This window comes from Triticum aestivum, chromosome 7A (assembly GCF_018294505.1).
Source record: "Triticum aestivum cultivar Chinese Spring chromosome 7A, IWGSC CS RefSeq v2.1, whole genome shotgun sequence".
Lineage (NCBI taxonomy): Eukaryota > Viridiplantae > Streptophyta > Magnoliopsida > Poales > Poaceae > Triticum > Triticum aestivum.
Window position 1 is genome coordinate 551279566 of NC_057812.1, and position 72089 is coordinate 551351654.

General features: G+C 45.7%; 2 protein-coding genes across 2 annotated transcripts; one reads left to right on the plus strand and one right to left on the minus strand.

The window, feature by feature from the left end:
* Nucleotides 1–10934: 10934 nt before the first annotated feature.
* LOC123148155 (uncharacterized protein At2g34160) lies at nt 10935–13019 on the minus strand. Its single transcript, XM_044567519.1, has 5 exons — nt 12728–13019; nt 12345–12393; nt 11479–11541; nt 11329–11393; nt 10935–11236 (listed from the first exon to the last, which is right to left on the minus strand). Exons 1-5 carry the CDS (start codon nt 12842–12844, stop codon nt 11132–11134), a joined length of 399 nt encoding a protein of 132 aa, XP_044423454.1. The 5' UTR covers nt 12845–13019; the 3' UTR covers nt 10935–11131.
* Nucleotides 13020–24593: 11574 nt separating this feature from the next.
* On the plus strand, nt 24594–28189 carry LOC123151972 (putative F-box/FBD/LRR-repeat protein At4g03220). Its single transcript, XM_044571591.1, has one exon. The coding sequence runs from the start codon at nt 24671–24673 to the stop codon at nt 25805–25807; it is 1137 nt and encodes a 378-aa protein (XP_044427526.1). The 5' UTR covers nt 24594–24670; the 3' UTR covers nt 25808–28189.
* The last annotated feature ends 43900 nt before the right edge of the window (nt 28190–72089 follow it).

Sequence of the window (72089 nt, forward strand, 5' to 3'; positions counted from 1 at the left end):
CATGCCGCACTGAACGAGGGAGTAATCATCAGCACGTGTCTGCCAAGCATTCATAACATCTTGGTTCTGTGGGACGGGTGCGTCACCTAGCGGTGCTTGTAGGACATAATCTTTCTTGGCAGCTATGAGGACGATCCTCAGGTTCCGGACCCAGTCCGTATAGTTGCTGCCATCGTCTTTCATCTTGGTTTTCTCTAGGAACGCGTTGAAGTTGAGGACTACGTTGGCCATTTGATCTACAAGACATATTGTAAAGATTTTAGACTAAGTTCATGATAATTAAGTTCATCTAATCAAATTATTCAATGAACTCCCACTTAGATAGACATCCCTCCTGTAATCTAAGTATAACATGATCCGAGTTAACTAGGCCGTGTCCGATCATCACGTGAGACGGACTAGTCAACATCGGTGAACATCTTCATGTTGATCGTATCTTCTATACGACTCATGCTTGACCTTTCGGTCTTCTGTGTTCCGAGGCCATGTCTGTACATGCTAGGCTCGTCAAGTCAACCTAAGTGTTTGCACGTGTAAATCTGTCTTACACCCGTTGTATGTGAACGTTGGAATCTATCACACCCGATCATCACGTGGTGCTTCGAAACAACGAACTGTCGCAACGGTGCACAGTTAGGGGGAACACTTTCTTGAAATTATTATGAGGGATCATCTTATTTACTACCGTCGTTCTAAGCAAACAAGATGCAAAAACATGATAAACATCACATGCAATCAAATAATAATAGTGACATGATATGGCCAATATCACATAGCTCCTTTGATCTCCATCTTGGGGCTCCATGATCATCTTGTCACCGGCATGACACCATGATCTCCATCATCATGATCTTCATCATCATGATCTCCATCATCGTGTCTCCATGAAGTTGCTCGCCAACTGTTACTTCTACTACTATGGCTAACACGTTTAGCAATAAAGTAAAGTAATTTACATGGCATTTCTCAATGACACGCAGGTCATACAAAAAATAAAGACAACTCCTATGGCTCCTGCCGGTTGTCATACTCATCGACATGCAAGTCGTGATTCCTATTACAATAGCATGAACATCTCATACATCACATATATATCATTCATCATTCATCACAACTTTGGCCATATCATATCACAAAGCACTTGCTGCAAAAACAAGTTAGACGTCCTCTAATTGTTGTTGCAAGTTTTACGTGGCTGCAATAGGGTGCTAGCAAGAACGTTTTCTTACCTACGTGAAAACCACAACGTGATTTGTCAACTTCTATTTACCCTTCATAAGGACCCTTTTCATCGAATCCGCTCCAACTAAAGTGGGAGAGACAGACACCCGCCAGCCACCTTATGCAACTTGTGCATGTTAGTCGGTGGAACCGGTCTCACGTAAGCGTACGTGTAAGGTTGGTCCGGGCCGCTTCATCCCACAATACCGCTGAAGCAAGATAAGTCTAGTAGCGGCAAGAAAGTTGACAACATCTACGCCCACAACAAATTGTGTTCTACTCGTGCAAAGAGAACTACGCATAGACCTAGCTCATGATGCCACTGTTGGGGAACATTGCAGAAAACAAAAAATTTCCTACGATTTCACCAAGATCCATCTATGAGTTCATCTAACAACGAGTGATCGGATGCATCTACATACCTTTGTAGATCGCGAGCGGAAGCGTTCAAAGAACGGGGATGAGGGAGTCATACTCGACGTGATCCAAATCACCGGAGATCCTAGCGCCGAACGGACGGCACCTCCACGTTCAACACACGTACGGTCAGCGTAACGTCTCCTCCTTCTTGATCCAGCAAGGGGGAAGGAGAGGTTGAGGAAGATGGCTCCAACAGCAGCACGACGACGTGGTGGTGGTGGAGCTGCAGTACTCCGGCAGGGCTTCGCCAAGCTCTATGGAGGAGGAGGATGTGTTGGAGAGGGAGAGGGAGGCACCAAAGGCGTGGTTTGAGAGGCCCTCCTTCCCCACTATATATAGGGAGCCTAGGGGGGCGCCGGCCCTAAGAGATGCAATCTCCTAGGGGGCGGCGGCCAAGGGAGGAATCCCTCCTCCCCAAGGCACCTAGGAGGTGCCTTCCCCCTTTAGGACTCTTCCTTTCTTGATCTCCTGGCGCATGGGCCTCTTGGGGCTGGTGCCCTTGGCCCATATAGGCCAAGGCACACACCCCTACAGCCCATGTGCCCCCCCGGGGCAGGTGGCCCCACCCGGTGGACCCCCGGGACCCTTCCGGTGGTCCCGGTACAATACCGGTGACCCCGAAACTTGTCCCGACGGCCGAAATAGCACTTCCTATATATAATTCTTTACCTCCGGACCATTCCGGAACTCCTCGTGACGTCCAGGATCTCATCCGGGACTCCGAACAACATTCGGGTTACTGCATATACATATCCCTACAACCCGAGCGTCACCGAACCTTAAGTGTGTAGACCCTACGGGTTCGGGAGACATGTAGACATGACCGAGATCGCTCTCCGGTCAATAACCAACAGCGGGATCTGGATACCCATGTTGGCTCCCACATGCTCCTCGATGATCTCATCGGATGAACCACGATGTCGAGGATTCAAGCAACCCCGTATACAATTCCCTTCGTCAATCGGTATGTTACTTGCCCGAGATTCGATCGTCGGTATCCCAATACCTCGTTCAATCTCGTTACCGGCAAGAAACTTTACTCGTACCGTAATGCATGATCCCGTGACCAGACACTTGGTCACTTTGAGCTCATAATGATGATGTATTACTGAGTGGGCCCAGTGATACCTCTCCGTCATACGGAGTGACAAATCCCAGTCTTGATCCGTGTCAACCCAACAGACACTTTCGGAGATACCCGTAGTATACCTTTATAGTCACCCAGTTACGTTGTGACGTTTGGTACACCCAAAGCACTCCTACGGTATCTGGGAGTTACACGATCTCATGGTCTAAGGAAAGGATACTTGACATTGGAAAAACTCTAGCAAACGAACTATACGATCTTATGCTATGTTTAGGATTGGGTCTTGTCCATCACATCATTCTCCTAATGATGTGATCTCGTTATCAATGACATCCAATGTCCATAGTCAGGAAACCATGACTATCTGTTGATCAACGAGCTAGTCAACTAGAGGCTTACTAGGGACATGTTGGTGTCTATTATTCACACATGTATTACGATTTCCGGATAACACAATTATAGCATGAATAAAGACAATTATCACGAACAAGGAAATATAATAATAATGCCTTTATTATTGCCTCTAGGGCATATTTCCAACACTTTCCCAGTGACAGTAGGGGCAGCAAGGCACGTATTATATTGTTGCCATCGAGGATAAAAAGATGGGGTTTATATCATATTGCTTGAGTTCATCCCTCTAGATCATGTCATCTTGCCTAATGCGTTACTCTGTTCTTATGAACTTAATACTCTAGATGCATGTTGGATAGCGGTCGATGTGTGGAGTAATAGTAGTAGATGCAGAATTGTTTCGGTCACTTGACACAGACGTGATGCCTATGTTCATGATCATGCCTAGATACTCTCATAACTATGCGCTTTTCTATCAATTGCTCGGCAGTAATTTGTTCACCCACCGTGATATATGCTATCTTGAGAGAAGCCACTAGTGAAACCTATGGCCCCCGGGTCTACTTTACATCATGTAAGTTTCCGATCTACAATTCTAGTTTACTATTTATTTTGCAATCTTTATTTTCCAATCTATACAACAAAAATACCAAAAATATTTATCTTATTATCTTTATCAGATCTCACTTTTGCAAGTGGTCGTGAAGGGATTGACAACCCCTTTATCGCGTTGGTTGCAAGGTTCTTATTTATTTGTGCAGGTACTAGGCGACTTGCGTGTAGTCTCCTACTGGATTGATACCTTGGTTCTCAAAAACTGAGGGAAATACTTACGCTACTTTGCTGCATCACCCTTTCCTCTTCAAGGGAAAACCAACGTATGCTCAAGAGGTAGCAGTTGCCAAGATGGCAGCTTCAGGCTTACTGATGTATTACTTTGTAAGTTCTTTGTGAATAATTAATAAAATGATTGCATGCATTGCCCAGATGCAGAGGCCGGGGGTATATCCTTCTAAAAAAACTCAACAAAAGTTAGGTCAAAGATATTTGAGATGTTGTTAGTTGAAGTTTTGGCATTTGTATAAGTTATGTGTTCGAGTTGAAATCCATAAACAACATACTCACCAGCAGATACGGTTTTGTCATGCTACGTTGCTTCTGTGCTAGCCATGTTCTCTCTTAATCACCAGATCTTGGTTAATCTTGTTTTCTGGGCACACCATGCAGTCTTTATAGAGAACGACACATTGACCTTTAGAGAAAACACCAATGCAATGATCTTTACTCGATATGTTGGATTTCATGTTATCGCGGTTAGATGAATCTATGGGGATTATAGTGTTTTTTCAGGACTAGGAAACACAGCCTCCATTTGGTACTGTATTGAATTTTTTTCATAATTCAGAAACACCACCTTTGACTCAGTACCGATTTTTCAGCCTTTAGGCCAACCTGGATGGTTGTTTTCAAGACGAATACCTATGTAATATTTTAGAGCTTAAAATTTCGACCAAGGGACCAAAACGTGCATGGATCGCCGTTTTAGTTTTCTTTTTCACCCAATTTGTATTGAATACACATGCAAAATATTGGACCATGGTAGACCCCTGTTCTTTGCATCGAAAAGGGAGCAAAAAATGCGATGGAAGTAAAGGGGCACCTTTACTTTTACCATACATTTCCCACTACTCCCTCCATTCCAACGAGCAATAAAGATTTGAGTTGGTGGTCGTCCATAGTCAGGCCATGCAAAAGCATGACCCTAGCAAGTGGTCTATGCTGATACCCCGCCCCTCCACCCGCCATGGCAATGCAATTCAAAGATAATCACTCCTCTATGTCTCCATCCACCACCTCTGCATCGACATGCATGCTATGTCGTCCTCATGGCATGCTTTGTCACCACGCTCATGCTTGACGTCACCAACTTGGAGTGTGGTAGAGGCATGGTGGGTGTCATGACCTTCTCGAGTAGCGTCATTCGGACGTACGTTTTCTTAGCTAAATCTAGTGGCCATTGAGGACACAAGAGCTTGTATGTGGCAAGGGTCATGGCAACAACTTTTTCGAGGCCACAAGTGGTGAGTAGGGCCGGTCTGGCATTTTAAAGGTAACAGTGCAAACTTGGTACACTATAATAGAGTAAAGGAAGTACTTCCACAAATATATATTGCACATCATGAAAGTTATTATAAAGGTATAAATACCAGAAATATAATTTTAATTACCAAATAAGGTGAGACGAAAATGAATCGAAGACTAAATTGGTTGAATCACAATGTGATAGTTATCTAAAGAGTATGTGATACATGTACTCCAATGTAAACAATTGTTGAAGAAATGTGGTGATGCGTTAGCAAAGTCTCTCTTTTTCCGTTGGTATTGTGTGATGTAAATATATTTTAGAATGTATTAATGTATGTAGATGTATTGGTCCGTTATTTGAGATGAGCCATAGGCTGTGACACTTGTTTTCATTCTCCGGGGCCAGCCCTGCACTTGGCATATCTTGCGCTACTACCATGGTCTGTGGCGCATGATCCTCAGCATGCAACTGAGCCACCATCGGTGATGACCTTTGCATGCCCTTTTAAGTTGCTTGCTTGGGCAAGGTGTAGGATTATTTATGACATGAGTTATTTAAAAATGATTCACATGTTCTCTGAATTATCGACTGATTCAACAACATGGCTACGGTCCACCTACTCCTATATATACTTACACTCTCCTTAATAATGTGTTTTTTCTAAGCTTTCTTCTAGTAGCCCCTTCACTTGCTCATATTCAGGCATTGTTGTGGATGCCATAGAAGCACTGACAAGAAAATTTATGGAGTCTTCTGTGAAAACAATGTATATGCATTGTAACCGACCCAACCATATGTGCAACATCTCGATAAGTGAGAAGCTTCACTCTTGTGATAAGAAATGAGAGAGCTGGGTTGTCAGCAGCTTCGGTCTTGTGATAAGAAAATGGAAAATGCCAAAGACGAGCCATTCTTGTTGGGTGGAGCACGAACACTAAGCATTGATCCATCTTGTTTTCACAATGCTTCATAGATTTTCTTATGAACAAACAGGTAATATAAAATTTCCAACATTAAGAATGGTAATTCCTCTAGTATGTTCACCAGAATACATACGACATAGAACCACCCAAGCAACATAGCATGTAGTAGCGGGGCTATGTGCAGGCTAGAGGTCTTTTGCCCCCCTCCCCCCTCCCCCACCCCCAAGAAAACCATGTGCAATGAAAAACTCCTTGAATATGATATCGGTAGAGAAGACCTACAAATAAACATCTTAGTTGTTTGAACAATGCAAATGATAAGCATGAGTCTTTGGCTTCCGTTGAGATGTTATTCATCTACCAGACTTTATCAAAAGGCACTGGTATTATTGGTGGTGCCATCTTGGCTGGGAATCCATTTTATGCGGACGCCATAGGAACCTTCCTCTATCTCTTGTTTGTTTACTCACATGACTATTAGTTTAGGAGGTAAACGTTGAAACATTGGATGGTTTTCTCCTTGCAATGCCTTCATATATTGAACAATCGAACTTGGATTGCGTCCATGTGCATAAGAACTTAGAGAAGTTTGATGTGAACAACATTTTATTATGATCCTTACCAAGACAAAACATAGATGAGTACAAGAAAGCAGACAAAGCCATATATATAATGACCATTCTTGAAATTACTTCACTCAGCCCAGAGGGTCTTTGCCACAAGAAAAGATGAATAAATTGGCACAAAATATAGTAGCACAAAAATGGTCTCGTCTTGATTCTTGTCTTATCTGTCATCAAAAACCACAATAGGATACAAACGAGCAAAAATAATCAGAGCAAGGTCCGCCAGACTTGTGTCAGACACATGTGTGAGGTTACACTATAACTGACATAAAAAATTCCATTCGGATGGATATAGCTGGAGTAACGTGATTTTACTTTACAGGATGAAAATATCGAAGCCCGTTGATAAAATATTGGCATGTGTTTCGGCGAACAAGGAGATGACTCTCGGATAGAAGTAGCCATGAAAGAAAACATGTTGGTATTGAGGTATGTAGACAAGGCCATCGCTAGCGTTTCGGAGAGGCTCTAGTGCTGAGTACAGTGGGCCCAATGGCAATAATAGAATATATTATGTATTGCAACATAAATAATTATTGAAGAAATGTAATATGGTGTCATGAAGGGGGAGGGGGCCAAAGCCAAGCCTCCTGCAAAACAAAATTTAGTATTATGATTTATGTATGTCAATATATAGGGAGCTTATTTGAGGTGGGTATTGCTCAGTTGCACCTTTTGTCATGGGGATGGCATCAGTGGCTAGAGAAAAAATGGAGATAGCTTGGTCTAGCTTGAGGTGTTGCAGCAGGGAAGCTTCGAGTAGCTCGGTTGTTTACCTCTCAATGAAGGACATGAGTTCTTGGATTAGGTTGACCGGATCTGTTCATATCTTTGTTAGTAATGCAAAAAAGAGGATAATGATGTGGGGGTCATGGATTCTGTATAAGATATGTCTTTTTAATACAATGTCGTTGTTCTTAGGGACGAGGATTTGTGGCTCTCAGGTGCCACACACACCCCTATATGAACACAACACTAAAAAAATACCACAAAATTGTATTAAGCGAGTAATTGTCAGTCTGTGCTCGGTGGGGTCTTGTAACACTCTAAAACTCTATTCTCCTCATTTAATAGATGAAGCAAATCTTTTGCCTCCGTTTTGAAAAAAAACTGGGTGCCCAGTGTACACCCATGTTTAGTTTTGTGGGGAATGGGTGCCGTGTTCATATTGATAAAAGAGTCAAAAAAATCCTATGTATAAAAAAACTATTTGGATGGATCATATGTCGGACCATATTTCCTTTTCCACAGATATCATAGGCACCCATTCCTCACGAAACTAAACACCAGTGTACAATGGGCACCTAGGTTTGATATCCCCAAATTTCAGATTAAAAAAATTATTGGTAATTTTTCTAATGTTTATTCATATAGGGGTGTGTGGCACCTCGGAGCTCTAATGCATTTCCCTGTTCTTTAGTTGATAATGTATGCTGCACATAGTAAAGAATATGCTAGACCAAGTTATAAGTATTTGTTTTTTGAGAAACACATTTAAGATGCAGATTGTGCTGATGAATCAAGACTCACAAATAACTATGGTTGTTCATGTGCAAATTAGAACTACACATGTTGATTTTTAATGAATCACGAGGAGCTGGATCGCCGATCAATCGACAGTCCGAGAACTATGTTGGTATAGCTATAAAGATTTAAAAAAACGAAACATGAAGTGTGAGATTTAGAGCATCTCTAGCAGATCTTGTAAAATAGGCTGTCCGCTATAATAACCGCCGATATAGCGGATGGGGACGTATTTTTCGCCCGGAACAAATCTATAAAATTGGTCGTCCGCTAAATTATTTTGTGAGATCCTGCAAAGTCCGGGCTGATTTCATCATATCTACGGGTTCCCTCCCTCTTTTTGTCGGTTCCCTTATCTCTCCCGCGTCTTGGCACCAAGGAAATTTCACCTCACGCGCCCTTCCCTGCCGCCGCATCTCCCTGTCGTCTCTTGCTGACCCCAGCCATCCCGCGCCGTACAGTAGCTCTGTCACCCCCGCCGCACCTATTCCACCAATTTTGGAGGCCGAGGGTGCCCATTTTTCTCCGCAGACGAGCGGCCGCCACCAGCACCATGGTTCCGCCCCGGAGGTTGCTGCGCGGCCTTGTAGTGGGCGCATCCGGTTGGTTCCCATGCCGGTGAACCCCGGAATCGCCTGAGGGATAGCTGCGCGCGCCGGCGCCGCGGATTTGGATCGTGGTGAAGAAGGGGTTTGGCCGATTTGCTTCGGCCGACACCGGAGAAGAAAGCGGCGGCTCACTTGATTCCGGGAGGCGGAATTGCATTCGGGGAAGGTAAGTTCAATGCCCGGTGATTTGTTGATTCAATTTCGGCCTGCGAGATTTAGGAAAATTCATCACGTGCATTTCTTTTGTTAGATGGATTGGAGTTCGTCGTCGTCGTCGTCGTCAGATGATTCCGTGATAGAGAGAAGATTTTGGACAACGATGTCGACAACCTAGTGTTGTTGTAGCTCGTGAACAAATTTGAAAGGGGTCCGAAGAGAAAGCGTCATGGATCCAAGGTTGACCAGCTATGCATTCTGCCCAACCGATCTCTCAGTGACAAGATGCTTATGAAGGACTACTTCGCCAAGGTACCGACATATCCGGCTCACCTATTCTGTAGGCGGTATCGAACGTGTAGGCCTCTTTTCGTTTGCATCATTGAAGGTTGCGAGCAAAATTGTCGTCTTTTCACTCGTCGAAGGAATGCTGCCGGTTTGCTTGGCTTTAATACATATCAAAAAATATCGGCGGCGATGAGAGTGATTGCATATGGCGTTCCCGCCGACTATGCCGATGAATATCTTCGCATTGGAGAAGATGCCACTATCAAATGCGTGCAGGTGTTTGTGAAGACAATGGTTCGGGTTTTTGGCCCAGAGTATCTTCAAGCTCCAAATGAGGAGGACACAAAGAAGTTGATGGCGATGAACGAAGAATGTGGATGGTCGGGCATGCTTGGGAGTATTGATTGCATGCATTGGAGGTGGAAGAACTGCCCGATGGCTTGGGCAGGGCAATACATTGGACACAAACGTAAACCTACCAATGTGCTTGAAGCTGTGGCTTCACGCGATTTATGGATTTGGCATGCTTCTTTGGTTTGCCAGGGTCTCTCAATGATATCAATGTCCATCGTTCTCATCTTTATGCTCAGCTAGAGTGGAAAAGCTCCGGCTTGCAACTATACCATCAATGACCATGATTATACCATGGGGTACTATCTTGCCGACGGTATTTATCCTCCATGGTGAACATTTGTGAAGACCTCTCCATGGTGAACATTTATGAAGACCATCAGTGACCCCAAAACCAAGAAGCACGAAATTTTTGCCGAAGCACAAGAAACATGCCGAAAAGATATTGAGAGGGCATTTGTTGTGTTGCAAGCTTGGTTTTCCATTGTTTGAGGTCTCGCTCGATTCTAGGATAAGAAATCCCTCAAAAACATCATGGCCGCATGTGTAATTTTACACAATATGATCATCGAGGATGAGAGAAATTTGAACTTAAGAGTTTTATTATGATAATGTGGGTAGCCATGTGAAGCCTGGCAGGGACGCAGGTGAGATCACTGCATTTCTTGAGACATGCCGGAAGATTGAGAATAGTGCTTCACACTACCAGCTCCGCGATGATCTTGTTGAGCATAGTGGCAACTCTATGGGAGATTAGACTCCCATTTTAATTTTAATTTTATAAATTTCATATGTATTTGTGTGTGATTGAACAATTTATTGTTGTACTAATTATTAGAATTTGAACGGTTGTTGTAATGAAGATTGTTGTACTGTGAATTGCCTTTCGGATCATTTATATTCATACGTTTAATTTATATTATAATTCTGTTCGGTTGATATTGTTAAAAATCAAAAAGTTGTGAGGCTCAAGAAAATTTACGGTACCGCGAGGCCTTCGGCTCGGAACAGACCATGTAAACTCATCCCACAAATATTTTGCCAGGACCTGCTAGAGATGCTCTTAGGGGCTCGCGGAAGTTGGTCTTTTGAGGCATCTATCTATAGACCTTTTGTGCAAAACTCATAGGATATGACTTGCGTACAAGCAATAGTCTTTGGTTATGAGTTGAAACCCCGTGTCCAGTATCCCAAACAGATTCTAGAGATACGACTCCGAGTAGTATTGTGTCCGAGGGTTTCTTTCACAAGCGAGGCGTCAAAACAAGGTTAACAAACAGCACCAAATAATAAAACGAATAAAACACAAGGCATATCATTTGAGTGAACCAGAATACCATCGACATTAAACTACCACGGAGACGAAACAAATACAAAGAACTCTTTGGTTACACAAGTACCTATCTCTTGCTGGCCAAGAGAAGATAACACACAACCTAGCAGCAAGTACTAAATAAAAGCTACAACAGCCGGCTCAAGACAGTTTATTAGCCCTGCTCCTCGCCCTCCTCGGCGGCTGCGACTTCCCTCTCCTCCGCGGCGGCGGCCATCAGCTCGTCGAAGTTCTCCGTCTTGCCCAGCACTATTTCAATCTGGTGTAGAAACAGTTTAAAGGATCAGCAAACATTGGCATACCGTTGGAAAACACGGCTATCTTTCATGGGAATTGAGGAAGAAATCTAACCTTAGCCTTCTGCATCGGGCGGCCCCTTGATTCATCATTGACATCAACAGTGGATGTCATGATTTCTGCAAGAGATTTTATTTGATTTGAGTAACTAGAGAGAACGAAAATGCAAAGATGAATATACAAACAAGGAAACCTGAGTCTTACTCTTTTCAACAGCAAGGCCATTATTTTTCAGAATTTCGGCAACTGTCACCACAGTGGCGATAGCTGAAAGGATAGACAAGAGATTCATCAGTTGACATTTCAAGCACCATAACAAAGAATCAATGAGCAGAACGAAGGAGACAAATAAACTGGCATTTGATGGCTTTAACATCAAAGAGGATCAGACAAACAGCCGAAGGATGAATTAGTTTTGTGATGTTAAAATGAATGATACTTTGATCACATAATAAATTTCCAAAAATTTGGATTGACAAGAAAAGAACATAACAGCAGCCAAAGCAACACAGACAAGCTGGTAAAAAAGTACTCAAGTTCTTGGGTGTACTGCATAGTAGCCAAAGAGCATCCTGTACATGGATTTATAACGTAAATGAGCTCCTGTACATGGAGTAACTGGCAATTCTCAGCTGCATTTGAAAAGTTAACTGCATATCCGATGGTTTTAATATACAGCATCTCACATAAGAAATCAAGGCAACCCGATGGTTTGAAAGACATAATTAGTAAGACAGCACATGTAAGCGACAACACTGTTAAACATTAGTTTTAGAAGTCATTAGAATCGACTGACCCTTCCTAAGGACTTAGGAGAACACTAACCATCCATAAGTTGGGACAATCAGCATGAATGCTGAAAAATAAACTTGCACAATGACATCGCGAACAAGAACAACCACTGAATATTTTGGTCAAATCTAAAACTAAAACAAATCATGACGAGGTAGGCTTATATAATCGGTTCTAAGCTCATGAGCTCTTCATTGCAGAAGCACAGCAGCCATTACTAATCGCTAGTAGCCTGGTACCAGACAGTTGAAATAATCCTGAAGGGCAGAGGAGCTTACCCATGCCGAGAGCGGAGAGTTCCACCTCGTTATGCATCTGCATGTACCTCTGCAAAATCATCGCCACAACAGCATTAGCTTCCGATTTCACAACAAAAACACGCAAAAAAAAAAACATCACAAAACTAAATCTATGCCCCGAAATAAACCGCATAGACCAGCGGAAACGCAGACTCAACAACAGAAAGTGCACAGAGCGAATCTAATCCCAGCACAGGCGTTCTAAAACTAAACTAAACGCAGGAATCAACAGAAAAACAAGATGGGGAGGACTTTCCAAGGGTTTTAGACCGGACCCCGGTGCGGATCAAAGCCCTCCCCGAATACCCGGGCGGAACAAACAAGCCGAGATCGAAGGGGCGGGGAGAGGAAATGGGATTCACCTTGGCGAGGTTGACATAGAAGAAGAGCGGCTTCTTCGTGTTGGAGACCTGGATCCGGTTCTTCTTGTGCGGCTCCGTGACGGCCAGGTTCTTGACCCCCTCCGTCACCTCCTCCATCTCGCTCCTCCTCCTCCTCGGCCCGAAACCCTAGCTCGCGAGAGCGCCGACGCAAACCCTCCGCCGCCGCCGCCGCCGCGCGAGCACCAGACCAGGGAAATAACTCGAAGCCTGGGGACCGGAACGCAAGAAAAATAAATATCGGGATTCCGCGGCGAGATCCTGTGGGTCGGCTGGGTTGGGTTATATGGACGGGAGCAGCGACTTCGAGTTGGGTTCCACCACCAACTCGGGCTCCGAGTCCTGCGGGCTGCGCCTATCCATGAGAAGGGTTGTCCCGGGCCTGGCCCAAGTTCGGCTTTCCCTTTCTTATTTCCTTTTATTTTCTGGTTCGTTTTTCTTTCTGTTTCTCTCCATTTTCTTATGGGTTTTTATCATTTATGCCACCGATAGTGTCCCACTACTCAGTTTTGCCACGAGAAATTTCAACCGCTCAAAAATTCCATCGCTTCATTAGACACATACTCAAAAATGCCACTAGACATCATTATTGTGATCTCAAATCTCTTTTGCCATGTTATAATGACATAAATACCTATGGACCAACATGCCAGCTCTCCCTCTATCTCACTAAAATAAAGTGTGGGGCCTACTTGATCCGGACATCGTTCTTATTTTTCTGTAAAATTATTTGCTTGATTACTCCTGACAAGTGGGGCCACACTTATCATTGTGAGATAGAGAGGACTGACATGTGGGTCTAGGCTTATTCCTGTCATATAACATGGTCAACGGGTTTGAAGTGAAAATAACAATGTCTAATGGCATTTTTGAGCAAATATTCTAACGGAGCGATGGCATTTTTTAGATATCTAATGTCATTTTTGAGCAAGCATCTCATCGTATCAATGGCATTTTTGAGCAAGCATCTCATGTATCAATGGCATTTTTTAGTAGTTATAACTTCTAATGGTAAAATTAAGTAGTGAGACACAACTAGTGACATAAACGATAAAACACTTTTCTTATTCGTCTTTTTAATAAAAAAATATTTTCACCTTTGTAAATTACAGTTTTGGATTACGTATTTATTTATTTTGGTTATCTTAATCCTGATGCTTGAATGAAATCATATGCATAATTATGAATTTGAAGCTACCACCACAGGAGAGTGTCCTGTCCTACAACATGTAAACACATGCTAAGATATCTAAAAACAAGGATGGTCCTACCCCGAAATTGCGTAGAATATATTATATTCTCATTGTTCGTCAATAATTAATGCAATATACATGGTTTAAAAAATTCTTACTTTCATCTCCAATGGCTAGAGAATTCACCACCGTCATAAACCCCCAAAATGTTCCTATAAAATCTCTTCTTTGGTATTGCCTATCATCATTCCTTCACATAGTTATATACCCCCCCCCCCCCCACCCAACACCCTCTGCTTCCCTTACGTAGGGTAATGTAGATGTGTAGACAAGCAAGTGCATCATAGATGATAACCAAGCATCAAATAGAACGAAGAAAGGAAGGGGGTGGATACTTTTTTTAAGAGAAGCATTCCATGGCTTCCGCAGATGTAAGTAAAAGGTACAACGATGATGAAGAAAATGAGGAGCAAACCAATGATGTGGTGTATCATACTTTTTTGAGAGTGAAGTGCATCCTAGGTCCTTGAACTATTTCGATGGTGTCACATAGGTCCTCAAACTATGAAAAGTGTCATCTAGGTCCTAAAAAAATCTTTCAAGTGTAATAAGTGTGTATATATGTGACACCTCTGAAATAGTTCAAGGGCCTACATGACACCTTTGAAATAGTTCGAGGACCTATGTGTTGGGGAACGTAGCAGAAATTCAAAATTTTCTACGCATCACCAAGATCAATCTATGGAGTAATCTATCAACGAGGGGAAGGAGAGTGCATCTACATACCCTTGTAGATCGCTAAGCGGAAGCGTTCAAGTGAACGGGGTTGATGGAGTCGTACTCGTCTTGATTCAAATCACCAGAGATCCTAGTGCCGAACGGACGGCACCTCCGCGTTCAACACATGTGCAGCCCGGTGACGTCTCCTACGCCTTGATCCAGCAAGGGGAGAAGGAGAGGTTGGGAAAGACTCCATCCAGCAGCAGCACGATGGCGTGGTGGTGGTGGAGGAGCGTGGCAATCCTGCAGGGCTTCGCCAAGCACCGCGGGAGAGGAGGAGGGAGAGAGGCAGGGCTGCGCCATGGAGAGGTCAAAACTCATCTGTTGTCAGCCCCAAAGTCCTCAAGTATATATAGGGGAGAGGGAGGGGGGTGCTCCCCCTTTAGGGTTTCCACCCCAAGGGGTGCGGCAGCCCCAAACCCATCTAGGGTGGCGGCCAAGGGGGGGAGAGGGGAAACTTGCCCCCCAAGCTAGGTGGAGGCGCCCCCTCCCCAAACCCTAGGTGCCTTGGGCCCTTGTGGGGGGGCGCACCAGCCCACCTGGGGCTGGTCCCCTCCCACACTTGGCCCATGCAGCCCTCCGGGGCTGGTGGCCCCACTTGGTGGACCACCGGGACCCTCCCGGTGGTCCCGGTACATTACCGATAAAACCCGAAACTTTTCCGGCGACCAAAACAGGACTTCCCATATATAAATCTTTACCTCTGGACCATTCCGGAACTCCTCGTGACGTCCAGGATCTCATCCGGGACTCCGAACAACATTCGGTAACCACGTATATCTATTCCCTATAACCCTAGCGTCATCGATCCTTAAGTGTGTAGACCCTACGGGTTCGGGAACCATGCAGACATGACCGAGACAACTCTCCGGCCAATAACCAACAACGGGATCTGGATACCCATGTTGGCTCCCACATGTTCCATGATGATCTCATCGGATGAACCACGATGTCAAGGATTCAATCAATCCCGTATACAATTCCCTTTGTCTAGCGGTACGATACTTGCCCGAGATTCGATCGTCGGTATCCCGATACCTTGTTCAATCTCGTTACCGGCAAGTCTCTTTACTCGTTCCGTAACACATCATCCCGTGATCAACTCCTTGGTCACATTGTGCACATTATGATGATGTCCTACCGAGTGGGCCCAGAGATACCTCTCCGTTTACACGGAGTGACAAATCCCAGTCTCGATTCATGCCAACCCAACAGACACTTTCGGCGATACCTGTAGTGAACCTTTATAGCCACCCAGTTACGTTGTGATGTTTGGTACACCCACAGCATTCCTACGGTATCCGGGAGTTGCACAATCTCATGGTCTAAGGAAATGATACTTGACATTAGAAAAGCTTTAGCATACGAACTACACGATCTTTGTGCTAGGCTTAGGATTGGGTCTTGTCCATCACATCATTCTCCTAATGATGTGATCAACGACATCCAATGTCCATGGTCAGGAAACCGTAACCATCTATTGATCAACGAGCTAGTCAACTAGAGGCTTACTAGGGACATGGTGTTGTCTATGTATCCACACATGTATCTGAGTTTCCTATCAATACAATTCTAGCATGGATAATAAACGATTATCATGAACAATGAAATATAATATAATAATAACTAATTTATTATTGCCTCTAGGGCATATTTCCAACAGTCTCCCACTTGCACTAGAGTCAATAATCTAGTTCACATCGCCATGTGATTAACACTCACAGGTCACATCGCCATGTGACCAACATCCAAGAGTCTACTAGACTCAGTGATCTAGTTCACATCACTATGTGATAAACACTCAAAGAGTTCTGGGTTTGATCATGTTATGCTTGTGAGAGAGGTTGTAGTCAACGGGTCTTGCCATATTCAGATCCCTATGTATTTCGCAAAACTTTATCATCGTAGATGCTGCTACCACGTTCCACTTGGAGCTATTCCAAATTGTTGCTCCATTATACGTATCCGGTATCTCTACTCAGAGCTATCCGGATAGGTGTTAAGCTTGCATCGACGTAACTCTTTACGTCGAACTCTTTATCACCTCCATAACCGAGAAACATTTCCTTATTCCTCTAAGGATAATTTTGACCGCTATCTGGTGATCTACTCCTAGATCACCTTTGTACCCTCTTGCCAGACATGTGGCAAGGCACACATCAGGTGCGGTACTTCAGCATGGCATACCGTATAGAGCCTATGACAAAAGCATAGGGGACGACCTTCGTCCTTTCTCTTTCTTATGCCGTGGTCAATGCTTTGAGTCTTACTCAACTTCACACCTTACAACTCAGGTAAGAACCCCTTCTTTGACTGATCTATTTTGAACTCTTCAAAAACATGTCAAGGTGTGCGTTCTTTGAAAGTATCATCAGGCGTCTTGATCTATTTCTATAGATCTTGATGCCCAATATGTAAGCAGCTTTATCCAGGTCTTCCTTTGAAAATCACTCTTCAAACAACCGTTTATGCTTTCCAGAAATTCTACATTATTTCAGATCAACAATATGTCATCCACATATACTTATCAGAAATATTGTAGTGCTCCCACTCACTTTCTTGTAAATACAAGTTTCTAGCAAACATTGTATAAACCTAAAAGCTTTGATCACTCCATCAAAACATATATTCCGATTCCGAGATGCTTGCTCTAGTCCATAGAAGGATTGCTGGAGCCAGCATACCTTTTAGCATCCTTAGGATCGACAAAACCTTTTATTGTATCACATACAACTTTTCTTACGAAAACTGGTAAGAAAACTTGTTTTGACATCCATCTGTAAGATTTCATAATCGAAAAATACAGCTAATGCTATCATGATTCCGACGGACTTAAGCATCGCTACGGGTGAGAAATTCTCATCGTAGTCAACTCCTTGAACTTGTGAAAAGACTCTTTCCCACAAGTCGAGCTTCATAGACGGTAACATTACCGCCCACGTCCGTCTTCTTCTTAAAGATCCATTTATCTCAATGGCTTGCCGATCATCGGGCAAGTCCACCAAAGTCCATACTTTGTTCTGATATATGGATCCTATCTCGGATTTCATGGCTTCTAACCATTTGTCGGAATACGGGCCCACCATCGCTTCTCCATAGCTCGTAGGTTCATTGTTGTCTAACAACATGATATCTAAGATAGGATTACCGTACCACTTAGGAGTAGTACATATCCTTGTCGACCTACGAGGTTCGATAGCAACTTGATCCGAAGCTTCATGATCACTATCATTAACTTCCTATTCAACAGACGTAGGCGCCACAGAAAACATCTTTCTGTGTTGCATCACTCTCTGGTTGAAGTAAAGGTTCGACAACCTCATCAAGTTCTATCTTCCTCCCACTCAATTCTTTCGAGAGAAACTCCTTCTCGAGAAAGGACCCGTTCTTAGCGACAAACAATTTGCCCTCGGATCTGAGATAGAAGGTATACCCTACTATCACCTTTGGGTATCCTATGAAGATGTGTTTGTCTGCTTTGGGTTCGAGCTTCTCCGGCTGAAGCCTTAAGCATCGCAGCCCCAAACATTAAGAAACGACAACTTTGGTTTCTTGCCAAACCAATGTTCATACGACGCCGTCTCAACGGACTTAGATGGTGTTCTATCTAAAGTGAATGCAGCTGTCTCTAACGCATAACCTCAAAATGAAAACGGTAGATTGATAAGAGACATCATAGATCGCACCATATCTCATAAGGTTCGATTACGACGTCCGGACACATCATAACTCAGTGGTGTTCCAGGTGGTTTCAACTGTGAAACAATTCCACAATGTCTTAAGTGATTGCCAAACTCATAACTCAGATATTCTCATTGATCAGATCATAGGAATTTGATATTCTTGTTATGATGATTCTTAACTTCACTTTAAAATCGCTTGAACTTTTCAAACGTTTCAGACTTGTGCTTCATTAAGTAAATATACCTATATCTACTCAAATCGTCAGTGAAGATGAGAAAATAGCGATATCCACCGCACGCTTCAATTCTCATTGGATCACATGCATCAGCATGTATGATTTCCAACAAGTCACTTGCCCGTTTCATTGTACCTGAAAGCGGGGTCTTAGTCATCCTGCCCATGAGGCATGGCTCGCATGTGTCAAGCGATTCAAAATCAAGTGACTCCAAACATCCATCGACATGGAGTTTCTTCATGCATCTTACGCCAATATGACCTAAGCGGCAGTGCCACGAGAAAGTGGTACTATCATTATTAACTCTACATCTTTTGGCGTGAACATGTGTATTACCACGACCGAGATTCAATGAACCATTCACATAGGGTGCATGACCATGAAAGGTATCATTCATGTAAACAGAATAACCATTATTCTCTAACTTAAATGAATGACCGTATTGCAATGAACATGATCTAATCATATTCATGCTCAACGTAGACACCTGATAACATTTATCTAGGTTCAATACTAATCCCGAAGGCAGATGGAGCGTGCGATGGTGATCTCATCAACTTTGGAAACACTTCCAACACACATCGTCACCTCGCCCTCAGCCAGTCTCCGTTTAGTCCGTAGCTTTTGCTTCAAGTCACCAATAATAGTAACTGAACCGGTATCCAATACCCAGGTGCTACCAGGAGTACTAGTGAGGTACACATTAATAACACGTATATACTTTGTTGAAGTTGCCAGCCTTCTTATCTACCATGCATTTGGGGTAATTCCGCTACCAGTGACCGTTCCCCTTACAATAGAAGCACTTAGTCTCGGGTTTGGGTTCAACCTTGGGTTCCTTCACTGGAGCGGCAACTGGTTTGCCATCCATGAAGTTTCCCTTCTAGCCCTTGCCCTTCTTGAAACCAGTGGTCTTGTTAAACCATCAACACTTGATGCTCCTTCTTGATTTCTACCTTTGCGGTCTTAAGCACCGCGAACAGCTCCGGGATCAACTCCATCCCTTGCATGTCATAGTTCATCACGAAGATCTAGTAGCTTAGTGATAGTGGCTAGAGAACTCTATCAATCACTATCTTATCTGGAAGTTTAACTCCCACTTGATTTAAGTGATTGTAGCACCCAGACATTCTGAGCACATGCTCACTAGCTGAGCTATTCTCCTCCATCTTGTTGGCAAAAGAACTTGTCAGAGGTCTCACACCTCTCAACACGGGCATGAGCCTGAAATCCCAATTTCAGCTCTTGGAACATCTCATATGTTCTATGGCGTTCAAAACGTCATTGGAATCCCGATTCTAAGCCGTAAAGTATGGTGCACTAAACTATCAAGTAGTCATCAGGATGTGTCTGTCAGGTGTTCACAACATCCACAGACGACGTTGTAGGGGTTTGCACATCGAGCGGTGCATCAAAGACGTAAGCCTTCTGTGTAGCAGTGAGGACACTCCTCGGACTACGGACCTAGTCCGCATCAGTGCTTACAATATCTTTCAACTTGGTCTTTCTCTAGGAACGTATTGAAACAGGGAGCTACAACATGAGCTATTTATCTACAACATATTTGCAAAGACAATTTAGACTATGTTCATGATAATTGAGTTCATTTAATGAACTCCCACTCAGATAGACATCCCTCTAGTCATCTAAGTGAAACATGATCCGAGTCAACTAGGCCGTGTCCGATCATCACGTGAGACGGACTAGTCAACATCGGTGAACATCTTCATGTTGATCGTATCTTCTATACGACTCATGCTCGACCTTTCGGTCTTCCGTGTTCCGAGGCCATGTCTGTACATGCTAGGCTCGTCAAGTCAACCTAAGTGTTTTTGCTGTGTAAATCTGGCTTACACCCGTTGTATTCGAACGTTAGAATCTATCACACCCGATCATCACGTGGTGCTTCGAAACAACGAACCTTCGCAACGGTGCACAGTTAGGGGGAACACCTTTCTTGAAATTTTAGTGAGGGATCATCTTATTTAAGCTACCGTCGTTCTAAGCAAATAAGATGTAAAACATGATAAACATCACATGCAATCAAATAGTGACATGATATGGCCAATATCATTTTGCTCCTTTTGATCTCCATCTTCGGGGCTCCATGATCATCGTTGTCACCGGCATGACACCATGATCTCCATCATCATGATCTCCATCATCGTGTCTTCTTGAAGTTGTCTCGTCATCTATTACTTCTACTACTATGGCTAACGCTTTAGCAATAAAGTAAAGTAATTACATGACGTTTATGTTGACACGCAGGTCATAAATAAATTAAGACAACTCCTATGGCTCCTGCCGGTTGTCATACTCATCGACATGCAAGTCGTGATTCCTATTACAAGAACATGATCAATCTCATACATCACATATATCATTCATCACATCCTTTTGGCCATATCACATCACAAGGCATATGCTGCAAAAACAAGTTAGACGTCCTCTAATTGTTGTTGCAAGTTTTTACGTGGCTGCTATAGGTTTCTAGCAAGAACGTTTCTTACCTACGCCAAAACCACAACGTGATATGCCAATTTCTATTTACCCTTCATAAGGACCCTTTTCATCGAATCCGATCCGACTAAAGTGGGAGAGACAGACACCCGCTAGCCACCTTATGCAACTAGTGCATGTCAGTCGGTGGAACCAGTCTCACGTAAGAGTACGTGTAAGGTCGGTCCGGGCCGCTTCATCCCACGATGCCGCCGAATCAAGATAAGACTAGTAACGGCAAGCAAATTGACAAATCCACGCCCACAACTACTTTGTGTTCTACTCGTGCATAGGACTACGCATAGACCTAGCTCATGATGCCACTGTTGGGGAATGTAGCAGAAATTCAAAATTTTCTACGCATCACCAAGATCAATCTATGGAGTAATCTAGCAACGAGGGGAAGGAGAGTGCATCTACATACCCTTGTAGATCGCTAAGCGGAAGCGTTCAAGTGAACGGGGTTGATGGAGTCGTACTCGTCGTGATTCAAATCACCGGAGATCCTAGTGCCGAACGGACGGCACCTCCGCGTTCAACACACGTGCAGCCCGGTGACGTCTCCTACGCCTTGATCCAGCAAGGGGAGAAGGAGAGGTTGGGGAAGACTCCATCCAGCAGCAGCACGACGGCGTGGTGGTGGTGGAGGAGCGTGGCAATCCTGCAGGGCTTCGCCAAGCACCGCGGGAGAGGAGGAGGGAGAGAGGCAGGGCTGCGCCATGGAGCGGTCAAAACTCATCTGTTGTCAGCCCCAAAGTCCTCAAGTATATATAGGGGAAAGGGAGGGGGGTGCGCCCCCTTTAGGGTTTCCACCCCAAGGGGTGCGGCAGCCCCAAACCCATATAGGGTGGCGGCCAAGGGGGGAGAGGGGGAACTTGCCCCCCAAGCTAGGTGGAGGCGCCCCCTCCCCAAACCCTAGGCGCCTTGGGCCCTTGTGGGGGGGCGCACCAGCCCACCTGGGGCTGGTCCCCTCCCACACTTGGCCCATGCAGCCCTCCGGGGCTGGTGGCCCCACTTGGTGGACCATCGGGACCCTCCCGGTGGTCCCGGTACATTACCGATAAAACCCGAAATTTTCCGGCGACCAAAACAGGACTTCCCATATATAAATCTTTACCTCCGGACCATTTCGGAACTCCTCGTGACGTCCGAGATCTCATCCAGGACTCCGAACAACATTCGGTAACCACGTATATCTATTCCCTATAACCCTAGCATCATCGAACCTTAAGTGTGTAGACCCTACGGGTTCGGGAACCATGCAGACATGACCGGGACAACTTTCCGGCCAATAACCAACAGCGGGATCTGGATACCCATGCTGGCTCCCATATGTTCCATGATGATCTCATCGGATGAACCACGATGTCAAGGATTCAATCAATCCCGTATACAATTCCCTTTGTCTAGCGGTACGATACTTGCCCGAGATTCGATCGTCGGTATCCCGATACCTTGTTCAATCTCGTTACCGGCAAGTCTCTTTACTCGTTCTGTAACACATCATCCCGTAATCAACTCCTTGGTCACATTGTTCACATTATGATGATGTCCTACCGAGTGGGCCCAGAGATACCTCTCCATTTACACGGAGTGACAAATCCCAGTCTCGATTCGTGCCAACCCAACAGACACTTTCGGAGATACCTGTAGTGAACCTTTATAGCCACCCAGTTACGTTGTGACGTTTGGTACACCCAAAGCATTCCTACGGTATCCGGGAGTTGCACAATCTCATGGTCTAAGGAAATGATACTTGACATTAGAAAAGCTTTAGCATACGAACTACACGATCTTTGTGCTAGGCTTAGGATTGGGTCTTGTCCATCACATCATTCTCCTAATGATGTGATCCCGTTATCAACGACATCCAATGTCCATGGTCAGGAAACCGTAACCATCTATTGATAAACGAGCTAGTCAACTAGAGGCTTACTAGGGACATGGTGTTGTCTATGTATCCACACATGTATCTGAGTTTCCTATCAATACAATTCTAGCATGGATAATAAACGATTATCACGAACAATGCAATATAATATAATAATAACTAATTTATTATTGCCTCTAGGGCATATTTCCAACACTATGATGCACTTCACTCTTTTCTTGACGTAAGCCGAGGAATCAATCATGTTATTTCTTATACTTGTTTACTAATTGGGTGCTCCTTTTAGGATTTCACATCACATTCATCCTAGAAAACCATAGGACATTAACCTTAGGAACACGTTCTACGGTTAGGATCAAATAAGCGACCGTGGTCTTGATTTGTTGTCCAGCCTACGCAAGCGAACTTCCCTCCCAGCCAACTAGTCATCGTGCTAAGAACCCCAAGGCCATCAAAAATGAGGTGGACCGGCGACTGTGTCGACATGAAGCACACGAAATCTAGATGAACCATATGAATTATGTCATGTTTAATTTATGTACTATTTAATGGGGGTTGTTGTGCTTAGGCCGACAGATATTATTAAAAGATCTGCCACCTTGCAAGCTGTCGGATCTGACACAATCTATCGGTTGAATGTTTCCTCTACTTCGCAACAGAGATCATGTTGTAAAAAAACATTTGCAATAGAGGTTGTGTTGCGGATTTTTTTGCAACATAGGTTGGGGTGTGGATTTTTTTTCAACAGATGTCGTGTTGCAGTGTTTTTTTTTTGCAACATAGGATATGTTGCCGTTTTTTGCAACATAGGTTTTTTGTCTTCACTTTTGTTACAACAATGGTGATCTGTGGAAAAACTTTTGCAACATAGATAATGTTGCAGAAAATTTTGCAACTGGAAACAATGTGCAGAAGCGTCGCCATCGTTGCCTGCGTCTAGCGCGTCACCGCCGACCGCAACAGGTCTGTAGAGTCGTCGCACCTGCTGTTGCAGAAGCACGCTGATGAGTCGTGCCTCGCCTGAAAAGCAACTTGAGGTGAGCGAGCCGTCAACCAAAAATAGCAGGAAGTGAAGGACGGCGGTGAAGGCCTACCTCACCGGCGAAATGACGACTACCGACGCGGGTCGATGGCGAGCATGGGCGCGCGTGAGCGCGTGGCGAAGCCGATTGGTAGCGTCTCATTCTATCTGGGGAGGAGAGATGCGAGAGAGAGGGGGGAGAGAGTCGTGGAATACGATGCAACTAAGTTCTATTTCAAAAAATCAGATGGATACATATGTAGAGCCCATAGGGACACGTGTTGTGTAGAGGAAGCGACGGACGTGATATTCATTTTCAGCCGGTTGACATTGAGTGTTTTTCCTATTTAATTTACGTTGCACTTGAAATTAAGTTGTATGCTATGGACAGAATTTTGCATAAATCCCTAATTTTCACTTTTGGTATTGTTCCTCACAAAATCCCAACAAAACAATTTCCCGTTGATTTTTTCGTAAAATATAAAAGGGAAAGGAGCAGGTTTCCGCCCAACGGCTCTCTTCAACATTTCCCCACCGAGGTCGCCTTCCCCGCCCCGGAGCCCGCTCGCTCAACAACAAAGAACCAGAACCAGGAGGGAGAAATCCCAAATCCCGAGCCCCCATGGAAAGCAACGGCGAGCCCCCCAACAAGGCCGCCGCGCTCGCCCCCGCGGCCGTCCCCGGCGCCGCCGCCGCGGTCCCTGGAGGCGGCGTGGATTTCTTGAGCCGCCTCCCCGACCACCTCCTCGTCGACATCCTCCTCCGCCTCCGCACCAAGGAAGCCGTCGCGACGAGCGTCCTCTCCCGGAGATGGCGCGGCGTATGGCCCCAGCTTCCCCACCTCTTCTTCGACGGCGTACACCCCTCCGTGCCCGCCCGTGCCCTCGCGGCCTACGAGGCCCTCGCCGCCCCGGAGGCGCACGACATCCAGAGCCTCGCCGTCTCGCCCTACCAGGTGGACGCGCGGGAGACCTTCGCCTGGCTTTCCCTCGCCGCGCCCCTCCTCTGCGGTCGGCTCCACCTCGACGACAGCCGCGCCGTGTCGGACGAAATGGAAGAGCTCTTTCGGGGACGACGACCACGGCACGACGGCGAGGCGTCCGAGATGCCCTGCTTCAGGAGAGCCACAGAGATTCGACTTCGCCTCGGGTTTCTTACCGTGGAGCTGCCACGGGTCGGCGTCTTCGACGCGCTTAGGCTGATGCGGTTGCAGAACTTCCAGTCCCGGGGCCAGTTTCTCATCAGCGACACCATGCTCCCGTCCTTGCAAGAACTAACCATGAGCAGCGTCCGTGACATGAACGTGCTGACGCTCAACTCCAAGTCTCTGGTATCTATTGATCTGTCCTATCTCATGGGGCTTGAGCGTCTCCACATCACGGCTCCAGGGCTCCATCAGCTAGATGTGCTACGCTGCTTCTATGATTCTCTCAAACCAGTTGCCAGCATTACTGCAGAGAGATTAGAGGTGTTCAGGTGGAATGGGCCTTATGATCTAGAGTCTGTCCACCTCGGAGAGATGCCATGCCTCCAGACGCTCGGAGCACCTCCTATCGACACACATCGTTGGCGAGGTTTTCAGATGGCTCAGATATGTGCAGGGTTTCTTGGTCGCTTTGCAGCAGTTCACCACCTTGAGCTTGAGATGACTCTTGGTGTGAGTGCCTTTTCTTCCTCTTGGATACAATTATTTTTACGGTCTCCTCTTGGACTTAAACTGTGCAATGTTATTCATGAGCATAAATTATTCTCTCCTTGAATAATATCGATCAGTGTGCCATTGAGATAAAATTGTATTGTAACGAGGCAAGATCATACGTATCTTTTCATTGATAGAAGGAGTGTGAGAAATTACAATCGGGTGGGGAAGTACATCAAACGACACGTGCACAAGATGGTTAAGTAACTGTTGACTAGTATGGAAGTGCACAAGCATAATTAGAGCAGGAAAGCAGAAAATAGGAGTTCCGAAATAGCATTGTTGGTATTGTAGAATATGCTTCTAGTGGTTTGAGTTTGCAAGTATCCTTCAGGAAATCAGGAAATAGGTGGTCAGAAACAGCATTGTCAGTATTGTAGGATATACTTCAAGTGGTTTGAGTTTTTGTTTGTACATGTGCAAGTATCATTCAATAAAGCACAAAATGGGAGTTCAGAAACAGCACCGTTGGTATTGTAGAATATGCTTCTAGTGGTTTGAGTTTGCAAGTTTGTACATATGCAAGTATCCTTCAGGAAATCAGGAAATAGGTGGTCAGAAACAGCATTGTCGGTATTGTAGGATATGCTTCAAGTGGTTTGAGTTTGTGTTTGTACATGTGCAAGTATCGTTCAATAAACCAGAAAATAAGAGTTCAGAAACAGCACCGTTGGTGTCGTAGAATGTACATTCAGTGGTTTGAGTCTGCAAGTTTGTACATATGCAAGTATCCTTCAGGAAATCAGGAAATAGGTGGTCAGAAACAGCATTGTCAGTATTGTAGGATATACTTCAAGTGGTTTGAGTTTTTGTTTGTACATGTGCAAGTATCGTTCAATAAAGCAGAAAATGGGAGTTCAGAAACAGCACCGTTGGTATTGTAGAATATTCATTCAGTGGTTTGAGTTTGCGAGTGTCGTTCAGGAAAGCAGAAAATAGGAGCTCAGAAACAGCACTGTTGGTATTGTAGGATATACTTCAAGTGGTTTGACTTTGCACGTCTGTACATGTGCAAGTATCCTTCAGGAGCAGCATTGTTGGTTTTGTAGAATATGCTACTGTGCCTTTTGACTTATGCGTAAGATATTCTACTGGTGGTTTTTAGATATGTATATATTGCAAGGATTCTCAGAGTATACAAGGAAAAGATCGAAAGTTAAGGCTGATGTAGTTTCTCAATCTGTTACTCAGAGTGTAAATTCACTGAGGATCATTTTTATGGGCTCACCTTTTTTGACTTCCAATGAATCAGCCGAGGATGGATAGCTCGTTGCTCCTGATGGAAGACATAGTCATCCCTAATGTGGATATCTTGGGGTTATCCTTAGAAACAAATGAACATGCTTTTGAAAGAAGTGTACTGCGGTTTCTCACGAAGTGTCATGGTACAAGAGAGCTGCGCCTATCATTCGAAATCCGAGATGAGGTAATCATACCCTCTGTAGTATACCTGTATTCAGCATTTTCAGCACCCTATGGTTACAATCTGTTGAACGACTGAAGTTACACACCGGCTGTTAAATTGAGCAATGCATTTATATTTCTTATATAATTGGGAACCAGAGCACACTAATGATTTTTAAGTGACACATAAATTCCAGTATAGCTGGTGTCCAATGGTGTGCATGAACATGAATGCCCATTGTGTATTGGACTAGAACTAAGTTCCCTTCTCTGTTTGGACTAGGAGAGCATAGACATGTTGAGGACATACAGCGGAAAAATAAGAGCATTACTAGGAAGGTGCATTAACATCATAATAAGGATAACCAAAAGCTCTTGATACGAGTTAATTAATAGGAATAGTTGCAGAGGCCAGGGGTGCTCCCTCATTTTTTCGGACAAAAACTTGGTAGGTGTAGTTAGTATAAAGTGTACATATATTATCAAGTACCAGTATATATCTTTCTTTTAGAGTTTCTTACACTTTGTGTATTGTGATTGTAAACACCAAATTAGTTACTAGCGTCTATCGTTCCGGTTTATACTCGCCAATACCATTTGCACTGCACAGTTATTTTTGTTCCATGCATCTTCGGTTCAGTTATGAGTTTAAAACGAGGTGGCTAAAATCGTTGTCCAACGTGCAAATGTTTTTCATTGGGCAATAGCCTCGGAGGCTGAGGATCCTTCATTGGGCAACATCGAAAGCTCATGCCCTGCAGATTGTAGATTTGAGCTTTTATGGTATTAGAAGCGAAGAGGAATGCGTACATCTGTTCGCTGTGCATTGTCGGCACGTTGCAACATGTATGCGGTGGGCATATTTTGACATGATCTCTGACTTGCTATTAGAGTCTGAACCATACTTTTTTTTTGGAGGAATGCATACAATCCTCAAATGAGGAATACATACATCTGTTCATTGTAAATTCTGGGCAGGTAGCAAAACATGTATACAGTGGGTACATTTGGATTCATGAATGATGACCGCGATTGAGCAGTCCCGCATTATTGGATTCATGAATGTGGTCAGTTGAGTGTACTTGTTTGTGTGTTGCTGCCTTTGTTGTGTTTGGGATGGACCTGTTGGCTGTCCACCGTCGCTACGGATGATTTAGGGTGTGTTCGGTTGTAGAATCAAGTCAAATAAAATGCCATGGTAACCGAGTTCATGTGGTTAATTTGAAATGGTGTTGGTGTGTCCGCAACTGCCTGGGCAGCGTTTCTTTGATGCCCATGAGACCTGAAAATCGCTCGATTTTGCGCTGAACTTGAGGTTTCCATTGGTCACGCGCCTGTGTGTCCACGCTGAGCATTTTATCATCTAGCTCGAAGCTCCTGCAAGAGAGCATCCTTCTGTGAAGAGAAACTAAACAACTATAGTCCATCCGACAAAAAGAAGATCGTTTCTACAAAGGGCACTTTTATTAACTTAAATATAGTATCATGTGGATATATAACATGAAGAGCGATGTCGGACCTCTGCCTCTGCATAGATATGCACAACCAAAAGTAACAAGTCCGACCAAACAAATAGGACGCCGATAACTGTCACACGTGTGGCATATACGACATGCGCCCACATATCATGTGTGGTGTGAGCAGGAGGCAGCCCACACAGACTGTGTGTGGGCGGACATTAGAATTGCGCCGTGTGGGCGGACATTAGAATTGCGCACACGTGTGGGCGCGGCTACTTCGTGCCACACGCCCAACAAGTACTACTCATCTCCACCCCGTGCGTGTGGCACGAAGCAAAAATGCCCACACGTCCTGATGCAGCTACGTTAGGTACCCCGCGGGATGACGATTTAGTTGCCATCCTGGTTGGCAGATGTAGTCATCCGGAATGGCAAGTGTAGTTGTAAAAGCATGGCAACTCTATCTATTTTGGTTAACTATAATTGCCATGTCTAATTTATGGTAGTTGCCGCGTGTAATCAAACCGTAGTTGCCGTGTGTGATTAACTACTTGCCACATATGGTCAAAAACGTAGTTGCCATGTGTGTTTACCTAGTTGCCATGTGTGGTCCAACCATATGTATTGTTAATCACAGTTGCCATGTGTGTTTATCTGGTTGCCACGTACGCGCAACTGCAGTTGCCGTGTAGCAAAGAATCACAGTTGCCATGTGTGTACCGAGTTGCCACGTTCGCGTAACTGCATTTGCCATGTAGCAAAGAATCACAGTTGTCATGTGTGTGTATCGAGTTGCCACGTTCGCGTAACTGCAGTTGGCATCCACAAGATAGTAGTGTCGTGTGGGCGAAAAGCAGTTCGCCCACACACGCATGGCCTAGTTAGTGGCTGTGTGGGCGAAAAGCAGTTCTTCCACACAATGCAGCTGGCAAACAGCGTGGTGCGGGCGTGTGGGCAAACTCTCCAACGCCCACACACCAGCCCCATCCTACGTGGCACACTAAATCCACCTTTTTGTGTCAAGATTCGTGTAAAAAACAGTGAACGACGATCCAGACGTGTGGGCGAGTTGGGTAACACCAACGCGTATGGGCTTTAGTGTTTTCGAAAAAATAAAAAGGGTGAAGCAAACAAGGCTCCTGCGTTGTCCTCAACGGGCCAACACGGGTAGTGTTCCAATCTTCGCCGTCTCTGGGGCCCCTATTCCTCCTCTATCCTCTCGCCGCTACCAGGCGAAGCCCCATGCGGAAGGCAGTGACGGCAGGACTTCTCTCCCTTTGTTGTGTGTCCTTCCCTTCGCCCGACGTAGTCGTTCGTCTCCTTGTGGTGCCCGTGTTCATGGCCGCCGGTTGGGCTCCGTTCTCCACCGCGAACTAGGGGTGCTAGGTTTTGACGGTGTGGCCAGGAGGGCTGCAGCTGCCCCATCCCGGGCCATCGGCAATCGACCGCCGCGACCTGCTCTTCCCTGCCCAGATCTGGCCATGGCTGGCTGGCCGGGGATGCCGGCGTGGGCGGGTTCTTTCCCAGATTTGACCATGGACGTGCAATACAGGGCGTGTCTTCCCTTGCCATGTCTGGTCGGGGGCTAGCTAGGTTGCCATTGTGGGCCGGTCTATGCTTAGATCCAACAAGGGGTCGTGGCCAAGAGCGTCGTGACCGCTCTGCAGCCGCTAGTGTTGGTCCTTGCAATGATCACTCTGGCCCGAGACGACGGCCTTGCTGCGGACTTCAGTGGCCACCGAAAGATCTCCGTGGCCTCCCTGCATGCATGAGCTTCCAGGGTCGTTGGATCCATCACCCCAGGTAACACAACATCCGAAGCACCCAGGAAATGTCCATCTTCACTCTTGTAGACAACTCCGACCGCCCCTTTGTTTGATGTTTTGGCCAGCTCCATCAACATTAAGTTTCACCATGCCTGGGCCAGGCCGAACCCACTTTGCTGGTTTCCTTCTCGTACGTCCTAGTGGTAGCCCGAGCAGGTGGTGTCCTTCTGCTGCAGTACTCGACCTACTCAAGGCATTGTCCGATGAACAAGTTTGTGGACCAAAGGCTCTGAAATTCCCCCTCATGAATTGCTCGACGCCGAGCCCACCATATCGCCCAAAGGGTCACCAAGACCTCCACAAACATAAGTACATAACACTATCCAGCGTCTTGCTCAAGCTAAATAGCCATAGCTTGGCATCCTGCGTTTCATCACCAAACAAAAGGAACCGCAGCGTCATCCTCACGTAGCGCCCATACACTCTTTGTCATATCGCAGTCGAGTAAAGCGTGCCACCAGGAATCTACCACAACGTTGCAAATCGAACATGCCGCTGATTGTGCCATTTTACGATCCTTTCCGACCTCTCCTGTGGGCAAAGATGCCCTTGCTAGTCTCCATGCAAACACTTTCAGTTTGGCCGGGACTTTAACCTTCCACAACCCACGCCAAAATTTCTCATCTCCTTTTTTGTTTGAGCTCGCCGTAGCTACTTGCCTCCAGTCCTTGCATTGCATCTTAGTCTATAGAAGCATCATATATGTCGATCTCAATGAGAAAGAGCTGCTCTTTCCATGCCAGGCCCGGCAATCACTCTGATGGACCATACTTAGTGGGACCTGGCGGATGGCTTCTACATCCATTGGAAGGAAATGTGAGTGGAGCTCCTTCCATTCCTTTGATGCAACGTGCATAAAACCACACACTCGTTATGGGGGACTAATGGTGATAGTGCATGTTAGGCCTAAGACGATGGTGGTGCTTCAACCCGGCAATTCCACCCATAGGTACGCGCGCCCATGGGCACCCGACCCGAATGGGTAGGGTATGGGTCTTCATGTGCGCGTAGTGATGGTAGGGTATGAGTACACGCCTATACCCATGGGTTATCCGATGGGCTACCCGATTAATGTGACATGTATGTGACCTAGTGAAAACTTGTAATTATTAACTAATTATTTAATTATTTAGTATGTATGCACAAGGCACAGAGAAACAGAGAAGAGAAATGTAGGGTGAATGTATGGATATACAGGCCAAGCACCTAACACATAACACATGAGAAAAAGAATACGTGCGTGAGGCTCATGCGCAAGTAAAGAGAGAAAGACCTGACCCATCCTTCAAAAAAGAGAAGCACCCGACCCATGGTTTGCGCGTGCAAGCTAAAATCACTTGGGCCATGTTCCACTTGACTCTGGCGGCTCATCCATTCCAGTGCAGTACTACAGTAGTTCTGATTGAGATAGTTCCACGTCGCTTGTGGTAGTAGAAAAGGAAGGGTTGGATGCCTACTGACTTCTTTCGAAGCAGAAAATACAAAAAGAGTTTCTTATTGCCCTGACCCGATGGGTGCCCAATTTGGTCGGGCGACCCGGCGGGTTCGGGCATGGGTCTAGCCTAAGACCCATGGGTAGGGTCGTGGGTTTGGCTATGCACCCAGTTGCGTTTCGGGCATGGGTCTGGTTGAGGTCTACCCGACCAAACCCGACCCGACTGCCACCTTGAGTGGTGCTACTTGAGCACCAAGTCATGTTTTTTTTTTCTCGCAAAAAAGTAACTTTTTTTAGGGGAGAACACCAAGTCACTTTTTTATTGAGAAATGAGCACCAAGTCACGTGCTCCAACCAGCTCACACCGAGAGGTTAAAACGCTGGGCCAATTTGCGACCAAGCTGAGCCTCTTTTGGCCCGGTCCAGCCCGAAAAACTGTATGTGTTGTTCGGCCGACATAGTCGCGTTCGAGTTGGTATAACAAAGTCGGTCAAAAAAAATTCTAAATAAATAAATAAAGTAAGCGGGTCAATCTTGAAAAAGAAACTGGGAGCTCCTGCTCGGCGCCTTAAGCGCCCGAACATGTAGCTGGCGTGCAACGCTCATGAAGTCAGGTATTGTTCGAGCTAAGCTGACCACCACAGCAATTGGACAACTGTGATTTCAATAGCGCTAACGGTACATGAATTAGTATAGCCACGTGATTTATTTATCATTTAAAAATTTTATTTTAAAAAAATCGTTCATTGATTTTGAGACAAAAGTAAACAAACTTAAAAAAGATTCATCGATTTTGAGAAATAGTTCATCATTTTTGAAGAAAAGTTCACAAACATAAAAAAGTTCACCGATTTTGGGAAAAAATTAAAAATTCATCATTTTCAAAAAAAAGACATCAGCTTTGAAAAAAGTTCATCGAGTTTGAAAAAATAGTTCATCGATTTTGAAAAAAGTTCATCAAATTTGAATTTTTTTTTATAAAATTTGAAAAAAGTTCATCGAATTTTCGCGCTTTGAAAACGCGAAGGAAAGAGCTAAACGGGCCGAGCCCAGCTGAAGCGCCTGCAGGCTCCGGTTTGCAGACAACCCAAGAAACCTAAGGTTTTGCCAAAGAAACCTGTTCAAACAGAAAATCTCACCGCCGAGCAATTGCGGCGATTTGGATTTGAAAGAAGTGCGCGGCGCACTAGGGTTTGCAACAATGGAGGAAGGAGCACACCACGGCGGCCTTCCCGAGCTAGTTCCAACCGGAGGAGGAGCCGATCTCATCAGCGCCCTCCCGGAGGATCTGCTTCTCCAGGTCCTCGCCCGCCTCCGCTGCGCCCGCGCCGCCGCGCGCACCAGCCTCCTCTCCCACCGGTGGAGCCGCCTCTGGACCCGCCTCACCGATTTCACCTTCCGCGACCTCGCGCTCCACTCGCTCCAATCGGCGCTCGACTCCCTCGTCCACGCTCCCGGCGTGTTGTTCCTCCTCGACATCCACTCCGAGGTGCCCCCGCCTGTTCCTCGGCGTGAGCTGCTATACTACCTGCAGTACGCGGCCGGCGTCTCCTCACTGCTCCGCGCCGCCGCGGGGCTCTCGCCGGTGGAGCTCCGCTTCAACGTCTCTCTCGGCCCACTTGCCCGCTTGACACCTGACTTATTATTGTGCTATCCCCCAAAGGTGGACCTCCCCTGCTTCCACCGAGCCACCTCCATCGACCTATCTGGGTTGGAGTTGGAGTTGGACCTCTCCCTCTTGGCCGACCCACCGGCAAGCTGCTACATGTTCCCTGCTCTGGAGGTGCTGTCCTTCTCTCGCTGCTGCGTGGACGTTGCCGACTTGCTCCTCCATTGTCCGCGCCTGCGCGTGCTAAGGGCGACCGACTGTTTGCTCGGCGAAGCCATCCGCTCCGCGTCCCTGCAGGGGCTCGTTCTAGAGATCAAGACAGGGAGTGTGGATATCGAGGCCCCCACGCTTAAGCAATTGACATTATCCTTAGACACTCGCCGCGAGCTCAGGTTGTCCATCTTGGCACCTATGGTGGAGAAGGTTCTGTGGCTATGCCACTATTCCAAGGTAGCTGCTGGGATTGGCCTTTGGGGCCTTGCGATGGTGAGGTTAGAGACGGAGAGCAATGCCCTGTGCCTGTGGATGGACTGTCTTGTGCGTTCCTTGGCCTGCTCAATTTACTTCATGGAGTTGCCAACTATACTTATTAAACTTATTGTTGATACAAACAACAACAACAAAGCCTTTAGTCCCAAACAAGTTGGGGTAGGCTAGAGGTGAAACCCATAAGATCTCGCAACCAACTCATGGCTCTGGCACATGGATAGCAAGCTTCCACGCACCCCTGTCCATAGCTAGCTCTTTGGTGATACTCCAATCCTTCAGGTCTCTCTTAACGGATTAAACTTATTGCTGATATTACTCTCAAATTGTTTTTGCAGCACCAGCACTCATTTAGTTTTTCACGCACCGAGCTCAGCCTTGCGCAAGAAATAGAGAAACATCTAGTGGTTTGTAACTTCTCTGTCTTGGATCTACATTTCAACTCTTTCAAAACAAGCGGGCATGCTTTTGGAGCATTTGTGTTTCGCCTCCTGGCGATTCATCGGATTCGTACTGCTACAAAAATTCTTAAGATAGGACTGGTAATTCTTTCCTCTGCTTATATCTGAAATATATGAAGCAAAAAGGCAAATCCAGGTATAGTTTTGAGATGATATTTTCAAAGAGTATAACATGCTGTAGTTATTCATATTTCTTTTAGGGGGAGAAAGCAATAGCATGCCCAGTAAATTGTCCCTGTGATGAGCCTAAGAACTGGAGAAGCGAAACTATCACCTTGATCAATCTTGAAGAAGTGAAAATCAATGTCTTTGAAGGACAGGAGCATGAATTTGATTTCTTGAGACAAATATTCAAATGCACAGCAATGCTGAAAAGAATAGCTGTGAAGCTTTTAGATGATGTCACAGCAAGTAACGGTTTGTGCACAAAAATATATGACATCTTCAAGGAGTACCCTTATGTGGAATGCAGTGTTGTTCCTAGTTCTGGTAAGCAGATTCTAAATACATGATTATCACGCTCCCGAATGCAACAACTATTTCTGTTTTGCATATTGTTGAAACTCCATGCCTCTGTTGCTTAATCCCATGCATTATCTCTGTCAGACTTGTATCTATATTTTGCTAAGTGCCAATTATTAATTCCAGGTTGTCTTAGTTTTAGGTTTCCTCATGCTATCTTTGTTGTAAAGCTCTGTAGGTTTAGGGAATGTTTTTGCGGTCTTTGTACTAGTATTTTCTTTAGGTTCTGTTCCCAAAGTGGTCGGACCCTGCGCAAGCGGGAGCTACATGCACACGGCTGCCCTTTTTCTGTTCCCAAAATACTAAACTCTCATTTTCCATAAATTTATTCACACCATCTACATGGGTGTTCGGTGTCCAGTTTGCAGATGTTATATTGGTTTTCGAGTAACTGAAGTTTGGTTGTGCCCGTATCCCCATAATTGGCTGATAATACTGATTTTTTGAGGGAATAAAACTGCTGAATTAGTGTGCATAAATCCCCAAATTTCTTTCTTTTCGAAATGATTGCTGAATGGTGGAATAGGGGGTAATGAATTATTTAACCTTTCTAGTTTGTGGCCCTTTTTGGTATATGCAATCTTCTCTATTCGCTGCACTTGCAAAATATTGGCAAACTCCTGCAGGTACTGTGATTGTCAAGAAAAGGGAGTTCTAGTGATGTGATGAGCAATTGTTCTGTTGTTTTTCTGCATGCTGCTAGTTCATAGATGGTTTTGTTTGCTATATTGAGCATTGAAAATAATCTTTATAAACGCAACGATTTTCATGTTTACATGTTAAGATATTGACTGACCTCCTTTCCATGAAGGGCCAGAGCACAGCAGCCAAAGTGGTGCGTCGACATGACTCTCAACGTCAAATTTGCTTATCAGACGACTGGTTTCAGGATTTTGCTTGGTGGTTTCAACCCATAAGCTAGTGTTGTTTTGCTATTGTGATGGAGCTGCTGGCTGGAAGTGGGTTAATTCGTAAATGTTAGCCATGGCCTATTTATATATGGCATTAGTGGGAGAGAGGAATGTTGGATAGTCAAGCATGCATGTGCCAGTATTTGCAAGTGTTTCTGCTCTGATTTTTTTTTGAAAGATCCATCATGTTGCTGGCTTGCATTGATTGATAGAAGGAAGCAGCGGGAAAACAGAATACATGGACCAGATCACCGGATCCGAATGTTTTGGATGGATCGAATTAGCTCACTCACGGTCTCATGGTGCTATTACTACGGTGATTTATATAGCACTGCCATCCATGTGAAGGGAACAGTGCATAGCTTCTCATTGAAATGGGGAGAAGGAGAGATGAAGTGCCTATGGGCATCAGGTATCATTTGTTGATTAGGGAAGGCATAAAGGTAAGGGAAATTATGATTGTGCCACTAGCTAGCATAGAAGTCTTATGGCTGGCAGCAATTTTATGCAAATTGTGGAGAAGGGCTGAAACCTTGGAGCGAAGCCACTGCATGACATCGATTGGGGAAAGTATCAGATGATACTAGCCCTTATAGTATGCTACCACCCTTGTATGCTACCATGAATTCATGATACCAACTTAAAAAATTCAAATTTAAACTTGTCAAAAAATTCTGAAAAAAATCATGGATGTTCACGAAAATTTCAGATCAAAATTTGAAATATACATGGAGAAACAAAAAAAGTTCAGATCAAAATTTGAAATATACACGGAGAAACAAAAAGACAAATTCAGGTGTGAATAGTGTTATTTTTTGCTTTTGTCTTCCTTTGACACATTCATGATGGATTTGTCTTCTTTGTTTCTTCATGTGTATGTAGAATTTTGATCTGAATTCTTTAGGGGTTGTCGACATATATGTCATGAACATCGATGATTTTTTTTCAGATTTTTTTAATTGATATCATAGTAGCATGTAAGGGATGGTATCACTTGATACTTTCCCCTCGCTCGAGTCTGACGGTATAGCCCCGTCCATCCCTTTGCGTTCGAATACAGCCTCAGTCATCTTCACCATCCGCTCGCACAGCGCCGGGCGTCATCCTTTGCCAGCTGCTCCTCCGTCGCCGCCACCTCACTGCTGCCATGCCCTAAGCTTACCCCTCTGCTCTTGTGGAGATGGATACCGCACGAGTCGAGAACACCGACGGGGACGCAGTCAGAGAACATCGGCATTTTCTATTGCTTCCTTAGATGCCAATGCATGGCCGATGGTAGGGTCGGTGTTTCAATATCGATCGACTGTAGACAATACTTTGAAAAAATATCATAGATTAGGAAGCCAATGCATGGCCGATGGTATAGGGTCAGGGTTTGAATATCGATTGACTGTAGACGATACTTTGAAAAAATATCATAATGTAAAGAATGACAAGCCATTGTCCATGATGTTGGGTAAGGAAAAGTAGTGGCTGCATCCATTTATGATGCACCCACGCAATAAACAGCATAATAAATAAATTTAGAAAAATCTAAAACTTCGTCGTATTGATTATGAGCAAATGTTTTACAATCTTGTAAAGTTTGGTCGCCAAATAACATTAAATGATCTTCATATGAAATAAAATACAAACTCAAGCTCGGCACCCACGTTTCAGATTTTATTTTTGTGTATAAAGTTTGTTTATTTTTGTACGGAGTTCCTTAGATGTCATTTGGCTACAAAACTTTGCAAGCACCTAAAACATTTGCCCATAATCGGATTTGTCAAGTTTCATTTTTTTTTGCTAAGTTTTCGATCGTGGGTGTAGCAGGGGTGCAATGTCCGTGCGTGTTGAACAGCCACACTCGGTTGGGTAAACACTTGAGTAACAAGGACCGTGTTGATGTCGGTTTATATTGTTAAACAATGAGACTACCTAATGATTTCAGCACATCAACTACTCAAACAACTGGACCTAGCTTATCTCAGCTTCTTCATTGATTATGATGCAGAGGCAAGCGAGCAGGGAAAGGATGACACCGACATAGAATTGGGGGCAAAGGATAATTTTGCTTTCTCTGAAAAATATCTAGTTGTGGATGTGTCTAGAAAAGAAATTACCAGCAGCAACGTTCTTCATTGGAACGAAGAACATCCAGGCATGTGCATGTAGACAGTGTTTTAAGAGCATCTTCAACCATGTATTGAATTCATGTCTTGAACTCAAGACCTCTTGGCTCGGATACCATATTGAATTCATGCTCCAGCCAGTTGCTCGAAAAGTCTGAACTGATGAAAAAAGGCGGACAATATATTTCAACACCATGTACCTCTAATTCGATCTCTCAGACGCCCGTGGATACGCCCGATCAATGACTGAGCGCGTCTGTTTTAAGCCCCTATTTTATTCATCCACGCAGTTATAATGTTCTTTTTTTCCTCATGTGTTGACGGAGATGAAGATAAAGAAAGATAAGAATGAATAAAGAAAGATAAAAGATAGTTCGGGGTGAGTTTGTGTTCTCCGTGGCGGATTGACCGGGCGCATCCGGGCGTGTCAGCGAGCCCTCATATTCTCCCCAGATTTGAGATGGATACGAGAGTTCATGAACAGTCCGGACATATAGAAAAGATATGAGGGGTCTGGTTGGGTCACTTTTTTCTTCTCTCTCATGTCCAGTCATTGAGTGCGTGCGCAAGCATATGAGAAATGATTTAATACGTCTGATTGTAGATGCTCTAACTACCAGTCATGCCGAGACGAAAAAGAAAGGAACGCCAGCAAGAAGAATGGACCCTGAGAGATCGGTCCAGGTGTTAATTTTTTTCCGTCACGGGTGGTTGTGCGAAATGATCCAAGTGCTCTATTTATTTATTTTATACATCATGCTAAGTGACCGTGCGGCAGGTGTGATAAGCAATCTTCAAATCATTCGAAAAACATGCCAGGCGAGGCCAGCGTGTGTCCTAAGCGTGCAATCACTCATCGGCTCGGCCTCCAGCCTCAGACGTGGACGCGCCTGCGCGCCGTATCGCACGTAGGCCAGGCGCGTGGATTTGACCGCTCATTAGTCACGATCGGTTGCCAGTTTGTTATCGTGTCATTGCACAATAATCCGCTACTTTTGCCGTTAACACGTGTAACGCACGGCAGGAGCCTTGTCCGGCCAAGTTGCTTTCATCATACAGCCGAAGATCTCCAACCCAATAAAAGAGTAGGATGCCAATGGATAGGGTATGGGCGGGTACAATCTCCTTCTACCCAAACCCATACCCATAGAAACTTTTTATACCCACCCGTTTCAATATTTATGGGCATGAATTGATACCCATGCCCATACCCGTCGGGTATCCTGTACACAATGGGTATCCATTGGGTACCATATATAGCATTTAAATTTTGAAAAATAATAGATAAATGAGTGTAAAATTCAAGTGATATGGGCGGGCATTATAGTACCAACATAGCCTCCTCCAATGGGTGGCTTCTTGAGGCATCAAGGGAGTATGAGTAGCGGTTGGTGGAAGCCCGACGTAGTGGGGATGAGCAGTTGGAATTGGGGGTCACTGGATCGAGAGTTCGATGGCGATGAATCGAGATTTCATTGTTTCAAGAAGTTACATAGGATGTCAGAGGAGTGTCGAGGAGGAGATTGCGGACCTATGACCTATGGCTGGTTTAGAGAATACAAGATTTAGGGTTGGGCCATAAGAGTTACTCCCTCCGTTCCTAATTAATTATCACGGGTATGGATGTATCTAAATATATTTTAGTTCTAGATACATCCATTTCTGCGACGAGTAATTTGGAACGAAGGGAGTAGATACTTACCCCACATGTCATACGAATAATTTTGATTTATTAAATTTTCCGGGTATCCATTGGGTTAACAATGGGCGCAATTTAATACCCATGCCCTACCCATAGATTTTGCGGGTATGGATACCAATTACCCGTGGGTACAAAATCTTTTCAATTCATGCCCATGCCCATTGTTTTAGGGTAGGGTACCCGTGAGTACCCATACCCATGGGCAAAACTGTCATCCTTATAAAAGAGTACCTACCGTACAAGTGCGCATGTTATGCATCATGAGGAAGAGCAGCAAGATAATACATGCAATTCATTTTTATTTAGAAAGGACACATGCTGGCTTGACTTAGCACGACGAACGAATAAGATAACCAGAGCGGTAAAAAAGAACATCAAATCTATTATATATAAGTTCATTGAAAGTACAAAACATCTCAAATATAATAAAAATTAGATCGAGATTTCGAGACCGAACGACCACTACCGCCGGCAGACCGAGCCGCTAACGCGCTACTGTCTCCACTCTCCTACCATAGCCGCCTTGACTTTGTCGATGACATCCGGGAAGTATTCGTGCACGTGACCATAAGGACCGGCGCCCTGGAGCCGGAGTCGTCGGCGTTGAACCCTTGCATAGTTCTGAAGCACGTAACACCAAATCTCGTCACTTGACGAGAAATCCTAATCTCACTGCCCTAAAGAGATGGCTGGAGTTTAGGCCGGTGCTCCATCGATTACGTTTAGACGGACAAAGTCGCGGAGGGTTAGAGCCCGAAAGACAAACTCAAAGAAGAAACGCCGCCATTCGTCCGAGCGCCCCAGTTTCAAGGACCCAAAAATCCTAAAATAAACTACTAACCGGAGCGGAGAACCGGGATTACCCTCCCCACCACCGGCTGCCAGAGCACAGGCAGAGGGAAGGTGAATCCACGGGCTCATCGATGAAGTCTGCAGTGGAGAGTTTACCCTAACTGGAGCACTTCATTTCGCAGAACCACCATGACATTGTTTTTTTGCACAATATAGAAACAACTACTCATATACTCAACCCTATGAATGCACACACGCACATCCTACCCTTATGATCACCTTCAAGAGTCTGAGTCGGCACATCTTTTTGAGATTGACGACGTCATAGACGCCTTTGTACGACCTTATCAAAAGTCTCCTGCCTATGAGAATTGGTCATACATCTCCTTCCACAGAACACACATCGTCGAAAAGCATGAATAATAGCATGATAAAAACAATATATAGTTGCATATAAAACATCCAAGATTGATACGTTGGAGACGTATCATGGCTCTCCCAATTGGGGAAGGTTTACGCTTTCAGTGTTGGAGATTTTTCTGGTTCATATTTGGGGAAGGTTCTATTATTTATCCAATTGGCATTTCTTCTCTAGTGCTAGTTCTTAATATATCCATTCATTGTTGGATTGTGTTTGTCGTCATCTATCCAACAAGCTTGAGTCTTCGTTTGTAGAATTTATGGTTGTTCTAGCTCCGCTGCTACCTTAAGGGGTAGTACCGCTTGTGCAGTACTTCAGTTGTTGTGCCACGCGTACTACCGCGAGGATTTATGTTACCTACCTATATTTATAGGTAGTACCACTCCCTTAAGCGGCAATACCTCTTGAGCATTTCCAAAACATAATGGTTGGATTTCTCTTCCCATTATATAAGGGGGTCTTCTTCCCTATTGCCCGGAACAACTTTGAGCAAGTTTCCCCCCTCCATTGTTCACCTCCAAAAGCTTGCTTACTATCATTTTGTCCCATGATTCTTGATTATTTTTGGGGAAAAGAGGGACGAGATCTAGATCCATATTTCCACCAATCATTTTTCTCCTCTAAGTGAGGGGAACCTTGTACATCTAGATCTTGATGTTCATTTGTTTTCCCCTTGCCCTTCCTCTCATATTCCTCCATAGCTTTCATTGCTTTGGTGGGATTTGAGAGTGTGGGACTTGACCACTTCGTGTGTTCTCGCCATTGCATTAGTTACATCAGTTTGAGTTCTCCACGGTGATACGTGGAAATGAAAGTCGAGAAGCTTATTACTAGTGGGTGTTTGGGCACCCTAGAGCTTGTGCCTCTTAGGTGCTTGGGTGTCCTAGATGGTTGGGGGTGTTGCGGTGCTCAATCATTGTGGTGTAAATCCGCGGGCAAGCTTTGGGGTCTACAATGTGGAGATTGCCCCAAGCAATTTGTATAGGTTTGGTGACTGCCCCAAGGGTCGCCATTTGTATGGGTTTAGTAACCGCCCTCAAGGGTCCCTTAGTGGAATCATGATACCTTGCATTGTGCGAGGGTGCGAGGAGAATACGATAGCCGTAGTGGCATTTTGGGTAGCATTGTGCTTCCACACATCACTCTAACGGAGATTAGAATCCGCAAGGATGTGAACTTCTGGATACATCGCCGTCTCTGCGTGCCTCGGTTATCACTTATCCGAGCTCTTTACTTATGCACTTACTTTGTGATAGCCTTCATGCTTGAAGTTATATGTCTTGCTATCACTTAGTTGTTTATCTTGCTTACCATAAGTTGTTGGTGCACATAGTGGAGCATACTATATTTAGGTTTTGTGCTAGACAAAGTAAGCTATAGTTTTATTTCGCATTTTTCAAGCCTAAACCGTAATTGTTTTAAAAGCGCCTATTGATGTCTACTACACAACCTTCTTCTTGTAGATATTGTTGGCCCTCCAAGTGCAGAGGTTTATAGGACAGTAGCAAATTTCCCTCAAGTGGATGATCTAAGGTTTATCAATCCGTGGGAGGCACATGATGAAGATGGCCTCTCTCAAACAACCCTGCAACCAAATAGCAAAGAATCTCTTGTGTCCCCAACACACCCAATACAATGGTAAATTGTATAGGTGCACTAGTTCGGCGAAGAGATGGTGATACAAGTGCAATATGGATGGTAGATATAGGTTTTTGTAATATGAAAATATAAAAACAGCAAGGTAACTAATGATAAAAGTGAGCGAAAACGGTATTGCAATGCGTTGAAACAAGGCCTAGGGTTCATACTTTCACTAGTGCAAGTCTTCTCAACAATAATAACATAATTGGATCATATAACTATCCCTCAAAATGCAACAAAGAGTCACTCCAAAGTCACTAATAGCGGAGAAAAAATGAAGAGATTATTATAGGGTACGAAACCACCTCAAATTTATCCTTTCTGATCGATCTATTCAAGAGTTCGTACTAGAATAACACCTTAGGACACAAATCAACCAAAACCCTAATGTCACCTAGATACTCCAATGTCACCTCAAGTATCCGTGGGTATGATTATACGATATGTATCACACAATCTCAGATTCATCTATTCAACCAACACAAAGAACATCAAAGAGTGCCGCAAAGTTTCTACCGGAGAGTCAAGACGAAAACGTGTGCCAACCCATATGCATAAGTTCACAACATTATAAAAAATACACTTCCTTGATGATACGTGTTTGTCACAGTAGGTCACGTTTTCTGTCATGCATGTACATCCATGACAAATTTATGATAGAATCAAGATAGTCATACCTGTGCTGTCATAGAAGTTTTCCATGACATTACCAAAATTATCATCACGGAAGTGTCCACTTCCATGATGATAAATCACGCGTCATAGAAGTGCTTTCGTCAAGGGTGACCGACACGTGGCATCCACCGTAGCGGAACGCCGTTAAGCTATCGGGTCCGGTTTTGGATCCGATAACCCGTTAACAACCCTGACCAATGGGGATTTTCCACGTGTAAAATCATCATTGGGTGGAGGAAACACGTGTCGGCTCACCGTTGGGACAGATGTCATCCACTCATTGGACCCAAAGTGTCTATGATACGTCGACACGTGGCACGACCCAACAGAGGCCCATTCCTGTGAAAAGGCCGGCCCATTTGACTTGGTCAAAAGGTGGCGGGCCTGCCCACGGCAAGCCTGTTAACAGTCTGTTCGCGTATAGCCCATTTACAGCCCGCTAATCCAGGGCCCGTTTACGGCCTATCCGAATTAGGCCCAGTAGCGTCATCTCGGCCGTCCAATATAATTACAGCCCGTTTTAACTTCCGGCCCATGTATGGCCCATGACGTCTTTCGGCTCATATGAGGCCCTTGGTAACCCTCGGCCCATTAACGGCCTGTGGTAAAATTGGCCTGTAATGAACAGTACATCACTTTAAAACCATTAACGACCCATTATTCCGTTGGGCCGTTTCCAACCCATGTTATCTTTCGGCCTTCTCAGGGCCCATTTATTCTTTGGCTCATTTCCAGCATTCGTTTACTTTCGGCCCGTTACTGTAATTTTCTGCTTGTGGGCCAAATTCAGCCTGTGGTTACAGTCGGCCCGTTTGTGGCCCGTTAATACATTGGGCTGTTTTCACAGCGTCATCAAATACGGCCGATTAACGACGGCCCATTATGGTCGGCCCATGAACGAACAATTTCAACTCTAGCCCATTTACGGCCGAGATTCGATCGTCGGTATCCCGATACCTTGTTCAATCTCGTTACTGGCAAGTCTCTTTACTCGTTCCGTAACACATCATCCCGTAATCAACTCCTTGGTCACATTGTTCACATTATGATGATGTCCTACCGAGTGGGCCCAGAGATACCTCTCCGTTTACACGGAGTGACAAATCCCAGTCTCGATTCATGCCAACCCAACAAACACTTTCGGAGATACTTGTAATGCACCTTTATAGCCACTTAGTTACGTTGTGACGTTTGGTACACCCAAAGCATTCCTACGGTATCCGGGAGTTACACAATCTCATGGTCTAAGGAAATGATACTTGACATTAGAAAAGCTTTAGCAAACGAACTTCACGATCTTGTGCTACGCTTAAGATTGGGTCTTGTCCATCACATCATTCTCCTAATGATGTGATCCCGTTATCAATGACATCCAATGTCCATGATCAGGAAACCATAACCATCTATTGATCAACGAGCTAGTCAACTAGAGGCTTACTAGGGACATGTTGTGGTCTATGTATTCACACATGTATTACGGTTTCCGGTTAATACAATTATAGCATGAACAATAGACAATTATCATGAACAAGGAAATATAATAATAACCATTTCATTATTGCCTCTAGGGCATATTTCCAACACTACGACCCGTATAAGGCCCATTATTTCTACGCCCCGTAGACGGCCCATTGTTTCTATGGCCCTTAGAAGGCCCATTGTTTCTACGGCCCATAGGAGGCCCATGTTAACTACAGTAAATATGTAGCCCATGGTTAATGTGGCCTAGTTTTAAAAAATAGGTTATTGCGGCCACTAGCAAACCGCAGAAAAAGAACTGCACTGACTACAAGAAAACAAATAAACAAGACAATAAGGAAATAAATAAGCAAGCAACTTACGCTAGGCTATTACGGCTATTACACATATTACATCCATTGGGCATCAAAGTTCGCCACCAGTGCAAATATAGGGAACACCCTACAATATACAAAAATGGCTTGTTGTTTTCTTCAGCCGGTGGCTGCATGTTAAGAACAAATTTTGTATCACACCAAAACAAATTACAACTATAAAACAAAAGGAAGGTTGGCATAAAAGTTAGTAGTCTAGCAGATAAATGCACCACCAGAAGTTCAGAAGCTCAGTTCATTTGACCTGACTATTATGTTTTCATGTTGTATTGTCCGATGGAGCACCATAACCTTCGCCTTCAGTTCTCCTAGGCTCTTGAACAACATAGCAAATGTCTGATAGTCTGGTTTCAAAACCATGCATATCTTGACAACATCGAACAATGTCTCTCCTTGTTTCACAAAGGGTCTCTGTTAGGGAATGGACTTGTGTCTGGAACACAGATACAACATTATTTTGAGCTTGCATATCTTGATCATGAGGCAGTTTGGACGAGATTGCCTTAACAACCAACCCAGTATTACGCAGGAACATGCTTTTGGCACTGTTAGTGGACAGGTACTGACCCACTGCATCAAGAGCTGGCATTGCGGTTATAGTTGCCACGCCACCTTACGGTTCCACCATTTTTTCCATAGCCCGCTGAAAAGTTGAGGATTTACATTAGTAGTACCAGAACAAAAGATATTAAGGAGGCAGCAAAACCAAAATAAATAGCTTTGTTCTATATACAGAACTTATTCTGGTGAACCCATGTAAAATATTAGTTGTATTTTATTGCAAAGTACATAATAAAACCAAGTTCCAAACATATGACCATGTACCATTGCTAATGTATTGTCTATTTCTTCACATTGTATTGAGAGCTAAGGATAAAGAGACGAAGTTTATAATACGGTAAGCATAGTATGACATCATTCATATCACAAAACAACTGAGAACAGACAAACAGGCAATTGTAACATTGTGTGGGCAAGTCCAGCACGGAACTAGATTACAGGTCAAGATCAAAGGAACATCACTCCTCTCTTTTAAACCTTGTAAGGTGCAATGATATGCTAAGACAATTGTGTATAAAATTGAAAAGAGTAATAGACATTGGCTGCAAACCATGCAGTTCAAGGGACAAGTCAGAGTAAGTAGTAGTTAAAAGGCACGAGGATTAAGGACTTACAACAACAGCTTTGACTGGTGTACTCATGCCCTTCTTCTTGCTGGTGTGACAGTCCTTGAAGATTTACACAACATTTGGTTCAGTTACTTTTTGGTCCTTGCGGGCTTTCCTCTGCATTTGGAACAAGTCAATATAGATCTGATAATATGGTATAGCGAAAAGAGTGAAACAATAGCTAATTACAAGAGCCTCGCAGTGTGCAATATAGCTACAAGATCCTGTCGTCTGTTGGAATTTCACTTTCGTACGGTTGGCCTTGTTCTTTGAACAGTTCACCTACAAGAAGATAGATTTGTGTGGCACATGCGTAAATAGGACTTCAACATGTGATTTGATCATATATATATAATGTACCTGATACTTTGGATCAGACCAGTGTTTAACGAGGCCCCTCCAGTCTTCATCCGATATATTTTCCACTGGAGATGTTTGGGAAAGTTCACTATTAGCCTTGCCTTCAAAGTGAGTTTTCCTCAAGTTATACCGATACTGTCGCAGAGCAGACTTGAAAACATGGGTGCAAGCTTGTCTGGTTGCATCATCTTGGCTATCCAACTTGAACCTCATATGTTGAAAATTATGGGAGTCTCATTATCAGCAACCTAGAAAGTATGGGACATAGAAAGACGATATTAGTAGTTTCCATACATAACCATACTTACAGATAAATGGTCGAGGAAAGTGTTAAACTGGGTTTCGTCTTTGTCATTCCTGTATTGAATCCATGTTGGCAGGATACGTACATGACACCTAACGGCAACCGCTGCCTCTGGTACTAACTTGGTTGACTCTGTAGCATCACGTGGCCTTTTTAAACCTGCCTCAAAATGGATCTCCATTCTTCCTCCTCTAGATTTAGTTAACCTATCGAGTATTATCCCTGATGTTTGTTTTCTCTTACGCCTAGGTGCTAGTCCAACAACGAACATAGGAAGTGTTAGTGTACATCAAACTGTGAGACTACATATAAAGAAGCATGCAACTGTAACTTAACTCCAGCAACTACCTTCTTGCCATTGAAGCTCACAAGGTTCATCTGATCTTGCCAACTCGTCTTGTGTCAAGAGTGCTTGGGAAGTAGTGTTAGGTGGCAAGGGAGCTTGGGAACGTGCTGCTAGCTCAGTAGATGCACGAGTAACTCGTGCAGCTGGTAGTACTGTGGAAGGTGTTGCAAGAACTAGGGATGTCTCTGCTTGTTTGGTGGCGGCTATTTGTTTCTATTTGGCTTTTTCTGCAACTCGTGTAGCATGGGATACCCTGTTTGTAGAATTTTCCGCTGGACTTTGACCTTCTATTGCACCATCAGTACCAGTAGAATCTGCAGGATTCTTCTGGTTCCCATTCCCCGCCATTCTGTGTTTCTTCCTCTTTCTCTGTGCCATGTTAAGTCAAGCCGACAAGAAAAATGAATAAAAATTTAGTTCTTCAGAACAAATTGATGCGTGATACAGACGAACTGAACTTTGATGTTAGACAACCACATGATAGGAGGATGCAATATGTACGAAAATCAGGACGAAAGAGATAACCAGAACTATGATGTGTAAACTAAGCAGAAGACATTTCACTAAATTAGAAGCAATGCAATGGAAGGTAGATACCATATGAAAGGTGATACAAATATCGCTCTGCCAAGTTAACAGTGTCTCATCATAAATGGCGTTTAAACAAATATGAAGCAGTACAAGAAATAAATCATATGCAAGATGCAAATAACATCACACTACCAAGTTAGAGGTCTCTCGTCATTAGTGCCATTGCATATTCACAGCTTATGATGTGTAAACTAAGGAGAAAGCATTTCAACAAATTAGAAGCAATGAAAGCTAGACACCATATGAAAGATGCAACGAATATCACTCTACCAAGTTAAAATTGTCTCGTGATAAGTGCCATTTCAACAAATTAGTAGTACAAGCTAGAAAAGAATGCGAGATGTAACCTATATCGCACTCTGAAGTCAAACATGTCTTATGATAAGTGGTTGTTGCAGGTTACACAACAATAGTAATTTGATGTAAGAACATGGTGTGATAGACAGATAGTGTATGTTCTAGAAACAGGAACACGTGTCTTATTCAAGTATAATATGTAAAGTAAGCAGATGGAATTCAACAAAATTAGAAGCAATACAAGCTAGACATCAGACATAACATGCAACCACATATAACAGTGCCAAGTTAGAGGGAGCACCGGTGATGGTGCACTAGGGGAGATGTGCTCATCATAAACACAGCTACGTTGAGTGTCTATGCATGTGTTGTCTTGGAAATCATCTTGGGGGGATGGAGGAGTAGAAACTGTAGAGGCCCTCCGTTTGGAAGGAGCATCTTTATCCGCTACCTTGCTAAATTCGTTCCGCTTTATTGATTTTGAATTGTCAAGTAAAACCGACAAGAAAAAGCAATAAAATTCTTTCTTCACAACTCATTCATGCATGATATTGACAATCACTACTTTGATGTAAGGCGAACACATGACACCAGGATGGAATATGTACGAAAAATAGGACGGCATGGCATGTTCACAATTGTTTGTGTAAACTAAGCAGAAACCATTCCAACAAATAAGAAGCAATGCAAGCTAGACACCACATGAAAGATGCAACCAATATGACTCTGCCAAGTTAAAAGCGTCCCATCATAAATGGAATTTCAACAAATTAGAAGCAGCGCAATGCTATAAATCATATGAAAGATGCAACTAATATCGCACTGCATATACTAAAGGTGTCTCGTCATATTGATTGATGCGGGATAAAAAAAGCAATAGTTTATGTAAGGACATGCTTAATATACAAATGCACTATGTACTAAATACAGGAAGGCATGTCACATTAACAGGTATAATGTATAAGCTAAGCAAAATAGCACATGCAGTTTAACCAGATTGGAAGAATTACAATCTAGACACCATATGCAACATGCAACCACATATCACGCTGCCAAGTTAGAGCAAGCACCTGCGATGCTAGTGTAGGGGAAATGCGATAATCAACTACAGAGCTACCTTCACTATCTTCATCTAGCCTTGCTGTTTCTTGAGAATCATGTCGGGAGGCTGACGATGCATTCTTTAAATGAGGAGTAGTCCACTTGCCTGACTGCCTCATCATAAGTGATTGATGAGGGATACACAAGAACATTAGTTTGATGTAAGAATATGGTTAATACATAGATGTACTACTATGCACCAAAAACAGAAATGCATGTCATATTCAAAGGTATAATGTGTAAGCTAAGCAGATGCAATTTAACCAAATTGGAAGCAATACAAGCTAGACATCCGGCTGGAGTGGTGAGCATGATCATCTAGGACCTGAGAGCCTGGTGCGAGGCAGGCTACTTCGCCACCATCGCGGCTTTTTAGCTGGCTTCCAGGTGATGCCTGTCTTTGGTGGGCTTGTCACTGGCTCGGCCAGTGCCCTGACTAGCTATTTGTCTTCTGGTGCTCACGGGATGGTGGTTCATGTAAAAAATATCTCTCCTTATTTTAATAAAGACCGACTTCGGCCTTTCGAATACAAGCTAGACACCATATGGAACATGCAACCACATATGACCCCATCAAGTTAAAGCAAGCACCTGGGATGGTGGTTCATTGCGAGCGAGGTCATCAACTCCAGAGCTACGTTTACCGTCTCCATCTGCTGACACTGCACCCTTTATAGCGTTGTAACGTCCCGTGCTTACCCGCGTAGAAAGCTGGAGCAACATCTCTATTTTCTTTTCTGCTTCTCTCGAGGCAGACTCTGAAATACCCTTGCATAAAAACACAATAGTGAGAGGACAGGTGAAGTGTGTGCAGAACTAGTGCACTGTAAAAGTAGCAGATAGCAGGTGGCTGAAAAATAAATGATAGGAGACATATGATAGCTCTACAACATTGCATGGCAAACAAAATTAGATTCTACTCCGTATGATTTTGTAATATATGAGCACAGGAAATGTAGATACTCCTCCAGCACACCACCACATGTGGTCATATCAAGATAACAGTCGACTAAAAATAAATAGGTCAGTCGATTTTTTTAATGAACCATCCGATCTATAAGGAACAGGCAGATGGCCTTCGTCTACCTCCCGCCAGTCACTGTTGACGATCTTTCTCGAACCGCCAGCGACCACCATCCCAGACCCCTGCCTCCGCCGCCGCGCCCTCCCCTCGACCTCACACCACCGCCGTGCTTGGTAGCGCCCCTAGGCCATCCCTTTAATCCCGGCCGACCTCCAGATCGGGTGCAAGTAGCTCTAGGCCCCACACAACCCTAAGATAAACACCGAGGCGCTGCTTCCCCGGTGTAATAGGCGTACTAGCACCTGTTACGCCGGGGAATGCTTCCGTTAATTGGGAATCAACTGGCTAGAAATTGAAATTCAGGGGGGAGACGGAGCTGCAGCTCGAATAGCAGAGTCAATTCAACCTTCACAGTCAGAAGCTGGCTGAGGTTTGATGCAGATCCGGGCTTTGCTCCGGGCAGCGGGAGAACAGAATACAACAGTATCTCAATCGCGGAATAGGATTCATAGCAGATCTGTGGTGGCAGATACTGTCCAATCTGCTCACAGCCCAAGATCGCCTCCACGGCGTGAGGAACGTGGGCACCGGCAAGATCAGTACAGGAATCGTGAGCAGTATGATCATCGACTCGACCACGATGACCATCGTCGAGTGCCCATGCCTCCTCCGAGGAGTGGGTCATACGTGCCTCGGCGGCAAGATGACAGGCGCCCCCACAGCGGCGAACGACGAATTCCAGTCGACCCCAGAGAGCCAGGCTTTGATGCAAGATCTATCCTCATTCAAGGTCTGGTTGATAGGAACAGGGCTCACAGAGAAGGCCATGATAGAGATCATCCAACTGGAAGCAGGGTGCATGTTTCAGGACCCGAGTGTTTTAGCAGAGCCATCAGAGTAGCAGTGATTCCTCCCAACTTCAGGTTGGCGACTGGAGTCAGCAAGTTCACCAGCGATTCCAAGCCAGACACTTGGCTTGAGGACTACCGAGTGGCTGTGCAGATTGGTGGCGGCAATGATGATGTGGCTATGAAGCACCTCCCCTTGATGTTGGAGGGCTCAGCCAGAGCGTGGTTGAATCAGTTGGCTCCTGGCAGTATATATAGTTGGGGGGAACTTGCTCGAGTGTTTGTTAGGACCTTTGAGGCACTTGCAAAAGGCCGGTAGGGTTGACAGAATTGTAGTGTTGTGTCCAGAAACCAAATGAAACCTTGAGGGATTATATCCAGAGATGGATCACGTTGCACCATACAGTGGAGAATGTATCAGATCACCAAGCAATTTGTGCCTTCAAGAAAGGCATTAAGTATCAGGAGTTGAATCTGAAATTCGATCGGACAGGAGATATGACTTTGACTCGGATGATGGAGATTGCCACCAAATATGCCAATGGTGAAGAGGAAGACCGACTCCGGAGTGGCAAGCACAAAACAGTCGCCCAAGAAACCGGAGGAGGGAATTCCAGTCGAAAACAGAAGCGAAAGGCTGAACCAGCTGCTCCTGGCGAAGCTTTAGCTGTTGCCCAAGGAAAGTTCAAAGGAAAGCCCAAGGGGCCCTGGAATCCCAAAAAAGTTAAGGATAAAGATGGGAATGATGTGTTGGATTTACCATGCCATATTCATACCAAAAAAGATGAAGAGGGGAACATCATTTACCCTAAACACACCACTCGACAATGTCGTTTCCTTATCCAGCAGTTCTGAGAGAAACGACCCAGGGAGAAGGAAAAGGAGTCGGACGGAGGTGAGGATAGGGAAGAAGATGATGATGGTTTTCCCAATGTCAATTCTACACTGATGATTTTTGCTGATGTTGAAAGCAAAAGTTGGTTGAAAGTCATTAACCGGAAAGTAAACATGGTTGCTCCTACAACACCCAGTTATCTGAAGTGGTCCCAGACTGCCATCACATTCAACCAGTCAGACCATCCTATTCATATAGCCACCCCTGGGAGGCAAGCACTGGTGGTCGACCCAGTAGTTGAAGGCACTCGACTGACTAAAGTGCTGATGGATGGTGGCAGTGGCCTGAACATCCTTTATGCTAACCTTGAAGGGAATGGGCATCCGATGTCCAAGTTTAGTGAAAGCAACATGAGTTTCCATGGCGTTATTCCTGGCAAGAAAGCTCAGTCACTCGACCAGATCGCCCTTGATGTGGTTTTCGGTGATTCCAAGAATTACCGTAAGGAAAAGTTGACATTTGAGGTAGTGGATTTCAAGAGTGCTTACCATGCTATTCTAGATAGGCCAGCTTATGCACGTTTTATGGCTCGACCATGTTACGTGTATCTCAAATTGAAGATGCCTGGTCCTAAAGGAGTAATCACCGTCACTGGCAATCGGCAGAAGGCGGAAGAGTGCTTCCAAAAGGGCTCAAAAATTGCCGATGCACAGATGGCAGTAGTAGAACTGCAAGAGTATCAGAAGAATGCAGATCCAAGTGATTTGCTGCGAGCCAAGAAGCCTTCCACATATTCTGCATTTCAGTCGTCCGGTGAAACGAAGCCGATTCATATTCACCCGAATGATTCCAATGCCGCTCCGACCCATATCTCAACAACACTCGACAACAAATAGGAAGAAGCGCTCATCCAGTTCCTCCGTGAGAACTGGGACATCTTTGCATGGAAACCTTCTGACATGCCAGGTGTACCCAGGGGACTGGCTGAGCATCGTTTGCAAGTCGACCCGAAAGTAAAACCAGTCAAGGAACATCTCTGACGGTCCGCCGTCCAGAAGAGAAAGGCAATCGGCGAGGAAGTGGCTCGGCTCCTGGCAACTGACTTCATCCGTGAAATCTACCACTCCGAGTGGCTCGCCAATGTTTTCATGGTCCCTAAGAAGGACGACTCACTTCGCATGTGCATTGACTTCAAGCATATCAATCGGGCCTGCCCGAAAGATCATTTTCCTCTCCCCCGCATCGACCAAATCGTCGACTCAACTGCGGGGTGTGAGCGTTTGTCCTTTTTGGACGCCTATTCCCGGTACCATCAGATCCGACTATATGGTCCCAATGAGATAAAAACGGCTTTCATCACTCCATTCGGATGCTTTTGTTATGTCACTATACCATTCGACTTGAAGAACGCCGGGGCCACATTCATGAGGATGATCCAGAAGTGTATGCTCACTCAAATCAGTCGGAATGTGGAAGCACACATGGATGACATTGTGGTCAAGTCACGTAAAGGTTCCGACCTGTTGACTGACCTTGCCGAAACCTTTGCCAATCTCAGAAGATATGTTATCAAGCTTAATCCATCAAAGTGCACATTCAGAGTTCCTGGTGGAAAGTTACTCGGTTTCCTCGTTTCCGAACAAGGGATCGACGCTAACCCAGAGAAAGTTGGTACTATACTTCGGATGAAATGCCCTGTGCGTGTGCATGATGTCCAGAAGCTTACTGGTTGTCTGGCCGCCTTGAGTCGATTCATTTCTCGCCTCGTTGAAAAGGCATTGCCTCTTTATCGACTGATGAAGAAGTCTGATAAGTTCGAGTGGACACCCGAAGCTGATGCAGCGTTTGCAGAGCTCAAAACCCTGCTTTCCACCCAGCCGGTGCTTGCTGCGCCAATCAGCAAAGATTTTACTGCTTTATATTGCAGCCACTGGACAAGTTGTCAGTACAGTACCCACGGTCGAGCGGGAGGAAGAAGGAAAAGCCTATAAAGTTCAGCGCCCAGTATATTATGTTTCTGAAGTTCTGACTCCGTCGAAGCAAAGATATCCACATTATCTGAAGCTTGTTTATGGGATTTACATGACCACGAAGAAATTTCACACTACTTCTCTGATCATTCCATTACAGTCGTTAGCGACGCTCCATTATCAGAGATTCTGAACAACAGAGATGCAACCGGTCGAGTGGCAAAGTGGGCGATTGAACTCCTTCCCCTGGACATCAAATTTGAAGCGAAGAAGGCCATCAAGTCCCAAGCAATAGCTAATTTCCTCGCCGAGTGGATCGAACAACAACTTCTGGCCCAAATCCACTCAGAGCATTGGACCAAGTTCTTCGATGAGTCCAAGATGCTGAATGGTTCCGGTGCTGGGGTGGTGTTGGTATCCCCCCGCTGTGACAAACTTAGCTATGTTCTCCAGATTCACTTTGACTCCTCCAACAATGAAGCCGAATATGAGGCACTTCTGTACGGGTTGCATATGGCCATTTCACTCGGTGTCCGTCGCCTCATGGTCTATGGTGACTCAGATTTGGTGGTCAATCAAGTAATGAAGGAGTGGGATGTCAGAAGCCCAGCTATGACTGGTTATTGCAATGCAGTGAGAAAGCTAGAAAAGAGATTCGAGGGATTGGAGCTCCACCCTCGTCTGAAAAATCAAGCGGCCGATGACCTGGCAAAGATAGGCTCCAAGAGAGAATCCATCCCCAGCAATGTGTTCTTGGAGCACATTCATACACCTTCAGTTCAAGAAGATCCCTTCACTGAAGAGCCCCCACAGCCGAAGAGTGCCACCGATCCGACTGAAATCGAGATTCCAGCCGTAGTCGATTTGATTATGGAGGTTTTGGTCATCACCCCCGATTGGATAGTACCATATATCGCATACATTCTTAGAAGGGAACTCCCAGAAGATGAAGAAGAGGCTCGACAGATCGTCCATCGATCTAAAGCCTTTCTGTGATAAGAGGACAGTTGTTTAGAGAAAGTGTGACTGGAGTTTGCCAGAAATGCATAACGCCTGAAGAAGGTCGAGTGATCCTCAATGGCATCCACTCGGGGACCTATGGTCATCATGCGTCCTCTCGGACCATTGTGGCCAAAGCATACCGAGCGGGATTTTACTGGCCACGGGAAAATGAGATGGCACAAGAAATAGTCGAAAAATGTGAAGTTTGCCAGTTTTACTCCAACATGTCTCACAAGCCTGCGTCGGCCCTGAAGACCATTCCACTCGTCTGGCCCTTTGCTGGTTGGGGATTAGACATGGTTGGACCTCTGAGGACTGGTAGGAGTGGATTCACTCATGTGCTTGTAGCAGTCGACAAGTTCACCAAGTGGATTGAGGCCAAGCCTATCAAGAACCTTGATGCCAGCACTGCTATCAGCTTCATCAGAGAGATAACATTCAAATATGGTGTTCCACACAGCATCATCACTGACAATGGATCAAACTTCGAATCTGATGAGTTCAGAACTTTCTGTACTTCACAAGGTACTCGAGTCGACTATGCCTCAATCGCCCATCCCCAGTCGAATGGACAAGCTGAAAGAGCAAATGGATTGATTCTCAAAGGACTGAAACCCCGACTGATGCGTGACCTCAAACACGTAGCAAGAGCTTGGGTCGACGAACTTCCATCAGTATTGTGGGGATTGAGGACAACTCCCAATCGGTTGACTGGCAGAACCCCATTTTTCTTAGTTTATGGAGCCGAAGTTGTACTTCCGAGTGAGTTGCTCCACAATGCGCCCCGAGTCGAGCTTTTCTAAGAGGAAGAAGTAGAACAAGCATGACAAGATGCAGTTGATCTCTTGGAAGAAGAAAGAGAGATGGCCTTGATACGGCCAACCATCTATCAGCAAGACCTGCGTCGATTCCATGCCAGAAACGTGAGGGGTCGAGCATTTCAAGAGGGAGACTTGGTTCTCTGAGTGGATCAACAAAAACCACACAAGCTTGCTCCCTCTTGGGAAGGCCCATTCGTTGTCACCAGAGTGCTCCACAATGGAGCGTACCACCTCTACGACGTCGATCACAAGAAAGACAAGCCGCGCGCTTGGAATGCGGAGCTGCTCCGCCCCTTTCATACTTAAACACTCAGTCTTTTGAGATGTAATAAGAAGCACCTTTGTAGTTTGTTTATCAAAGACAAGAGTTTTAACAGTCTTCTGAAAATGATTGTCGATTGCTTATGTTTGTTTCTGAAATCCCCCAGTGGGTGGCTTAGCTGTGAATCCGTTTCGCCTAAGTTGAAAAAATCCTACCGAGTGATGAGCAAGTCTCTCACTCGGGGGCTTAGCTGCAGTCCAGTACTCGCCTAAGTTGAAAAAATCCTACCGTGTGATGAGCAAGTCTCTCACTCGGGGGTTAGCTGCAGTCCAGTACTCGCCTAAGTTGAAAAAATCCTACCGAGTGATGAGCAAGTCTCTCACTCAGAGGCTTATCTGCAGTCCAGTACTCGCCTAAGTCGAAAAAAACCTACCGAGTGATGAGCAAGTCTCTCACTCGGAGGCTTAGCTGCAGTCCAGTACTCGCCTAAGTTGAAAAAATCCTACCGAGTGATGAGCAAGTCTCTCACTCAGAGGCTTAGCTGCAGTCTAGTACTCACCTAAGTTGAAAAAATCCTACCGAGTGATGAGCAAGTCTCTCACTCGGAGGCTTAGCTGTAGTCCAGTACTCGCCTAAGTTGAAAAAATCCTACCGAGTGATGAGCAAGTCTCTCACTCGGAGGCTTAACTGCAGTCCAGTACTCGCCTAAGTTGAAAAAATCCTACCGAGTGATGAGCAAGTCTCTCACTCGGGGGCTTAGCTGCAGCCCAATGCTCGCCTAAGTTTCAAAAATCCTACCGAGCGATGAGCAAACCTCACGCTCGGGGGCTTAGTTGCAGCCCAGTGCTCGCCTAAGTTTCAAAAATCCTACCGAGCGATGAGCAAGTCTCTCACTCGGGGGCTTAGCTACAGCCCAATGCTCGCCTAAGTTTCAAAAATCCTACCGAGCAATGAGCAAACCTCACACTCGGGGGCTTAGCTATAGCCCAATGCTCGCCTAAGTTGAAAAAATTCTACCGAGTGATGAGCAAGTCTCTCACTCGGAGGCTTAGTTGCAGTCCAGTACTCGCCTAAGTTGAAAAAATCCTACCGAGTGATGAGCAAGTCTCTCACTCAGGGGCTTAGCTACAGCCCAATGCTCGCCTAAGTTTCAAAAATCCTACCGATAGTGATGAACAAACCTCACACTTGGGGGCTTAGCTGCAGCCCAATGCTCGCCTAAGTTGAAAAAATCCTACCGAGTGATGAGCAAGTCTCTCACTCGGAGGCTTAGCTGCAGTCCAGTACTCGCCTAAGTTGAAAAAATCCTACCGAGTGATGAGCAAGTCTCTCACTCGGGGGCTTAGCTGCAGCCCACTGCTCGCCTAAGTTTCAAAAATCCTACCGAGTGATAAGCAAACCTCACACTCGGGGGCTTAGCTGCAGCCCAGTGCTCGCCTAAGTTTCAAAAATCCTACCGAGTGATGAGCAAACCTCACACTCAGAGGCTTAGCTGCAGCCCAGTGCTCGCCTAAGTTTCAAAAATCCTACCGAGTGATGAGCAAACCTCACACTCGGGGGCTTAGCTGCAGCCCAGTGCTCGCCTAAGTTTCAAAAATCCTACAGAGTGATGAGCAAACCTCACACTCGGAGGCTTAGCTGCAGCCCAGTGCTCGCCTAAGTTTCAAAAATCCTACCGATTGATGAGCAAACCTCACACTCGGAGGCTTAGCTGCAGCCCAGTGCTTGCCTAAGTTTCAAAAATTCTACTGAGTTATGAGCAAACCTCATGCCCGGGGGCTTAGCTGCAGTCCAGTACCCGCCTAAGTTAAAAAACCATCCCTACCCGCAAGGACGACGAGGTGCAGGTCGACTGCAATCCTCTCCACGGAGCTGCGCCACAAGTACAATGTCCACTCCATCCCTATCCGCAAGGACGACGAAGTGCAGGTCGACTGCAATCCTCTCCACGGAGCTGCACCACAAGTACAATGTTCGCTCCATCCCTATCCGCAAGGACGACGAGGTGCATGTCGACTACAATCCTCTCCACGGAGCTGCGCCACAAATATAATGTCCGTTCCATCCCTATCCGCAAGGACGACGAGGTGCATGTCGACTGAGATATCTCCCTCAGTGTTGCATCTCAAAAAATATTCCGAGTGAAGATTAAGTTCCACTCGAAGGCAAACGAAAGCACATGCAGAAGATAAACCAAGATCAGATAAAAAATCAAGAGTTTCAGAACGAAGATAAAAGTACTCGGGCGTCAGGCCCGAAGGAGTTTAACGGTTACAAAAACCACTCGGCATTCCGTGGCAAATTTAAAGCAAGTTTAAGTATCAAGTTTGTTCACTCGGCAGGAAGATGACTTGCAGGCTCGACGAACTCATCCAAATCAATCCCATCCGCGATCCGAGTGGCAGTAGCAATAAAAGTCTCCATGAAGGACTGGAAGTCGTGCCTTTTTATGTTAGCAACCTTGATCGCCGCCAACTTCTCCTCTCGAACTTCTTGGGAGTGGACTCTGACCAGTGACAGAGCCATGTCAGCGCCACATCGGGCAAAAGACTTCTTCCATTCCTGCACTCGACTAGGGATCTCGTTGAGTCGAGCCATCATAGACTCGAGATCATTCTGAAGCGTTGCCCTTGGCCAGAGCGATGAGTCGATGTGTGAAACTGCAACCTTCAGACGAGCAAGATAACTTATAACACTGCCAACGCGAGATTCCAGTCGAAGCACATTCATGGCAGCCTCGTCACCGACTAGAGAAAGGATAGGCTCCAAGCATGTCTCGACCCGTCCAGTCTCCTCTTCAAAGTTTTGGCAGAATTCTGCAGAGTCAAAGAGTTAACGAGTCGTCTGGTCGGGTACAACTTGCAAACAGTAAAACAGTCGAGTAAAAAGAGGTACCTTCGAGCATAAGAAAGAGTTTCTTGGCAAGAGCTTTCAGATAAGCCTCCAAATCGTTCCTCCTGCGAGTCATGCTCTCCAGCTGGTCGGTTAGAGCCACTTTATCTTTTTTCAGACGAGTCGCCTCTCGATTGGATTCAGTGAGAGACGACTTCAGCTTGTTGATTTCTTCCTCCAGTGCTTCGACCGAAGCCAGTTTTTGGTCAGCAAAGGCAGTCTTCTTCTGAGCCTCCTTCTGCGTAGCTGCAAGGTCCAGATCCTTCTTCTCTAGGGCCAACCTCATTTGCTCTGCAAAATACACATTTAGATCAAACAGAAGAATGAAAAGATAACTTGAGGGATGGTCAAGATAAGCAGTCGATAGGTTGTTACCTTCCGTACCAGCGACTTCATCTTGTGCCTTCCTTAAATTCTACTGAGCCAACTCCAGATCAAGGTTGAGTTGCCTCTGCTTTTCCTCAAACTCGACAAATTTGGAGATAAGCGAACAAGATTTCTACAGTAAGTAAAAGACATATCAATCGACGAGATTAAAGATTATTTACTTCTGAGTGAATAAAGCTTCAAGACCACTCAGACCCCAACTGAGTGCCAACAATTGACTGCGGTCTCGGGGACTACACCCAGTGGGTGCACTTGGCGTGCCCCCACTGGTTTGGATTCCACTCGGCTGGTCCGCCTAGACCGAATAAAAAAAGAGTGCTCAGACCCCAGCCGACTGCCAGCAGTCAACTGCGGTCTCGGGGACTACACCCACTGGGTGCACTTGGCGTGCCCCCACTGGTTTGGATTCCACTCGGCTGGTCCGCCCAGACCGAGTGCAAAAAATAAAATAAAAGAGAAGAAAAGTGCTCAGACCCCAGCCGACTGCCAGCAGTCGACTGCTGTCTCAGGGACTACACCCAGTGGGTGCACTTAGCGTGCCCCCACTGGTTCAGATCCATTCGACCAGACCGAGTGGAAGAGTGCAAATAATAAAGACGACAAAACACCCAGTGGGTGTACAGATTCGGAGTAGACAATAAGAGATTGTGCGAAGGAAAATATTCAGGTAGCATATCCTAATAAGACAAATTCAGTCGGAAGTCAACTTACCTGGACATTGGCTCGAAGAGCCGTGCTGGCGTCGTAAACAGCATGACTATTGTCGTGCACCGCCTTCATCTGCTCCATCATTACACCAGCCTGACGGATAGCCTCCGCGGCGGCGTCTGACTGGCTTTTCAGAACATGATAGGTGGTGAAGAACGGGACAGACGGTCCAGACGCAGCAGCTTGGAGCTCCGAGGCATGAGGTTGGATGGCTGAAGAAAACACTGGTACAGTCGATGGTGCGGGGCGCTCACTCGACACTGGGACAACAAAGGTTACAAAGGCTCTACTTGCATCTTCGGGCCGTTGGACTGTTGGTTCTGTCACCGGTTCCGACTGAGATATCTTGCCAACTGCTGCTTTCTTGCTCTTCCTGGGCCTTAGCGGCACATCCTCATCATCATCTGGAAGCTCAATGACATTGGGAGGGGCTGCAAAAAAAATCAGCCGACTCCAGATGAGTCACCAGAAGTTAATCGACCATACAATCGAGAACGAGATCACGAGGATTATACCCGGGTTGGAGGTGACCGCATCTTCCATGTCCTCGTCTTCATACTGGCGAGTGGAAGTCCCAGAGGTAGCGGCACTACAAATTTCAGAGTTCAGTCGATCATGTGTGACGAAATGAGTCGACTCAAATCCAGATTCATACTAAAACAAGAAATCAAGTCCAACTAATACCCGGAAGTAATGGGGATGGCCACTTTGATCTTCGGCAAGGCCTTTGGCGGTTTGGACGGCGTAGCTTTCGGTTGCTTCGACGCCTTTTCAGTCGGTGCTGGAGAAGACGTTCGAGGACGCTTTGATGACTGCCAGTTTGCGCGGCCGCCTTGCCGCGGGCACTTGCTGGATCGTGAGAAAGCTTGAATCGTTTTCCCTACGAGGAGGAGAGTCGACCTCTTCTTCATCACACGGGTCGTCGCTGTCCTCGTCCTCCTCGTCATCAGAGCGCCACTCACCGTTTTCACCTCCACTTGCTTCTCCCTCTGGGTCCTGGTCCTGCTCCTCGTTGGGCATCGAGTACATCTTAGTCAGGGCCTAGAAGACAACAACCAAGACAAGAGACAGTCGGGTGATAGCAGACAACAACTTGATAAATCAAGAAAACACTCGACCATGTGGAGTCATACCTCCGGGATCCCCTTGGGTTGTCTTTGTTGCCAGTGATTGTGACGCCCGGATAATTAGGCTACAATAATCCCGCGTTAACGATGCCACGTCACCTCGGTTACTGTTGATAAACTCGAGTTAGTTCAAAAACGATTCAAATTAAAATTTAAAATATAGGCAAACAATAAAATTTTCAAATATTAAAACTAAAATGTTTGGGTTGTGTCAAATAAATCGTAAGTAATTATGGTGGAGAAACCAAACTTTGATAAAATGTTTAAAGGCTCTAAAATGATTAAAACAGTAGTGAGAACAATTAAACAAATGCCCAGTGAATTTATAAAATGCTAAAACTATTTTATTATGGGTTAAGAATTAATCTTACAGTAGTTTGATGATAAATACAAATTTGGGCACTAGTGGTAATTTTTATAAAACTAAAAGTAAAAGAAACTAGAAATAAAATAGACAAGAAAATAAATAAAAAGAAAAGGTCTAAACAAAAACAAAACAACAAAGAAAGAAAAGGAAGAAACCCCCCCCCCCCTGCTGGGCCAAGTGGCCCAGCTGGCCTCCACCGGCCCAGCCGGCCGGCCCACTTCCTCCCCTTAACCCCCGAAAACCCTAACCCCCCCACGATGCCCCACTCCCCCACTCGTTACCCACCCCCGCGCGTCTCCCTCGCCCCTCCCCGATCTAGATCGAGGGAGACGGCGCCTCGGCCCCGCCGCCTCACCCCTGCGCCCGATGCAAGCCGGCGTCGGCGCCGCCCCTCCCGGACTCCTCGCCCCTCCTCTCCCTCGCGCGGCGCCCTGCTGAAGCCGCGGCCTCGCCTCGTCGTCGACCCGCCGCCGCCGGAACTACGTCGACCACATCATCACCGGACCGCTCTCCGTCATCCATCGACGCGCATCGTCCCTGTCCTCCTCCCCGACGAGCTCCATCAAGCCTCGCCGCCATCTTCTCGTCAACGGGGGTGAGCTCCCCATCGGCCCCCGTTTGTCTCCCCCCTCCGTACGCTGCACCCCACGCCGTCCCATCGCCGCGCCCGCCTCTGCGTGGTCGCGCCCTGTCGCAGCTACCGCACACCCGCGCGCGCCTTCCCCTCTGCGCCCGTCGCCTGCGCCGACTCTCCCCGTTGCTAGCGCTGCTTGCCATCCGCCTCTGCTAGTCCCCGCGGCCGTCGCCACGCCCGTCCCCTACAGCGCCTCCCGGTGGCGCTGCGTTGCGCGTGCGCTCGTGCGTGGCCGCACCTTGCGGATTCCCGCGAGCCCCGCTCCTCTGCCGTTGCTGCCACTCCAGCCGTCGCTGCCGCCGGTGCCCTGCACCGTCCCGCCGCCTCTCGGCTCCTCCATGGCCGCCGCCCCAACCGCTCCGCCCGTGGCCGTTCACCCTGCCGCCTCCTGCCTGGCGCACCTCGCCGTAGCCACCGGCGCCCCAGCGCCTCCACTGGCTTGGGCAGGCGCCCAAACGGGCTGACGCCCGCAACGCCCATTCGCTCGATGCCCCGCTAGCCCCGTGCCCGTTAAGGCTCCCAGAGCCACTGACGTTGGGGCCCCACTCCCCTTTTGGGCAGGATAAAACAAAAACAAAAAAAGGTTTAAAAATAATAATTAATAAAATTATTAATTAATTAATTAACTAAATTAATTAACTAAAATAATTAACTTAATTAATTAGGTTAATTATGTTTAATTAACCTAAATATCTAGTTAACCCAATTAACTAATCTGTAATTAACCTAAACAGAGAATGACAGGTGGGTCCCACTGGACCCACATGTCAGGTTGACCACGTCAACTCTGTTGACTGCTGATGTCAGCATGACATCATGCTGAGGTCATTAATCTGTTTTTCGAATTAATTAAATAATTAATTAAATTCCAGAAATTACTAAAATCTTTAGAAAATCATATCTTTTAATCCGTAACTCGGATTAAAATACTTTCTATATGAAAGTTGCTCAGAACGACGAGACGAATCCAGATACGCAGCCTGTTCGTCCGCCACGCGTCCCTAGCATAGTGAACCTGCAACATTTCACCTCTGGTTCGTCTGTCCGAAACACGAAACACTGGGGATACTTTCCCGGATGTTTCCCCCTTCACCGGTATCGCCTATCCCTACGTTAGGACACCCCTAGCACAACGTATTGCCGCGTCTTGCTTTGTGTTACATTTTATTGCTCTGTTATTTATTGTGTTCCCCCTCCGTTACTCCTTTCCGGTAGACTCCGAGACCGATGCTGATGCCCCTGTGGTCGACTACGTCATCGACGACCCCTCCTTGGCTGAGCAACCAGGCAAGCCCCCCCCCCCTTGATCACCAGATATCGCCTATTCTCCTCTATACTGCTTGCATTAGAGTCTTGTAGCATGTTACTGCTTTCGTTAATCCTATTCTGATGCATAGCCTGACATTGTCGCTACATCTGTTGATACCTTACCTGCAATCCTAAATGCTTAGTATATGATGCTAGTTTATCATCATTGGCCCTACATTCTTGTCAGTCTGCCTTGCTATACTATCGGGCCGTGATCACTTGGGAGGTGATCACGGGTATATACTATACATACATACATACTATACAGATGGTGACTAAAGTCGAGTCAGCTCATTGAGTACCCGCAAGTGATTCTGACGAGGGGGCTGAAAGGACAGGTGGCTCCATCCCGGTAGAGGTGGGCCTGGGTTCCCGACGGCCCTCGACTGTTACTTTGTGGCGGAGCGACAGGGCAGGTTGAGACCACCTAGGAGACAGGTGGGCCTGGCCCTGTTCGGCGTTCGCGGATACTTAACACGCTTAACGAGATCTTGGTATTTGATCTGAGTCGGCTACGAGCCTATACGCACTAACCATCTACGTGGGAGTAGTTATGGGTATCCCGACGTCGTGGTATCAGCCGAAGCACTTCAGACGTCAGCGACGGAGCGGCGCGCACCGGATTGGACTGGAACGCCTGCTAGGCTAGGTCTGCTTCCGGCCGCCCTCGCAACGTGCAGGTGTGCTATGGGCGATGGGCCCAGACCCCTGTGCGCTTAGGTTTAGACCGGCGTGCTGGCCTCTCTGTTTTGCCTAGGTGGGGCTGCGACGTGTTGATCTTCCGCGGCCGGGCATGACCCAGGAAAGTGTGTCTGGCCAAATGGGATCAAGCGTGTTGGGTTATGTGGTGCACCCCTGCAGGGAAGTTAATCTATTCGAATAGCCGTGATCTTCGGTAACAGGACGACTTGGAGTTGTACCTTGACCTTATGACAACTAGAACCGGATACGTAATAAAACACACCCTTCCAAGTGCCAGATACAACCGGTGGTTGCTCTCCCTCAGGGATACGAGGGAAGGATCGCCGGGTAGGATTATGCTATGCAATGCTACTTGGAGATGCTACTTGGAGATGCTACTTGGGGGACTTCAATCTCCTCTCTTCTACATGCTGCAAGACGGAGGCTGCCAGAAGCGTAGTCTTCGACAGGATTAGTTATCCCCCTCTTATTCTGGCATTCTGCAGTTCAGTTCACCGACATGGCCCTTTACACATATACCCATGCATATGTAGTGTAGCTCCTTGCTTGCGAGTACTTTGGATGAGTACTCACGGTTGCTTTTCTCCCTCTTTTCCCCTTTCCCTTCTACCTGGTTGTCGCAACCAGATGCTGGAGTCCAGGAGCCAGACGCCACCGTCGACGACGACCCCTACTACACCAGAGGTGCCTACTACTACGTGCAGCCCGCTGATGACGACCAGGAGTAGTTAGGAGGATCCCAGGCAGGAGGCCTGCGCCTCTTTCGATCTGTATCCCAGTTTGTGCTAGCCTTCTTAAGGCAAGCTTGTTTAACTTATGTCTGTACTCAGATATTGTTGCTTCCGCTGACTCGTCTATGATCGAGCACTTGTATTCGAGCCCTCGAGGCCCCTGGCTTGTATTATGATGCTTGTATGACTTATTTAAGTTTTAGAGTTGTGTTGTGATATCTTCCCATGAGTCCCTGATCTTGATCGTACACATTTGCGTGCATGATTAGTGTACGATTGAATCGGGGGCGTCACAAGTTGGTATCAGAGCCGACTGCCTGTAGGAATCCCCTTTCCAACTCCTTGGCCGAAGTCGAGTCTAGACATTGAAAACTGTTTTACTAACATGGCTGTGCGGCCCATGGGCCCACGTCGCCATTAGGGTGGTATTAGGATCTTTTACTCCTCGTCTATACTCTGGGATTCTGATCTCTCTTCTATTCGGGTTAAATGATTTTGCTAAAATCTAACTCTAGGTTCTCGCTACCACTTCCTGCCGGAGAACCCTTTCATTACGGATGGTCGACTGCTTCAACGGAATATTCTGACAATACTCTCCGATATTTTCTCGAGACCTTATGCCTATTGCTTTTGCAATTCCCTACCACCGAAAAATCCCTATGGATAAATACTTACACCTGTCATTTTTACTTTTATTCCCAGTTGGTCTTGTTATTACAAGATACCCCGAAACACTCGTCGTTGTTTCGATAATCCTTTGAGCTTACTGCCTTGCAGTTCTTGACACATGAATATCCCTACGGATAATTTCTCACACTTACCGAGCATCCACTCATCCCCAGTTGATTCATGTATGTCATCAATCTTCGAAATACCATTCGATCTTCCAAAAATCCTCAGGAGCCTATTGCCCTTGAAATTCTTGCTTGCTTACATTTTGGTTAATCCCATAAATCTAGTAATCTTATTGGCATCCTTTGTCACTATCATTTAAGTCCGTTGATTCTATATGTGTGCGAATGCACGCAATCATCAGTTGATCCTTATATATTATCTTTCCGCTCAGACGTCTTTCGAACAGGAGCTGGTTCTCGGCCAATCAGATTGCCATCGATGGTATCCTTAAGTCTATTCAACTTATCCATCCTTGATCAGAGCGTTGCTCCTGATCCCTTGAATTAAAAATCATAATTCCTTTGCTATTTAAACGTTGAATTATTCAGATGTCCTATAAACCAATGCATTTGCATTCCTTCTTCCTCTGATTGGGTATCGATACTCACATCAGCTCCATTGTGGATCGCCATATCCACTGTTGGATTATTGTCCGACAGTGTCCTTCATAACTAATCACCTTGTGAGTTCTTTCTCCGATACATAATGCCTTTGGTAAATTGTATCCTCTCCTTTTGCCAACCATGCTCTGCTTTTGAGCTGGTGATATCTACTCTTGAAGATTGTGGTATATGTTTCCACGATACCCTAACGGGTTGATCCGATGCCTTCCTTTATATGTGTGAACTCGGAAGTTTTCACGAGTCATACTCATCTGGTATTTCACCAGGTAAAACTTTCAACACTAATGCCTTTATCAAAGCGAATAGTGAATGGAAGGTTATACATTGAAGAAGTGGGAGTCGACCGTGAACCTTGCGTTCATGCCCAGGGACACGATGTATAACTTATCATGGAAGCTGCTCGTAAAAATAATTATTCCTTTGGTATAAGTTCATCTTATATCTGGGATCTGGCCTTTTGCAATCGTGGTTCCGACCATGTTCTCCTTTAAATAACATTTCTCGTGCAAGTTTAAGCACTTGTCTTCTACGGGGTAATACCCCAGTCCAACCTCTACTTTGATTTGCCGTCGAGTATTACCCCCTGGTATCTCAAGATTATCACGGAACTGCATAACTTCTTATGAGTTCTTCATCAAGTGCTACATTCTCATTGATTCCAATTTTTCATGGGCTCTAAGTTATTAAACACTCAAAGACACCGATAACTGAACCGAGTCCACACTACGGTTCAACAACTCTTAGTAATCTTCTTTAAGTACGAGTTTGAACTCAATCACGTCATTCCGAGCCTACTCGACTATATCATTATCGTGCCAAATTTTAACTGTGCTACCTGGTCCTTCTCTCCGGAGCACAATTTCGATGATGGGCTAAGCTTACGTCGATCTTCCTTGTCTTATCGTCTCACCTCAAACAACAAACTTGATTTCAAGTTTGTGACGTACCCATGGTTCCAATAACCTCTTGCTTCATCATTCCTTTGACTTGATGTCGTCGCTGATTGACTACATCTGCATGAAATCTCTCGACAATTGTGTCGTGATCATCATCAACCTTATGAGCTCTTCCAGGAATTCAATTGAATTCATGATGCGTAATACCATCCTTGCCCCTCGATGATTCCTGTTCTCATCGACCACTTCATTGCCTTCTGTTCAACACAACTTGTTCGCGTTTTGTGTAAACCTTGAGATCACTGCTACCCAGCAGTTGATCTTCCTTACCTCGGAAGTATTACCATCACTTTTTGTCAAGAATGTGGTGAGAATTTCACCACCTCTTAATAATTCTTGATATCTTAATACTTCTTGCCATCTTCGTTCATTCCTTGGTCCCCGTATTGTTTTCAACCAGAATACCGACAATGGAGCTATGACGTGTGAATTCAAAACTTCTAGCAACCCTATTGCTTTGAAGTGAATGGGCGATAGTTCATTCTAAGTCCTTCGCTAACTGAATCACCATTCTGACATTGGTCGTGCAACCCAACCCATATTTCGGGCGCACCTTTCAACCAATGTTTAATTGTGTATGTTTTCCTCGAGCATACTTCCTTATATCATTTGAGCTGACAAATGTTATCTCCTTGTTCACTTAATGGTGGAAATCCATCTTTTGGGAATCTCGGTGAATTGCCGTTGAGTTCACCAGACACCTCCTTGTCCTCTCCTTGGGTTAATGATGGACTCTTGTTAACGGAAATCACTTCATAGTTCATTTCCCCGAGAATCTTACAATGTCATCTCGTCAATTTGCGTTGCACCTTTTCTTCTCAGGTATCCTAAGTCTGAGGTATCCTGACACCAATCGGATCTGAATCTCGGTCAGATATGATGGTTGGGACAACTTTCCAGGAGTTATGTTGTTTGTCCTTTGATAACCCGGTAACATGATGTCATGCCTAGCACCCCCCTGGCTGGAGGACCTATCATTATGATTTCTTTTGCAAGGATAACCATTCCTCCTGGAGGAAGTGGTAGGACTTATTTTATAAGTTACTCCTGATGGATCATTGGTGTATCCGAAGTCGGGCCCTTGATTGAAACACCATATCATTGCTACCTGAAGCATGTCTGTGGTACTCCGTTCATCACCAAGAACATTTGAATCACAATGCTAAATTTCTCTTTATCAATTATCCAAACACCGTTGTATGGGTAATGTCATGAAATTTTTCTTCCCTTACCTAAAATGGTTTTCTACCTACTATCCTGTCATGGATATCATCTGCTTGTCCTTGGGAAGGATATACCCCTGGAAAATGTGTTTAAACACATTTTTCCTTTCCATTGATCTGGTTAAATCCGATAATCATATCTTCCTTTCCATTGTTTGGTTTAACCTTTCTTGTGATCTATGAGATCTAAGCAGTAATATTCTCCTACTTTTGTAAACACCTCGGTGTACAATTCTGTCAGTAAGACCCTGTTACTTTGTTGATGACATTCCGGTAACCACCGATGGACGAGAACTTTGCCTAATGGTCCACCTCGTTCAACGAGCAGGAAAATGGTTCTCTTCGTCCCTCGCCCTTGGTACCGACGTTGTTACCGACATAACTGACAGGTTATTCTCTGGCATGCCTTGCTATCATAACCGTGCAAGATGTCACCGCTCTTTCAACGTTTAACCCACATGGTGGGCCCATAACCCACAGTTCCACAGGATCAAAACCTGACTCTCCTGTACAGCCCTGTTACTAATGGTTATTTCCCACGCTTGGCTTCATATTTAATTCACGGGCCACCTTCCTAATGCTCTATTCTGGTATCAGACGCAATACTTACTCTCGTTGCTCTGAAACCCTTTCTCACTCCGGTTCAGACTTCGAGAAACTATCTATCCGCTTGGAACCTCTTATTGTACCTTCGTACCTTACCCTCGACATATTTTATTGGTTCAACTCAAGAGATACTCTTATGCTCATTCGTGGGTTAACCCCAGATTGTCTCTCTCATAAGCATTCTGTCGTAGCCGAGCTGCCCCTTACCCATTCGTAAGTACGTTGGAGTTCCCGAAGAAAAGGATGACTTCACCATGATGACCTGAAGCACAGAAATAAAGACGTCAATGTAACGGATCGACCTCTTCGAGAAGAGCAACTATGACCGAGAAGAATCGTTAGAGTTTCGAAACCAGATCCCTTCCCCCTTATAACCGCTCCTAAATCTCGGGACGAGATTTCTTGTAGTGGAGGAGAATTGTGACGCCCGGATAATTAGGCTACAATAATCCCGCGTTAACGATGCCATGTCACCTCGGTTACTGTTGATAAACTCGAGTTAGTTCAAAAACGATTCAAATTAAAATTTAAAATATAGGCAAACAATAAAATTTTCAAATATTAAAACTAAAATGTTTGGGTTGTGTTAAATAAATCGTAAGTAATTATGGTGGGGAAACCAAACTTTGATAAAATGTTTAAAGGCTCTAAAATGATTAAAAAAGTAGTGAGAACAATTAAACAAATGCCCAGTGAATTTATAAAATGCTAAAACTATTTTATTATGGGTTAAGAATTAATCTTACAGTAGTTTGATGATAAATACAAATTTGGGCACTAGTGGTAATTTTTATAAAACTAAAAGTAAAAGAAACTAGAAATAAAATACAAAAGAAAATAAATAAAAAGAAAAGGTCTAACCAAAAACAAAACAACAAAGAAAGAAAAGGAAGAACCCCCCCCCCCTCTGCTGGGCCAAGTGGCCCAGCTGGCCTCCACCGGCCCAGCCGGCCGGCCCACTTCCTCCCCTTAACCCCCGAAAACCCTAACCCCCCCACGATGCCCCACTCCCCCACTCGTTACCCACCCCCACGCTTCTCCCTCGCCCCTCCCCGATCTAGATCGAGGGAGACGGCGCCTCGGCCCCGCCGCCTCACCCCTGCGCCCGATGCAAGCCGGCGTCGGTGCCGCCCCTCCCAGACTCCTCGCCCCTCCTCTCCCTCGCGCGGCGCCCTGCTGAAGCCGCGGCCTCGCCTCGTCGTCGACCCGCCGCCGCCGGAACTACGTCGACCACATCATCGCCGGACCGCTCTCCGTCATCCATTGACGCGCATCGTCCCCGTCCTCCTCCCCGACGAGCTCCATCAAGCCTCGCCGCCATCTTCTCGTCAACGGGGGTGAGCTCCCCATCGGCCCCCGTTTGTCTCCCCCCTCCGTACGCTGCACCCCACGCCGTCCCATCGCCGCGCCCGCCTCTGCGTGGTCGCGCCCTGTCGCGGCTACCGCACGCCCGCGCGCGCCTTCCCCTCTGCGCCCGTCGCCTGCGCCGACTCTCCCCGTTGCTAGCGCTGCTTGCCATCCGCCTCTGCTAGTCCCCGCGGCCGTCGCCACGCCCGTCCCCTACAGCGCCTCCCGGTGGCGCTGCGTTGCGCGTGCGCTCGTGCGTGGCCGCACCTTGCGGATTCCCGCGAGCCCCGCTCCTCTGCCATTGCTGCCACTCCAGCCGTCGCTGTCACCGGTGCCCTGCACCGTCCCGCCGCCTCTCGGCTCCTCCATGGCCGCCGCCCCAACCGCTCCGCCCGTGGCCGTTCACCCTGCCGCCGCCTGCCTGGCACACCTCGCCGTAGCCGCCGGCGCCCCAGCGCCTCCACTGGCTTGGGCAGGCTCCCAAACGGGCTGACGCCCGCAACGCCCATTCGCTCGATGCCCCGCTAGCCCCGTGCCCGTTAAGGCTCCCAGAGCCACTGACGTTGGGGCCCCACTCCCCTTTTGGGCAGGATAAAACAAAAACAAAAAAAGGTTTAAAAATAATAATTAATAAAATTATTAATTAATTAATTAACTAAAATAATTAACTTAATTAATTAGGTTAATTATGTTTAATTAACCTAAATATCTAGTTAACCCAATTAACTAATCTGTAATTAACCTAAACAGAGAATGACAGGTGGGTCCCACTGGACCCACATGTCAGGTTGACCACGTCAACTCTGTTGACTGCTGATGTCAGCATGACATCATGCTGAGGTCATTAATCTGTTTTTCGAATTAATTAAATAATTAATTAAATTCCAGAAATTACTAAAATCTTTAGAAAATCATATCTTTTAATCCGTAACTCAGATTAAAATACTTTCTACATGAAAGTTGCTCAGAACGACGAGACGAATCCAGATACGCAGCCTGTTCGTCCGCCACGCGTCCCTAGCATAGTGAACCTGCAACATTTCACCTCCGGTTCGTCTGTCCGAAACGCGAAACACTGGGGATACTTTCCCGGATGTTTCCCCCTTCACCGGTATCGCCTATCCCTACGTCAGGACACCCCTAGCACAACGTATTGCCGCGTCTTGCTTTGTGTTACATTTTATTGCTCTGTTATTTATTGTGTTCCCCCTCCGTTACTCCTTTCTGGTAGACTCCGAGACCGATGCTGATGCCCCTGTGGTCGACTACGTCATCGACGACCCCTCCTTGTCTGAGCAACCAGGCAAGCCCCCCCCCCCCTTGATCACCAGATATCGCCTATTCTCCTCTATACTGCTTGCATTAGAGTAGTGTAGCATGTTACTGCTTTCGTTAATCCTATTCTGATGCATAGCCTGACATTGTCGCTACATCTGTTGATACCTTACCTGCAATCCTAAATGCTTAGTATAGGATGCTAGTTTATCATCATTGGCCCTACATTCTTGTCAGTCTGCCTTGCTATACTATCGGGCCGTGATCACTTGGGAGGTGATCACGGGTATATACTATACATACATACATACTATACAGATGGTGACTAAAGTCGGGTCAGCTCATTGAGTACCCGCAAGTGATTCTGATGAGGGGGCTGAAAGGACAGGTGGCTCCATCCCGGTAGAGGTGGGCCTGGGTTCCCGACGGCCCTCGACTGTTACTTTGTGGCGGAGCGACAGGGCAGGTTGAGACCACCTAGGAGACAGGTGGGCCTGGCCCTGTTCGGCGTTCACGGATACTTAACACGCTTAACGAGA

What these genes read in the sequence shown, in the direction of transcription:
- LOC123151972 (XM_044571591.1), top strand. Translation starts at nt 24,671, where the DNA reads ATGGAAAGCAACGGCGAGCCCCCCAACAAGGCCGCCGCGCTCGCCCCC.
- LOC123148155 (XM_044567519.1), bottom strand. Translation starts at nt 12,844, where the DNA reads ATGGAGGAGGTGACGGAGGGGGTCAAGAACCTGGCCGTCACGGAGCCG. An exon ending in TCTATGTCAACCTCGCCAAG is followed by an intron (nt 12,394 to 12,727) that starts GTGAATCCCATT and finishes ATGATTTTGCAG; the next exon opens with AGGTACATGCAGATGCATAA. An exon ending in ACTCTCCGCTCTCGGCATGG is followed by an intron (nt 11,542 to 12,344) that starts GTAAGCTCCTCT and finishes CTATCCTTTCAG; the next exon opens with CTATCGCCACTGTGGTGACA.